General features: G+C 39.6%; 1 protein-coding gene across 1 annotated transcript; it reads left to right on the top strand.

The window, feature by feature from the left end:
• Positions 1-37561: 37561 nt before the first annotated feature.
• RND3 (Rho family GTPase 3) lies at positions 37562-57596 on the top strand. The gene is made up of 5 exons (XM_001488213.6): positions 37562-38065; positions 38563-38650; positions 50649-50758; positions 53434-53568; positions 55563-57596. The coding sequence occupies exons 1-5, from the start codon at positions 37916-37918 to the stop codon at positions 55812-55814; spliced, it is 735 nt and encodes a 244-aa protein (XP_001488263.1). The 5' UTR covers positions 37562-37915; the 3' UTR covers positions 55815-57596.
• Positions 57597-72089: the final 14493 nt, after the last annotated feature.

Here is a 72089-nt window from a genome sequence, read left to right as displayed (position 1 = left end):
AAAATTCCTGCTGCTTCCATATTGTGGTTTTTGGTCTGCAAATTATGTTAAGGTGGGGCAACTTCTGATTGACTTGCTGTCTTATGATTGTCATTGGACAGGTAGAGTTCAACTGTCATTGAGAAGTTCTGATTGAAAGGAAGGGAAGCTCCATCAACCAGAAGGAGGTGGGCAAGGTAGTTAGCTGGAGATTCACAGCAGATTGTGCTCTATTGGCTATTGGTTAAGAAGGCTTGTTCCAGCGCATAAAGAACAATCCAGACAGATTGCTTATTTTTTTATGTCAACTACAAAGTATAACAATCCTACAGGATAGATATATGCCACAAATCAGGGCTGGGAAAAAGCAACACGTTCGATGGCATCCAACCTAGCAAAGAAGTATGACTGCCAGGAGCCAGCGACACAGCTGGGAGCATCAGTGAAGGGAGTGGCTCTCCTCGGTGATGCCACAACCTGGCTCTTGGGCCTGAGTATATAGTACTGATCAAAGAGACAGAATATCTTTAAATATTACTGTAGTTCACTCCTCAGCACCAACGATGACATGTAGATTAAAAAAACAAAACAGAACGAAAACAAGAGGAGTAAATATTGCTGTTTTGAACCATTTCCTGTTGAAGACCATCAGCCTAATCAAGTGTTCAGAGACCAGTTGATCAAACTACATCAACTCTCTGATGCATTTACCCATTTTCAATTAGTTTGTTGGCAGTATGTTGAGACAAGTTTAGGTAGCACGCTCACTTCTATACATAAGGTATAAGAAATGGTTGAAAAAAGAGACAAAAACAAATATATTAGTTTTTCTCTCCAGAAAGAGAAAAATTTTAGCCTACAAAAATTTTACTGGCTGACACATGGCAGACTTTCCTTTTATAGCAGCACTGCCCTGCCTTAAATCATTTCAGGAATTATTACACAAAGTCCATTCGATTATTTTTCTCCTGAGACCCATGCAATCTACCTCTTTCTGAGTCCATTCACTATCTTATGTGATATATGTATATATTTTCAATCTATCTGTACACACACAAATACACATACTCCCCACTCAGTCTTTGTGAATAGAAATATTTCAACATGCTGAACTATGTTATAAAGTCTAAATATTTTAAGTAAAATATTCTGTTATTTAAACTTGAATACTTCTTCCGTAAAATGTGATTGACACCTACCTTGCAAAGATATTGCAAGAATTAGACGTAACATGTATAAAGCACCCAGCCCAGTGCCTGACATGTGGTGGGTGCTAAATAAACCACAGCTATCATTATTATATTACTGAAATGTTTTCTAACGTGCAAATAAGCCACATTATGTAGAGCACTTCCTTTAAAACTGGGTCGTGACCGTTTGCAGGTCGTGAAATCATTTTGGTGGGTCATGACAAGAATTAAAAGGAACAAACAAATATAGTATAGAATAAAAGAATCTGAGTATATTAGCATGCAAAGGTAAGTAATATTTTGTGAAATTATTGTGTCTCTTATGCATAGTGTGTATGTCAGTGTAGGGGTGTGTGTGTGTTTGTGCTGGGCTGAGATTTCTATGGGTCATGGTCAAAAAATTTTGATAGAGAATGGGGTGGAGGAGTGGCAGGCTGGAAGATGTGTCTAGAATCTCACAGTAGGGAATCAAGTGGTCCTCCTAGTTTTGCCCTTTTTATGAGACTGGGAGATCAAGCTGTTCCAGGACTAAAAGCAAGTCCCTCTGAGGTGTTTCTGGTATTGACCACTAGGGAAGACTGGAAGAAGGTCACCCTGGGACGTAGCGCTCAAGGTGGTGCCAAAGCTTAGGGCCCAGGAATTCCCTGGCCATGCACGTGCCCACATGCCCACGTGCCACATGCATTTGGGAAATGTCGCCCGACTGCCAGGTACTTACGCTGATCCTGCCATTGCTGTGAATCTCTGGGATTTACACACCAGCCTCCTCTGTCAGGATTTGCACATGCTGCCAGGGACACTGAGGTGGAAGCTGGAATGCAGAAAGCTCTAGATCTGGGGGTGGGGAGCAAAGCTATGCTTTCATTTCGCCTGTACTTCGAAGCCTGTGGTGCTTCACGGAGCCGAAGCAAGAATCAGGCCCTCTCTGTATTTTCTGGCTGAGAAGAGAATGAGACAGGCCCTGTAAATTCCAAAATTGTGTTATAAGATCAGAAATCTTACAGTGTGCCAGGGAAAGAATGTATAATCAGAACATGAACAACAGAAAGTGATTAATGCCTGGCATTGCCAAAAAATGTAAGAGTTATCATTGTTATCACTCAAGAAGGCTGAATTGTACTTACTAACAAAAGAAGAAGAATCACACAAAAGGAGAATTTGCACATGGAGGCTTCGACTGGAGTGTGGGAAATAGCTCATTCTATTCCTTGTGGTCAACAAGCCACTCTCTGCACATCATGGGCGCCCTGGAAGCTGTGGCTTTCAGATGAGCCATTGCAGGGAAGTGGGCAGCTGACTCACAGGAGTCATGGCGACAATGACTTGGGAGATTCCAAGTCCCACTCTGCTTCAGTTTCAGGTTCAATTTTAAGACCACAAGAGCAATTCCTTGAGGTTTAGAGCCACCTTGGGTCAGTGTTGAGGTGTGACATTTGGAGGCTATGGAGACGTAATCCAGGAGGCCCCATGTGAGGAGCCACTCCCTGATTACTTGGTTCCCAGGCTGTAATCATGTACCACTTCAGGCTTGAGGACCACTCATCGCTGTGTCGCTGCCTTATTTTTGGTCTGTTTTCTGAAGAGTTCTCTCCTCCAGCCATCCCAGGAACTTCTCAGTGCCCTTCTCCTGCCTAGGAGGAAATGGAAGGGAGAAAGGGGATGCACTTGGTTCCATGAAGGTTCACAGAACACATACAGTCACCTGCTGTGAGGAACTTTCTAGCAGTCAGCTGGTGAAAAGTTGACTTGCTGCTCTTTTGTAAACCCTGGAATCGCTCCTACATGAACTTTCAATGAATGAGAATAGCGCAGAGATGAGAGAAAAACCACAAACAATGCCACTGTCTCCATAAGGGAGAAGGACTTGCCTTAGTCTCCTCTCTCATCCCCTTGCAGAGGCTCAAGTGAACACACTTACCTCTCAGGAAGGTTATTACACATGGGAACCAGGTAAAAACAGTGAACAATCTTATACATGTAAGTGAAACTCATGCAAATGCTTCATAAAAAATGATAAGAGAATGCATTATTGGAATATGAATGCTCTATTTCTAAAAGCATGTTGCTAGAAGATGTTTTACACACACACACACATGCACCATATATGCACCCCACCCAAGAGAAAGAGGTTTTCCAAGTCACATATTGGAATCTTGTATTATTCAGGGTGATATTAGTAAGATTGGACAATCGGCTCCCTTTGGGCCACTCCACAAATTTTGCACACAATTGAATTTTTATCACAGACCAGTCATTCCAGGATTTAGCTGTGTATTTCCAAAACAGTCCTAGATGTTTTTGAATGGGGAAGCAATTCAACCTCTCGCAGACTCTGTACATTAAATTTTCCTGTTACCCACCTTTTTATGTCTTTTTCAGATATGTTTCATACTCCAAACCAGGGACATTTTTGCCAGGAATTTTCCTTATAACCTCTTAAAAAGTCTATGTATTTGGAGGTAAATGTAATCCATGTGTTCCTGATTTATTTGAACTTTCTTCATCAAAATATTACTCTCTAGAAGGTACTTGATCGCCAATAAGCTATATGAGATTTCTAAAGGCCCTTTTTTTCTTAGTAAAGGGAAACCATATTTGATCAATAACCCAGTTAGCTATAAAGTCAAAGTTACACAAGAACTTATGAAGATATATTGTTTTACTATTTAACTGTAATAACTTAGGCTGGACATATTTGGAAACTCACCAATCACTGTCAGAAAAATGCACATTACTGGGTTTTTTTTTCCTTCACAGTCTAAAAACTCTATTTTTTTGTTTGTTAGATGCACTTTATCTTCTCATTAAACTGACTTTTTTCTTTAATTTGGTTCCTAGATCTGGAGTTAGAATTCATTGCAAATAACCATGTAATGTAAACTATCTTATATTTCAATACATCTGCATGTAAATACCCTTGACAGAAAACCCTTAAATCTGTAAACCTGAGCACATAGTTATAATACAAGGTACGTAGACATAGTATAATTCAAGGCAATAACTCTTCTCTAGAGGATGAGCTCCCTAAAGCCAAGAAGAATGTCCTCGTCATCATGGTATATGCACATAGTAAGGCTTTGAGAAATATAAGTTGAATAAAGAAAATGTGATTAAAAATAACAATAAGCAACATAATTACAGCCAAGAGTCTACTGTTTTAAACCACAGAAGGATGCCAGCTGAGCAAGGAAGAATATGTCAACAGGATACAAAAATACACCAACTTCTACTTTAATCCAACTTCAAAATGGATTAGAGGTACATGGCTGAGGGCAAGAGGGAGGTAGGAATGTGCTCAATCACACAGCTGCTCAGGCCGTGCCCTTCCCAGCATGTTCCTTTGTTGGGAAGAGGAGCTGGGGGCTGGAGTTGGTTACAAGGCTGTAAATTAATTTATATTCAAACTTATAATGTTAATATAATCATTGTGCTTCAGAAATAACTATATTTTAGTTTGTCTACATAGAATTTCATATATATATCATATATAAAAATATATACAACAAACATAGCAAATACATATTTGTTATATATATTTGTTCAGCTACATATGTTTTCATTCTACATACAAATTTGTGTGTATATAACATTTGTACATTCTGTACATGTATATACACAATGTCTACAATGTGTATAGATGTTACATACATGTCTCTATACATAGAGACTGACATTACGTATAATGGAGGACAATACCTTTGCAGTTCGTGCATTCCTTTTATATCATATATTATTGACTCAAAGAACATTTTTTTCTCACAGACTTTTTAAGGAAGCCGGTGATGTTCTCTGATGTCTGCGGCTTGTTCACACTCATAACTTTATGTGAATTACCAAAGAATAAAACATGAGACCCCCTAGAGACATTTAGGAAATGTGAACTCTCCCTAATTGATATAGTCAAATTTCTAGAATCACAAAAGAATAAAGAAAACTTGTTTGAAGGCTACATTCCCCACCAAAGATTTTCAGTGGATTATTTTTTTAAGCTGTAAAGACTATGAAATAGAGACCAAAATGGGATCTGAGCCCAACAACACTTTCCCACATTCTACGCATTCCTGACTTCTAAACACAAAGTCATCGATCAGAGTTTCAGGCTCAGAATTCCAAGCTTACTGTTTCCACAGAACCTACATTAACCTTTATGCAAAACTAGTGATTTGTAACATCGACATTGTGAAGGATGGCTAGATGTACAAGCAATTTTTCAGTTATAAACACCTGATTTACAAACGACCCATACTTAGAACCACCACACTCTTTCCTCTTCAGCGTTCTTTCTCCTCTTGCTTAAGACCTTGCTGATTCTGCCAAAACAAATATGCAGACCACCCCCCTACACACACACACATACACATACCACAGCAATAAACAAACAAGCAGAGCTTCAAAAAGTTGTGGAGTATAAATGTGAAGAAAGGAACCTATGAGAAGTAGAAACTGATATAATTTGCTACAGGGCAAGACTTCAAAATGCAAGTAACAGAAGAATTAAAAATGCCATGAGTCACCCAAACCTTAGTGGATATTAATTTAATCAGTGTTACTGTCATTCTCATTAAAATAAGTTTCTTTTAGCCCTCCTTGTCACCCATCCCTGGAGAGATTTTACAGTGAAGGTATAGCCCAGCAAAAAATCACTGTGAGGGTGGAGAGTAGGGGTAAGTAGGTCACTGTGGGGGTGGGAAGTAGGGGTGAGTAAGAAGAGCACAGCATGATCTGGGAGATAGTTGCAAATAATACAAAATAAAATGTATAAGAATATCTCAAAAGAACTTTGTCTATTTTAAAATTTTGACAGAGCCACACCAAGTACCAGAAAATGATCTTCTTTCCCTGTCTTCTTCTTCCTTTACTGTTTCATGGCCACCTGTCCCAGAAGGCAGTTCAATGCAGTTCCTACACCGTACTCGTAGATCACAATCCAACACAGCATCTTGGAGACTGTTCATCTTCAGAGATGGTTAATGGGTTTCTGTTTCATACAACCTCAGAAGTGCTTTCTGGAATAGAACCAATTTAAAAGTTAAAGACTTCCTGTAATAAGCCCACAATGGTTTCAAAGCAATTTTTAAAAAGCAGCCTTTTTTATTGAGCCAGGAAAAGGAGAGGAAACTCTCTGCATTTGTCCATTCTCGGACATAAGTATATACTGCACACTGAGCCAGATACTGGGCAACATACGGTGATGAGTCAGTTGTTATCTCTGTCCTCAAGGAAATCATAGTCTTCTTGGGAAGATGAATATGTAAACAAATGAAAACAATTGACTGTTTAAAGGTATTACAGACGTTGTAGTCTGGCGTGAGTGATGCAAAGAAGAAGGACCAATGTAAAATTTATTTGGGTGGTGGGAACTACTTCTAATATTCAATATCCACAAGCAGAGTGGATTCACAGTCCAGTGGTGTGGCAGTGAGTGGCTAGTGACAGTAGAAGATACTATAGATGAATCCATAGCAAGAAAAGCCTGCCTTCCTCTCCTAGTTACATGCAGGGTCCTAGAATCTGGGTACCAAAGTCAAGTAGCCCCAGTCCATGAATGCAAATGTACCTGCTATTCAGGAACAAAGTGGGTAAAAGACACAACACAAAAGGGCATCCAAGCTAAAGGGGATTGAACAGGAGAATAAAAGAAGCCATATATATATATATATATATATGAAGAGAGAGCAGGGAACGCAAACGTGATGGATTAAGAAAACCGGTACATTTTCTATGACTCTGTGTAGTAGCACAACACCACCATGTATGGAGCCTTTGCTTGGGGGTGGGAAAAGAAGGGTTAAAGGTGGCTTATGAGTTTAGGCTTTGACCATGGCGTCCTAGATGAAACCGTACATGAGCTGCAGCAAAGAAACCCGGTCAAGGTATGATGAAAAGGGAAGAGTCAGTGCGGGAAATAACTAATATAATCTTTTGATATATGAAAATAAGACTTTTAACAGTTAATTTTATTTGTTTTTTTGGTAAGGTGGTAGAGGAATAATTTATAGTGAAGTTAGGTTAATGAATGAAAAATGAAGTATAATATAGAAGCAATTATTCAAAGACCTGTAGCCAGTAAAGAAAACACAAAATGATTTCCAATAAAATGTTGAGATAAGTAATTTGTTGCCTCATCCAGCCATCTATTTTTCTTGGATACTCCTCTTCATTTTTAATGGATAAAAAAACATTGAAAGAACTAATTTGATAATTTCTAGAATGTTTTAAATATATCTTTACGTTTAGTCTTGTTTTGAAATGAAAAGATGATCTAAAGCAATGATTTCCACAGAAGAAATAAAAAGACAATACAAATAAATTGAAATAATATATAGAAAACATAATTATATATATATATAGAGAGAGAGACACTTTAAGACATGAAGATTGAAGATAACATTGAATTAAAATTAACAAAAAGAAGCATGCTATTTCCATCATACCCGATGCCTAGACATTGCTCAAGTGCTAAAAGAATTTCTTGGAATATTTTCTCCTTCTCTCAGTTAAGAATAAAAATTAAGTTGTTCCAAATGTCATTTTATATAGTGCAGAATATCAATAATGTGTCCAAAAGATACCTGCGATGAAAATATCATTTGAGTGTTTCTGGGTACATGCAACTATTTCAAAATGATTTCAGAACAATTCCACTGTCATAGTGCTATTTCCCAGCAGCAGTGGCAGCACCAGTAACCAGACAGATACTGGCTTTTCTGGTTCTGAAGAGCAAAGAATGTTAACAGAAAGCACCACCCCATGAATCATGTTTCAGAACAAGGTTTAAGTCATTCTTCAGTAGAAGAATTTCCAAGGTTACTCCTTCCCACAAGCTTTGTATATAAGATACTCTGCTATCCCCATGGTTACTAAAAGGGGAGAAAAAACTGTAATATACTTCAAATTTCAATTGCCTTGCTGTTGAATCCCAAGGACAAAATGACCCTCACCTGAACAATGTCTTCTGGATGGTTTCAATTTTTTCATTTGATTCTGGAAATGACTTGTCCTTGAGAACAATGAAAAAATACCTCAGACAAACAACAACACATATCTACTACAGATACAATAATAAAAGCTAGGTTTTTGCATCTAGCTACATGGTTTAACTTTAAATTATCTGAGGGGATTGGGCAACAGGGAGATCATCCAGAAAAAGATAATCTGAGAAATTAAAAAATAATAATAAAAGTAAATGAAACAAATGATTCCTTGAGTTGGGTTGCTGGAGCCAGTAAACCATATGAATGATCCCCATCAGTTCCAGTTAAAGGAACTATTTTTAGCTTTGCAGTTAACAGGAAACATTAAGATACAGGAAGAAAAACCATCCAGGTTATGTGGCCCATTGGTCTTATCAATTCTTTTTTCCTCAAAAAAAACATAAGAGAGCAAAGTAAACAAAACAAAAAAAGACTGACAACGACAGCAAAACATATACCTCGTCTCTGCTTATGTAAATGAACCTATGTCTCTTCATTGTTAGAGTCAGCTCAAGTGTCATCATCCATTCCACAGGAGATGATGTGAGGTGGGTGTTTCCAGCAAAGTTCTTTCCTATTCTGGCCCGGAAGCAAGAACCCAACAGAATCAACACAACAAAGCCAATAATTTTTTCTGACCTCAATATGAGCACTAGACACTACAAAATTCAAAGATTGATGTAAGTAAATCCTTGTTCTCAGTGAACTTAGAGTTTAGTCAAGAAGCTAAGCACTTTATTCTACTGTTTGCTGTAATTTGATTTCCACTTTGGTGCTTGTATAAAAGAATGAAGTGAGAGTTTGAAGGAGAAAGAATTAATGTGGAAAAATCAGAAATTAGTTTCTAAGAGGCTGACCTTGAAGGTGTAGGAAGGGCAGGATTTGAATAGGTGGCAACGGAAGGGGAGCTCATTACAGATAGAGACAGTATCAGCAAAGGCCTGCAAGTTGGTATCTGGATCATAATGACTAGAGTTGGTGTTACAGCGGATACAGACTACAGGTCAGAGAAAAGTAGAAAATAAATATGTAGGGCCATTCTGTGGAGGGCCTAAAATGCTAGTTTAATAAGAATGCATTTCAATTTGTAGATAATTGAAAGTCATTAAGTGTATTTTAAAAGAATAGTGATTGAGCTTCTTAAAATGCAGTCCTGACCATCCTGTATCTTGAAGCACTGTATAGAGCGAGTACAAAGCAGAGGTTTAAGAGGAGGCATAGTCCTTGGTCTCTGTGCTGAGGACTACTGTGCTGAGACTGTCATCTCTTCACTCTTGACTAGGGCCACCCCGCAACATTTCTTCCCTCACCTCTTTACCCTGCCCCGAGCAAGGTTTCCTGCGCTCAGCATCCAGATAAGCCCCCTCCACCATCAATCCTTTTTCCACTGGGAATGTTTGATAAACAATGCATGTGCTGTGCAACATCTCTGTATCCCTATGGATTTAGATAAAGCACCAGGCAACAATAAGCCTGAAATCAGGGGAATGCTTTCTGGCTAGTGCAGTGGTTAACTCCACAGGAATGTTGTACACACTTTATTTTTAGACCACTCCCATCTCCACTACAGCCCTACCTCTGTCTCCAGACAGCTCTGGGAGATCCCTGCTGCTTCCTAATGTTGAGAGGATACAAAATGAAATAAACTACAGCTGAGAGGATGCAGTGGGATGAAGTGCACAGGAGAATATCACAGACAGACAATCTAAAGGCTAAAGAGGTCTTGGTTATGCCAAATTCAGTGTCAGCCCTGTCTTAGAGATGCAGAAAACCCAGAGAGCACGCATTTTAATGGGGAAGATGCCATCTCCAAAGGGTGAAGATTGTTCCTGTGGGGACAAAGCATCTAACTTGTCTTACATATAAAATGCAGAGCTCCATATAGTATATAAACAGATATACAGTATATCCGTGGTATTAAATTATCATAGGGAGAGATTTTATTAACTTACTAATTTATTAGGAAAAACATGTCTTAAAAGGCTCCTTAGGAGAGCAATGATGAAAAAGAGTTTGAGAAACACTGTCATAGGGACATAGGAGCTCAATCTTGCCCCAGCGGGTTCACAGGGGAAACTGGGGAGGGAGGGTGGAAATCGGTGAGAAATCTCTACCTTGACTCCACCCCCTGAGCCAAGGCAGAGCTGTCTGAATACTTAGCATCCACCCTGACATGGCTGAGGTAGGTATTTAAAGAGCTGACGGCAGAATATGAAACTCCCAGATCTTGCCAGGCTACAGAGAGAGCCTGCTGAGTGGCAGCTGGGGAAGAAGCACGTTCTGCCAGCTTCAGAGTGTGCATTTAACTTGAAGGTGGGGATACTCCAGGGCCTGAGTTAGAAGTCAGGCGTGTACAGACAGAGCTGGGATTCCCCAAGTTTGCTCTACACTTAAGGACAGATGTGCAAGGCCAAGCTTAGCCTTAAGTGGCCAAAGATTGCAAGCCTCTCCCTTCTCATGGAATATGAAGGTATTCTAGAAGGAAATGTTTTGGCTACATTGGGCTTTCTGTAAGCCAAGAGACTGGAAGGGAAGGACAATACGGTAACCAAAGTCTGCTTAGAATGACGACATATTGTCTGCTTTGTGACTGAGGAACAGATGGAGACAACCAGCAGAGTTCTGGAGCCATCCATGACATCAGACAGGGAGTCTTCTTTGTTTCTATTAGAGTTTCTATGTAATTGTTTTGTCCACCCACAAACAGTTGGAGTCTTGCCCAGTATCTGAGACTTGGGAAGGGGGTGGGAAAGCGAATAGAACCAGAGGGGGAGAAAGGAGGTGGCTTGCAAGGAAAGCATAAAATGTGAAGGATGCTGGAGGAGAGCAGAAGAGAGGGTGGGTGAGAGAGAGAGAGTGCAGAAAATGAAGGTAAGCCGTGGGTTATCAAGGCCATTTTAGTTAAGGAGATGGAAAATATGAAGAAAACTGTGCTGAGGACTAATTGGCTAGATATGTAATTTTCTCTAATTATATCGTATGAGAAAATTATGCATATTTGTATATGCCAGAGACTGTATATCCCATAAAACATGCAAACACACGTATACTCATCTTATTATACATGTATGGGATATTTGGGTAGGTAATTTTCTAATTTGATAATTATTTAATGAAGCTCTTCTTTCAAGGTACCTTGCTTTGAACGTCTTTGTGTTCCTATATGTTCAGCAGAAAGTGAGAGGATGCATACTTCCAAAAATGGAAATGCATCAAGGTAGGCAATGAAAACTCGATGAAGCTGTCACCCTTTAGATCTTCAAGGAATTTCTTGTGAAGGGTGAATAATACTCAATATAATTACTTGCTGAAGGATTAGGATATATTTTTTAATTATAAGTTTATACAGGTAAATGTTTATGGGCTTGCTCTGGCAAGCCTCAAGAGAGGTGAAGTTTTAAGTCTTGCGGGAGGAGAAACAAGTCCACAAAAGGAAGCAATATCGTTATCCCACGTCACTTAATGTGAAATCAGCTTTGGAATCTATGTTCGTGCCTTTTATGGTTAAAAAAATGGAGACAATTTGCATTTGTAATATGTGCTCAGGTTCATATCCAGTTAAATCCAACTAAGCTCGCACACCCATGTCATTCTGACAAGACTGAGGAGCAGATGAAACTCAGGATTCTCTATGCCATTCAGACCAGCATTACATCTACACCTACACGATCTAGTGGAAGGGCAGAGATTTTCACCACGTGAAATTCAAGAAAGAAAATGCCTCAATTTTCCATTTTTCTGATGTGTTTTAAACATAAATTGTCCATGCCATGTTCACCACCTTGGTAAAACAGAATTCAGCCCAATCTAAGTTTCAAGAGGGAAACTATTTAATTACACGAGGGTGCTAATATGGCATGGAGAAAAAGAATTCTTTGTCATAAATCAAGGATGCATCATTGAAACCACATGCTTAAAAAAGAATAGCTTCCATCTTCATAAGAAAAAAAATTACAGTACTTGAATGTTGCAAGCTATTGTGCCCAACTCCCTCCATTTTTCCCACTTAGAGGGGGAGAGCCCACCTGTCATCAGGGCATTTCTCTCCACAAATCTCTATCCGTTTTTTAAAAGGCGCTGCCAGAAGCCAAGCTCATTCCTAAAAGCACAGGGGCTCCAGCTTTGGGAGGCTGATTCTGCCCTGCAAGCTTACACATACCCAGGGATGAAATTTCTTTGCATGAGCTGTGCCTTACTGTTTAGGTTTCTAAATATGCTTTTGTTTCTTTGTTGGCTGGTTGTCACGAGTTCACCACTATTCTGTATAGAACACATGTGAAAGAATCCCGTAGTGTCATTACTAAATTCAGATTCTAAGTGAGTATTTAGGCATAACAGAAGTGCAAAATGTGAGACAAGTCTGCTTTGTCCAGGCTCAATAAATCTACTCTGTTGTTTCCTTTCAAACACTCCTAAAGAATTTTTTTGCAATTAAGACCTTTTGTTCACAACAATTCCTCCAACATGTTTTATTTTACGAAGGAGCAAGGGTTAAAAGAGGTAAGCAAATGCCACAATTTGGTTTTCTGCTGTGTTTTCTTTTTTGTTGGTTCAAGAATTGGGGGTTGTTTTGTTGCTGTTTTCTTTTTTCAAAATCCAGTTAACACAAACCCTTTTCTAATTGAAGAATTTGGCTTTGATGTCATGTAATGAGCCATTCCTAAGGAAGCACAAGTAGAAATAAAATGAAGTTATGCTGCAATTATTAAATCATCTTTCCATTATTATAAAACCCAAAATATGGTGAAATGAAAGTCATCTGTTCTCTATTCAGAGAAATTAATATATTAAAAAAAACCCATATGCAAAATTGTGATATTTGTGGCTTTAAATAAGTGATCACTCATTTCTCAAAAGAAATATTTTGATGAAAAAACAAATTTCCAGATAGAAATACATAGATAAGAAAAGATTTCTTTTCTAGAAAATTTCGTGTTTAAACATATAACACCAATAATTATGAGCTTTCTTTTAATTAGACATATATTTGCCCCTTCCTGAGGAAAAACAAACTGTATGGACAGTTGGTTTTCACAGTATTCCTCCTTAATTGGAATAGAAGCTAAACAGACAAAGATAAAAGCCATATTTGAACTGAAGTAGTGGATCCTTTCCTAAGACCTGGGTCACTATGGCTACCACAAAAACAAAGTCAGAAGATCATGAATCATACACGAATGAATGCCAAATGTTTTTTCCCCACCTGAGCAGATATTTGAAAAGGCAATATTAGCTTGTAAATAGGCCATATGCCATGTGTAATCCTAGCAATGTGTTAAAATATTTAATAGTGAAATAAAAAATCACCAAAAGATAAAAAAGAACCTGTTTCTTCCATACCAAAAATTAAAGGAAAAGACAAGAAAAGAATTTGGTGAAAGAAAAACAGGCATCTCATTTGCTCTAAATAAATGGACTGAACTGATAAACATGGAAGAATTTCAATTTCTGCAAACTGCAAGGAGGATTGCAATGTTACTAAGAAAGAATTGTTGGCATGCAAAACATAAGCGGGCCTGTTTGCACCATCTTGAAGAATTGTGCATCACCATTCAAGAGCTATTCAGAATTGTTCTAACTTCACTAAAAATCCAAGAGGGGTTCAGAGTGATCTATAGAGTAGGAACCCATTCAACCAAAACTTATTGAAATCCAATTTTTATGATGCTGCTGGAACTTGAAGGTTTTTATTCAGGCAGCCATGGCAAAATATACTCTAGAGAGATTATCCTGCCATATTAGCCCCTATTAATAATAACAACCCTTTAGTCAGCTGATCTGGTGATCCTTAACATGTTCTCTCTAATATAACCTTTTAAATGGACAACTCCAAATATTGATACAACCATTAATAATAATGCTTATTGGATAAAAGAAAACCTTTACAACACTGAATTCAGATAATCTGGGTTATTTTTCAAGTTTCCTCACTTCTCTGTATCTTTTACGTAGATGATGCCTAAAAACATCCTTCTTAAATTCCACGTCAGTCTTTAAAGTCAGTGCATCAAATTGCGCCAACTCACACAGCCACTTTATGGTCGATAACAACCTCTATAAACCTATTTCTTCATCTGTAAAATTAGAAGACTGAATTGATTGATCTCAAAAACCCTTTCCAGATTTACAGTTCTTGTTCTAACAGCAGAAGAAATAGAGAAAAGCTTCAGACAAAGTTGGACGGGAAGCTAATATTTGTAATGTCACAAGGAGCGATTAGCTCAGCAATTTCCATTAATAGGAGTCATATGGTGAAATCCCCAGAGCTATTTAGAAACAAATTTCTGATTGCTTAGAACTACAGGTAAAGCCAATTTACTTCAACCATTTTTTTGTTTTTAGAAAATTCAAGGTATTTGGAGGTTAAGCCCTGTCTTTTCTTGGGATGGAAGAATAGAGAGACATTTGGAGAAGAAAGCTGTGTTTTTCAGATGAATATTGAAAAAGAACTGAACTGAGCAGGGGATGGGTGGAGAACAGGGCTGTGGATCAGCATGTGACAAGTATTTCAAGACCTCATAGTTTTTTATTGATGGTAGGCTAGCCCTCCAACTGTGTTTAACATCCTAAATGATGAAAGAAGTATTGAGATATTATTAGCAGTTGTATTCATCATTTTATTTTGAGTTCATCATGGGATAGCTGATGTAAGACGCGACAAATGCCAAAATCAAGGAGAGGGGACACTAATCAAAGGAAGTTGTCAAAGATTTAAAACGAGCATTCCAACATGTTCTCCTCCATTAAAAGTGGGTATGTTTGGATGGAGAGGCTGTGTAGGGTGTTGCGAAGAAGTGTTGTTTTTTATAATAACACGCATTTATAAATTGTTCCTAGAAAATATTGCTAGATGGTTCATATTTCTGTAAATATGAAGAGTTTCAAATTACTAAGAATAGGAATTGAAACAGAATGAATGCTTTCAAAAAAAGGAAAGAGCTTTTGTATTTCACATTCATATGACTCACTCTTGAATTGTTCTTTAAAAATACTTACATGATATCCTAGGAATAAGATAGATAAAGTTTGAAGAATTTATTAAAATTTTTGAGAATAAAAAATTTTTAAAGTAAAGTCTACTGAGGAGTTACAAATTACATTTGATTCATACAATATTAGTATATAATAAGAATTCAACAGTCAAGGCAAACGAATGTGTTTAAAAGTTAAGAATTGATAGAAATAACAAAGTAACTCTTCCCTCTCCATGAAATCTTCTCTGATAATCCATAGGTAGTTTTAGATATTCTTTCTCCCCTGTCGCTAATGTATATTATGGTATAAACTTATTGTAGTGGAAATGTTTATTTACAGGTCCATCTGCTCCTTGTACTAGATGATCTTTATAATCAAGGATTGTCTTTACCTTAGCATCTTCGTGATTACTGGACACAGAGGAATTCACTAAGAATTTGATCAATGGTTTGGTATTGCTTTGATTTATTTTTAATGCAAAGAGAAAGGTCAAACAAATAAATGATCTTACTCAAGTCTTTAAAGCTCTGGATGGTAATATTGGGATACTTATAAATTAGAAAGCTAAAAGACAAACGACAGCCTGAGAGAAAATATTTGCATTAAATAGTAAAGGGAATATCCCTAAGAGACAAAGAACTACAAGATAACAAGAAAAATACAAACAGCCAGATACAAATTAAGCATAATTGAAGGATATGAATTAAAAATACAAATGGCTAATAAACATATGAAAAGAAGATAAACTCCACTAATTTTCAGAGAAAGTCAAACTAAAACAATAGCAAGCTATCATGTTTGTCTGTTTTATGGAACAAAATTTTAAAAAGTTAATAATATCAATGTTTGGTAAAAATGTGGGAAAACGACTACTCATACATTTTTAGTGGGAGTGTAAAATAGTACAGCCCATTTTGAGGCAAGGGGTTTTCAATTTCTAATCTATTGAAATTTAAAACACATGTGTCCTTTGAACCAGCAATTTCACATCTTGGAATTTATCTTAGAAAAATACTTGCACAAAGAAGCATGTGTCTGAATGTTCCTGGCAGCATTTGTTATATTAGTGAAAAATTGGAGGCAATCTAAATATCTATTAATAAGGTGCAGTTAAATAAATTGTGGTCTGTCCATCTATAGAAATCTGTACAGTCATAAAAAAGAAGTGTAATATGTGCCCATTGACAAGGAAGTATATCTGTGACATAGTGTTCTGTGAAAAAGAAAGTTGTGAAAGAGTATATACAGTATGGGTTTTTTTGGTAACATATATAACCACAATAAAAATTATGCATACTAGAGTTTGAGAAGATGCATAACGTTAATGATTATCGACGTCTGGACATGTAGGAGGCGGCCAGAGACTTTCATTTCACTTTTACATAGTTTTACATTGACTAGTGTTGCCACTCGACAATTTTTAAAAACCCCATGTTTTAAAAATATGAAATGAAGAGGGAAGACTTTGTGTGCTTGGAATTAAATATGTTGTTTTTTTATCTTAAGTATTTCTAATGAACACAATACATGTGTACGCTTTAAAAAATCAAATAATACAGGAGGGTTTTATGAATTAGTTTGGATACTTTGGGTTGCAAGCAACAAAAGGCTTGAAGCAACTGACTGAAAAAATAAGCAATAATTATCTGACATTACGGTATGTCAAAGGGAGGGCAGGCTTCGAGGCTGGTTGATTCAGCAGCTCAAAGTTGTCGTAAAGAACTCACATTCTTTCCAATTCTCTGCTATTAGTGTGACTCTCACCCTCAGATGGCTTCAGTGGCCCTAAGTGTCCCATCCAGATAAGGCAGCATCAACAGGAAGAGGATACAGTACATGTCCTCATAGTTCTCTCTAAGGAGTGTGGGGCACTTCTCCCAAAAACACTCCTTCCTCCACCCCAGGAGCCTTCTTTCCCATTCCACTGGCCAGAATAGACCCCAAGAAAAGGAAACGTGATTACCCTAGGAGTTTTAGGTAGGAGTGAATACAAACAAAATCAGGACTGTCTTAGGAAGGAAGAAAGAGTGAATGGTTATGGGATAGTCAACTAACAATGTCAATTACAGTATGTTAGGAAAAAGAATAAGCCTTCCTTGCTCCATCACTCTTCTAGTCCCTCTCATTGGAACAACTATTAACAATTCCTTGGATAGTTACCCCTGTATCTCTAGACAATATACTCGTAATGCTATACCTTGATTTATGAATTTTAGGTTTATCTATAGAAGTTAATAACAATTTATTTACATTCTCCACCACTAATGCCACTCTTCTTCCAAACATCCTGTCATTATTCTTGCTTCCCCTAAACATTACCTTGTAAATCTAAGAAAAAATATATTTACATTTTTTATTTCCTGTTCAATCAACCCAAGGCAATATCGTATGACTCCACACTTTCTCAGCTGAAGTATATACCCACTCCCACCATTTCCCACAGCTTCTTCCCCCAATTACAAACATTCCAGTTTCTATCATCTATACTTTTATTTTCACACTGACAAGTGCATAACATTCTATAAGCAGAGGTAAGTTTTCTGTGCTTTGGCTAAAGATTACTTCTAAAAGTTGAAAATCAATAATAGTGTTTATATTAGCATGATTATATAAATATTGTTCACTGGAGTTTCCTTTGTGTAAGCTTTTTTTTTTTTGACACTTTTGCTTTATTTGTTCTTGAATCATTTGCCTTTATTATATTCTTAATTTTTGTCAGATTCATCCCTTATCATTTATTCTCTGTAGTTTTGTGGCTGCCCTCAGAGTGATCCCTCCATGAGCTTTTTCCTCCTTCCATCTGCCCCGGTTGCCTCTGTGGGCCTACTGGGCAGCTGCCCTTCTGGAACATCCTTCAATTGTTCTCCTATGTGGAGGCACTATTTACTTGAGTTCATGCCTTTTATTTTGCTGCAGAATATCCTCAAAAACTGCTGAGAAAGTTGGCTTGGGAGGTTGAATCTCTGAAAAGAGTTTTATTCTGACTCCATGCTTGTCTGATAGTTGGGCTGGTTTGTATATCACATTCTCAGCTTTGAAGGCTGAGTTTTGTTGTTGTGTAGCATCCAGAGTGGCTGTTGAAAAGATGGATGTGACTCGTATTCTGCTAATTTTGAATATGAAATATATATATGCTTACACATGTATTGTCTCTGGAAGTTTTAGAGACTTCTCTTTGTCTTCAATGTTCTGAAATTTCACACTGATGTTCCTAATTGTGGATTTTTCATTCATTTTCTGTAGATGTTGTTGACGTCTTTCAATCTGAATGTCCACGTCCTGCTACAAGAACTTTTCTTCTATTACTTTTTTGATAATATGTCTTCTCACCTGATTTTACTTTTCTTTATTTGAAACTCGTTATTTGGAAAATACACTTGCTGGATTGATTATCTTGTTTCTTTTAAAATCTTTTCACATATTTTCTTTCTTGCAGTCTTTTGACCATTTTCTGAAAGATTTTATTATTTACTTTCTTTTACAAACATTGTATTGTTTTTTCTAATTTCAGCAATAATTCTTAAATTCCAGGAGGTCTTTTCCTTTGTCCATTTTTCATATCATTCTACTTTTTCATGGATATAATATCCTCTTGGATATCCATCTAAGGATGCATTTAGAGGTTTCTTCGTTCTCTTTTGCTTTCTGAATTCTTATTTTCTCGGAGGTTAATTTTTCTCTTTACTTCTTTCTCTTTCATGCTGCAGGGTTTCTACAAATGCTTTTGTTTCTTAGCTGCCTTATTATGTTAATGAATAAGGCAACATAAAAATTCACTATGCACTCTAGTATAGAGACAGGGATTCTCAACCAGCAATGTTCCCCCTAGGGAGAACCAGCAGGGAATGGGTTCTCATGCTTTGGTGCCCCTAAATGGTAGAATACGGAGGGTTTTGATGTGGATTGTCAACTCCCATTCCATCTGCCCTAATTTCTTCCAAATACTTACTTCAGTTTCCTTAGAGAACAGCCCTTTCCTTTCTGTGGTTGTGATGGCAGGGCTAGTGTTGATGGACGACACCTTGATGCCAGGCATTTTGATCCTGGAGTTCAACTGGGTTGTGCTCAGAATTTAATTTCTCTGTTGTTAGTCCCACAAATTTTCTTTACCTTCAATAATACCTGCCATTTCTAATCCCAATCCTCTTCAGGGTTCTTTAGGGAAGATAGTCTCCAGTCAGAGCCATAAGTCTATCCACGTAAACTCATGGCTATGCTGTCCACTTGCCAGCATCATCATCAACCAGTCCTTCATCCCATGTTTGTCTCCCAGAAATCTGTTAAAATATGTTGTCTGTTGATGTCCCCATCACCACAACTTTCTTATTTTGTAGGATTTTATCTTCTTTATTCTCTACTACTATTTTAGTGGGATTCCATAGTGGGTGGTCGGGTAGAGATAAACACATGTAGTCAATCCAACATCTGAAACCAAAAGTCACAGATAAGCTTCTGGAGACAAATTTTCATCTCCATTTTAACATTATATTTACAGAAAGCACCTTCTAATGCAATATTTATTAAATCCTCACCACAATTTCATGAGATACACAAAATCATCTCTAATTCACAATTTACAAAGATCAGATGCAGTAAGATTGACTTCTTCAAGGTTAAAATACTAGTTAAGTACCATAATTCTACCACCACCAACAAAACTATCCTGAGAGATTACAGCTTTAGAGATGTGATTTCAGTCACTGACATATTTTAGGATGTACATGGGTATCACGTAAAGAGCCCTTGGAAGGAAGAGTCAAGAGGCCTAAAATCTAGTCTAATTTCTCCTAACTAATCAACCACATCTCCATGGACTTTTATTTCCTCATCTGTAAAGTGATAGGATTGGACATGATGACATTCCCACTGTCCTTTCTAACTTTAATGGTTGATGTTTCTATAAACCTAGAGAATATGTCTCCACTGATACTGTTTTGGACTTAATAAACATTACTATAGAAGCATTTTATGAGCATGTGGCTGTGGATTCAAGCATACAATGCCTTGCCCTTAGTGGGATGGGCTTCATCAAGAATTTTCTCAGGGCAGCAAATTAGGTCTAATAACATTTAATAGTGAGGACTCTTGCCTAATTGGGATAGTCATGCTCACTTAATTGAGATGCCTCTAGGTGATTGTGCATTATATCTACAGAACTTGAGGTGACCAGAGACTGGTGATGCTTTGGGCTTCTTCAAATAATTCTGTCAGTGCCAAGTCAGCAGAGCAGCACAGAGAGAGCAAACTCTTCTCCAGAAAAATCATCTCTCCTAGGTGAGAAACATCAATTCTCCCAGGAAGAAGATTACTCTTCAGTTCTCTAGGAAAGATCAATTAGTAAATGGCACTCACTTGCACAGAGAAGACTTCCCGATGAGAGGCTGGTCTAGCATGCTGAGTGTTCCACATAGGTGTGTACCACAGCAGACACAGTTGCATGGTGTCTGCCAGAGAGAATCTTATTATCTACATTACAAGACAAACCCATATAGAGAAAAGAGGCAAGAGCTGAATCTTAGGCTTAAGTAAAGGGAAGACTTCAAACATATACATACACATACTCATGCTTATTAGCCAAATTTGAAAGAAAAGAACAAGGTCATAGATTCTTCTTTACAACCTCTATAGCTTCAAAAGAAGGTGCTGAATTTAACATCTGGCTGTTTTTAGACATCAGTCTTCTCTCCCTGTAGATTGAATGAGTTCTCTGTTTCTTTGGTTTCTTAACCTGTTGCTGTATTGAGGTTTGTTCCCATTGTTATGAAAATCTTGACTTTTTTCAATATGGTTCATTCTATCTCCTCCACACGGCCTATATGATAATATTTTTCTTATAAGTAGCATTTAGGTAAATTTTGTAACAGAGAAATTTATTTTAAGATATAAAAGAAAGCACACAAATTTTTCTCATTTTTTTTTGGACACATTGACCCATGACTTGTGAATTGATTCCCTTCTGGTGGTGTTTTGGCTTCATATATGATATATGTTTACATCTTATAATAATTAACATGTCCTATAATAATCATAATATTTCCTGAGTGGTTGAACACTCCACACATACAATTTGTTCTTAATCCAAATAATCCCAAATCACATGTCCCATATAATAACTGTAGTTGCCAACAGCAGACTCCTACGGCTTAATTTACTTTTTTCAGAGGGGTGGAGCTTTTAGATAATTCATTTAAAAAGTTAAAAGTGTAAGCTTAATTATTGCTTTTCAGCAGTTTACAGTACAGTTGGGCTTACAACACCATTGAAATTCCTTCCACCCCAAACAGGAATGCTCCATGCCCTTGATTTAACCCCCTCTGCACCAGGAGCGCACCTTCACTATCATTAGCAAAAGTATTTTACAGCTCACTGCTGGTGCGAGACTGACTTCTCTCTACTTATCTCACCCAGGCAGTCACGCTGGGGCAGGTGACAAGTGGAAGTTAAGCGAACTAATATGCTGAAGTCAGGTGGATTTCAACACCTGGGAAAGACCTGAGTGACTCGTTAGCAAGAACAAGCATTTATTTAGGACTCTTCTTCCTTTCCCTTCAGTACCTCCTTGCCTCCATGTCTGACTTGTGCTGAGTAGTGAATTGATAGTTTCGCTAGAATGGAACTCAATAATTTTGGATACAATGAAACATTCATTAACATCAAAAAAATCTATGATTTCGATTTTAAAATTTTAATTATTTGGTCCTTGCTTATAAAATCCTCAGTTTATTGAGACAGGGAATGTTTGTTTTATATTAGTTTAAAATACTTTTAGTGACATTGGAGGATTGTGTCAATTTGGAAAGCGGAGCAATTATGCCATTTTCCAATTCAATACTGGGTTCCCAGTAGGTATTCAATAAATGATGATTGTTGTTGATTAGACAGCTGCTGCAAATGTATTTTCTAAAATAACCCATATCATACCTTATCAGTATTCTGGTCCATCTGCTGATTGTTAAGTATGCCAACAACTTCAAGTATTAAATAAACTGCCTCAGTCCAGAGTTGATGTCTTTCTCTTCATGGCTGTATATTTTACATTTATTTATTCTTCTAAATAAGGTCATCTTATGACCTATTGAATTCCTAAGAATCTCTACTTACTTTGAAATTCAGATTTATTGGATCAATTTATAAGGTCAAAGTTGTGCCACCACTGCACAGGAAGAAGAATTTCCTCAGCTAGAGGCTCGGGTTGCACCTTGTATGCATTCCACAGAAGAGTTTTAAATTTAATTCTGGACTTTAAAAGAAGCTGGACAGGAGCAAAAGGATTGTTGATGGAATAATAAGGAAAGCAAAGTTCAGGGAGAGCAGGCTGGTCCAGTATGCAGAAGTGCCACCGTTACTAATGCATCTGCGATTTTCCTTAGACCTCAGTTTCATGATCTTTACAGCAGAGGCACTGAACTCAATCTCTCCGGCTTTATAATATGATGTGAACGTTTTTGGCTCCTCACGTAGTTCTTCTAAAGACATCTTATAAAGCTATGGTGAGCTTCTGAACCCAACAGCTGGTGATGTAACAAAGGTCGTTTGCAGACTTAGGAAATACCTAAATGTATTTTATAAATATGAAAGTCTAGAAAAGTTGAGCAAAGATACAAAAGCATTTTATCATTATAAAATCTAGCAAAGATATAAAAATCAAATCACATTTAATTATATGTTTAAATAATTGTCTTTTTCAGAAATATGCTTTAAGAAATTGAGACAATGTCAGTAAATCTCCATATTTATTATCTGCAATGGACTAAATTGTGTCCCCAAAATTCATATGCTGAAGCCCTAACTCCCAATGTGACTACATTTGGAGATAGGGTCTCTAGGGAGTAAAGTTAAATGAGGGTATAAGCGTGGGGCCCCAATCCAATAGGCCTGATGGCCTAATAAGGAGAGGAAGTGATCTCTTTCTCTTTCTCTGCATACACTCAGAGGAAAGGCCATGTGAGGACACAACAAGAAGATGGCCATTTACAAGCTAGGAAGAGAGGCCTCACCAGAAACAGAACCCAGTCAGAACCTGATCTTGGACTTTCCAGCCTCCGAAATTGTGAGAAAACAAGTTTTTGTTAAGTCATGCAGTCTGTGGTATTTTTGTGATGGCAGCCCAAGCTGACCAAGACATTCTGCATATTTATTAAAAGTACAAAGAAATGGATAAAATATTATGCTGTGAAGGTCCATGGGAGTCCTCAGAATAACTATCTATCTACAATGTTTGGCTGCCTGGAAATCACAGCATCTAACTCTAAAATAAATCACTCTCTTGGTTTGCAGGAGGGAAAGTCCGACTCTGGTAGGGCTCTAATTACCATTAGACTTTGTGGAATTAATATTCAGGTAATGTATGCCACATGTATAATTTTAAACTAAACAACGGCAGAGTCTATCTATTTACAAACACTAAAGATAATCTCCTAAGATTCATTTTGTCCAAGATAGAGAGGGGTACAGGGGTTCCCTCCATGGTGGAGAATACAGTGGGGTATCCAATAGGGCTGAAATGTCATCACTACCAGCTTTCACTGATTTGCAGAGGATGTTCTGCCTTCTCTCAGAGCAAGTGAGCACAGGGACAAACAAAATACATTGCAGAAGTTAGAGATGAATGTCACCTTCCTAGTTATGAGAATCAAAAGAATGAAATTGAGGCATCATCCACAAGCACAGAGAAGCTAAAGGTTAAGTGACTTGCCCACAGTGCTCAATGACAGGAAGTAAACAGAGTCAAAATTTGAAACCAAGTTTCTCGAATTCTATCGTTTAAGCTCTTATCCAGTCTACTACACATAACTCCTCTCTCTATGTGGAGAATACGACTGGATCTATAAAATGTATGCCACAGATTCCATGGCATAGCACAATATTTTATAATATCCAATAATGGGTACATAGTGCTCGATGGACAACAAACTGAAATATGAGATTTTTAAAATTCTAAAGCCATTTCAAACAATTGCATGTTAGAGAGTAACCGGTTTCCTTCCTTTATAAATTAGCTGTTGTGTAGACGAGTCAAATGGTCCCCACATATGTTCAAGACAAGTAAACAAACTTATTTACTTTCCTTGGTTAGTTCTCATTTTGTTATCTCTTATAGAGGTGCATTCTTGAAAGAAAAATAATCATTTGGCTGTGTGACCCTTGTCAAAATCATTTGTAAACACTCTTCCATAATGGAAAAGAATCAACCTTGAAGTAAACTAAAACACAGTTATTTTTCTTGACTGAAGGTGCCTGCCTAAAAAAGAATTTCAATTCCCTTTCAACTATCAAAGACGTTATATTTTATTTGTAGCACACAATCATTTGGGGAGAAGTAACAACAAAAAGCAATCTCTGAATTTCTAAGAAGATCACGAAGGTTATATTGAGTTTATATGTCTGAAATTATGTAATACAGATTTTAATGTTACTTGAACTTGCTCTTCATTTAGAAACCCTTTGTCTTATGAGCAAAATCCACCAGGGTTAATTATTCTTAATTGTAGTTTTTCACGTAGTTTGCAGTGTTGAGGCTATTTCCCCAATAAACGGGAATAAATTATTATTTTGAACAATTCACAACTTGAGAATTTAAAACTTTGCCATAGTATTTTTCCAGAATCCCATTTGCCTCTGACAAGTTGCGTCATACTCTCCAATAGATCTTATGAGTACATTTTGCTCAGCCAAAGGAGTGCTTAGGTAAACTGTTCCACCGAGCCCCACAACCCTGGAGTTTAGAGTAAGAGTTGAAAGCAGCAATCCTGCACTACAGGCTCAGCACCGAGTCCACTTACTCTGGGAATGGTGCTGGATGGTACCAAGAACAAGAATATTTAATTGGCTTCAGGTTTTGTTTCTTTTTCTTGGAGTGAAATCTTGCAAGAAAATAATAAACAGGCAAAAGTTGAGGGCAAATAAAAATATCTAGTGTGGAATTTTAAAGATCTTGAACAAATACTTTTTTTACTCCTCCCAACTGTAGAGATTACCATTTTAGATAGGTGAAACTAGATCCTAATTAAAAAAATAAATCAGACTTCTGGGAAACAGATATTAAAACTTACCATACTAAGAAGTGATGATTCTTGCTATATGAAATAGTTTCTTTGTGTGTTTCCTAAATTCCTCCTGTTGCACTTTATTGTGCATTTCCTCTCATTGAGTTCTCAGTAGAAATGAAGTCCCTTGTTAGAGAATATGAGAGGATCTAGTAACCATTTTTTAAACAAGAAATTTTCGAAGACTGGATGATAGCTATTGTTTCTAAACATTGTCTTCTCTATAATGAATAATCTCACTTCCCTGAATTTTTCCTCATCTTTCATTTTAAGATCCCTGGTTACTTCACTCTGAGAACTGGAAGGAGCGAGAAACAATGCTCTAGAGACAATTCTGCCACAAATTAACTGCATGCCTTTGGATGAAATACTTCAACTTTCCTGAGTTTCATCAACAGTAAAATGTGGTGTGGGAATAGAATTATCTCTAACTATTGTCTATCTCTAAAACCAAAGCTCTGATGCTTCCCTGAAATCTATCTAGTTGTCCCACATTATTTAGGGAATCTAAAACTGGACATCACATGCTAGTGCTAAGTATAGACGTTAGGTCATCACTGTGATATGTTTTATTACTATTTCTGAATCCCAGTCTCAATAATATTTTTAAACAATTGTACTTCAGTGGTAATAGAATCATTTTCATATCCGTGTTACCTCAAGACTTTTTTCCTGCTAATCTTGCTCATCCTTATCAGCTTAGAATTTTTCAAACTTTGTTTTTAAGTGTCTCAGGTGAAGATATACCTAATTAACATTCATTTTGCTTGCTACTGATTATTCCTCCAACATATTATTTTATTATTATAATCTGGACAACCATGGACTGGACAACCTTTCCACCTGGCAACACATCATTTACTCCCTTAATTACTATTCTCACAAATCACCAAGGGAAATATTTAGCAGTATCAGGGCTGGTGCTGGCCCCAGAGGAGTGCCACCAGTGTTGACACTGATCCTCTGATAAGTCCTCTCTGCAAAATGACCACAAGTTGTGTGATCCACCCTTGAACCTATTTCCCAATGGACTTATTTTTCATATTTCTGTTATTTGATTATATTTACTGCATATGTGTTTTGTTGATCTACTTTCAGAGATAAGAAAGTAGACCAAGCTGAGAGGATAACAAAAAAAGGGTAAACAAAAAAGCTGACAGGGTGACACCTAGGAACTTATTTAGATAATACATGACAAAAGGAAACTTAGTATGGAAGAAAAAGGAAGAAAAGCAGTAAAAAAAATCAGAGCCAATTGAACTATATCAATTACCATATTAAATGTAAAGAGATTAAAATCTCTAATTAAAAACAGAGATCATCAGAACAGATAATAACACAAGATCCAACCATATGCTGCTAACATGAAAGACATGTTAAATATAGAGTCACAAAAAGTTTAAAAGTAAAAAGATACAAAAAATATACACCAACCAAACACTAATCATAAGAAAACTAGAGTTGTATTTTTTCAGGCAAAGTAGGCCTCAAACAAGAAGCATTATCCAAGATGAAGAAAGATAATTTTATAATGATAAAAAGATTGAATTTATCAAAAAACATGACAATTCTGAATGTAATACACCCAATAACACAGGCTCAAAGTAAATGAAACGAAAATTGACAGAACTAGGGGCCGGCCCGGTGGTTTAGTGGTCAAATTCATGCACTCCACTTTGGTGGCCCAGGGTTCACAGGTTCAGATGCTGGGCATAGACCTACGCAGCACTTATCATGCCATGCTGTGGCAGGCATCCCACATACAAAATAGAGGAAGTTGGGCACAGATGTTAGCTCAGGGCCAATCTTCCTCAGCAAAAAGAGGAGGATCAGCAGTGGTTATTAGCTCAGGGCTAATCTTCCTCAAAAAAAAATTGACAAAACTAAATGTGGAAATAGATAAATTCATAATCATCACTGGAGACTTTAAAAGCAACCTCTCAGCAATTGATAGAACATGTAGCTTTAAAAAAACTATAGCAATATACAAGATTTGAACAGCACTGTCTAAATGACCTAATAGACTTTTATAGAACACTACATCTGACACATGCAGGACACACATTCTCTTCAAGTAAACATGAAGCATTAAAAAAAGGACAACATGCTAGTCAATTAAAAACTCTAAATAAATTTTAAAGGATTGAAGTCACAGAATATTTTATCTGACCTCAACAGAATTACATTAGAAATCAATAACAAAAAGATACCAATAAATTCCTCCAAATATTTGGATACTAAGCAACATACTTCTAAATGACCCATTGGTCAAAGAACAAATCACAAGAAAAGTTAGAAAATATTTTGAATGGAAAAATATAAAATGTAGCATATTGACATTTGTAAGATGCAGCTAACAGAGTTTTTAAGAGGAAATGCTTCAAATGCTTATATCAGAAAAACAAGAAACGTCTAAAATTAATTATCTACTCTTTCACCTTAAAATTCTAGGAAAAGAAAAGCAAATTAAGACCCAAGTAAGTGGAAGAAAGAAAATAATGAAGGTAAGAGCAGAAATCAACAAAAAAATATTTTTTTTTTTAAAGATTGGCATCTGAGCTAATAAATGTTGCCAGTCTTTTTTCCTTTTTCTGCTTTATCTCCCCAAATCCCCCTGGTACATACATAGTTGTATATCCTAGTTGCAGATCCTTCTAGGTGGCGTCCCACATACAGAATAGAGGAAGACTGGCCCCGATGTTAATTCAGTGACAATCTTTCTCAAGCAAAAAGAGAAAGATTGGCAACAGATGATAGCTCAGGGCCAATCCTCCTCACAAAAAAAAAAAAAAAAAAAAAAAAACCCAAAAATATCAAACTCCTATGACTCAATAATAAAAAGATAAATACCCAATAAAAATGGGCAAAAGTTTTGGACAGACACTTCATAAAAGAGGTTATACAAATTGTCAATAGACATATGAAAATATGGGAAATACATAAGGGAAATGCAAATTAAAACCACACAGAGATATTATTATACATCCATTTGAATGACTAAAAGTAAAAATACCAAATGTCAGAAAAAACATAGGGCAATGGAATCACTCACACATTGCTGATGAGATATCGAAACAGTACAACTACACTGGAAAGCTATTTGGCATTGTCTCATTAAGTTAAATATACACATAACCTTTGACCCAGTAATCCCCTCCTGGGTATTTACACCCCTGCCCCACCCCCACCAATGAAAACATAAGTCCACAAAAAGCCCTGTACAGGAATAGTCATTGTAACTTTGTTTCATTATAAAATTGGAATTGACCCAAATGTCTATTAACAGAAGCATAGATAGATTGTGGTATATTCTCACAATGAAATATTACTCAATAACAAAAAGGAACAAACTACAAATATATACAATCACATAGATGAACCTAAACAACATTATATTGAGCAATACACAAAATTCAGGAATAAGCAAAACTAATCTATAGGGACAAAATTAGAATAATAGTTCTTCCTCTCAGAAGAGAAATTGACGGGGAAAAGATATAAGGAAGCTAAGACAGTGTTTTATATCTTGCTTGGGATATTGCTAATATGAGCATATACATTTGTCAAGATTCACTCATTCACTCATACATGTCATATCATGAGCATGTGTATGACATAATCTACATAGATATATTTGTATGTGTGCATGTAAAGAAACCAGTTCATTTGACCATGTGGCAATCTGCTCTTCTGAACTGGATTTGAATGGATTTTCTCAATACCTTATAAATGATGCTATTTAGACAAGACAGAAATTAACTGCCTTATTGGCCAATGACTTCAACATATCGTATAGTTGGATTCATGAGCCAAAATATAGAAGTGCCTGTGGGGGATCCAAGTCCTAGAAAAGTGGGATAAGTGCTCAGCATCCTACACTTGGGAGCCTGGGTGCTATAGGCTGATGGGAGGCAGGCAGTGGAGGATGCAGTTTTTCCCGTTGATCTAAAAAACAATCTGAGTCATAGGCCCCGGCATATTAGAGCAGTACAAGAGCTCAGAGGTCATCCAGGTCAGCCCTCTAATTTTACAGGTAGAGAACTTGACACCCAGAGAGGTTAAATATTTGCCCATGATCACACAGCTAGTTAGTGGTAATAAAATATCCATATTCCTAATACCACGTGAAGTCATTATATCTGGATGCCTCTCACATCTAAAATTATCCACCATTTTGAAAGTAAAAGTGAGTGGACCATCAGGGCAAACAGACTCTTCGGTCTAAACGTTGCCTTTTGACTCTCCCTCAATGCTTTTAAGGCTTCCTTTGATATATATTTGAGTCAGATTTAGACCAGAGAAGAGTGAGTGAGTAACTCTGCTTGCCTGATCCCATAAGCCTCTAGGACGGGCTCACCACTGAGAAATAGTTTCATTGCAAGGTAATTGTGTTTCAGTTTCTTACAGCAACTTCTCCATAGAGATTTTAGGATCAGAGAAGGGAATGAAATGCATCATTGAATTAAACCTGCTTCTGTTCCATAAGGTGAACGCAACCATTTATTTGCATTTAGTTTAAACATGGTAATTTTATTGGGCTTTTTAAAAGAAAAACGTAAAGATCATTTAGATTTACAAGATGTAAGCAAAATTTTGCTCTGCAAACTATAACCTTATTGTTTTTACTCTCGTCGATTTTTAGAAAACCTAGAGATCTGGCTTGTATCCTAGATTTCCTTTGGAGACTGAGTTTGCAGTCTAATGCTCTGGTTATGTTTTAATGCAAACCAATGTTCCTCATTGTAGGGAACGCCCCGGCGGGCTTGTGTGTGTGGAAACAGTGGCTATCAGAGGCCTGGAATTACCCAAATAATTTGCCCTCTGAAGGACTTCCCTTGTTATCCTTGCACCAGACATTTTGGACTATTACAGAAAGAGATTCTCGTGGTTAGAACTGCCATTCGCGGAATCTCTCTATTCCTTCACCTGAGCGTGTTTAAGAGCCCTGTGATAAATTCTGTCAGCATCAGTCAGTTTGGGAGGCCTCAAGAAGCCTCGCAGTCTAGACTGTCTCAGTAGGTGAGTCGCAGAGGACTGCAGAGAGCTCCAGTGCCTGGAAAGTCTTGTGAATCTCTTTTCTCCGACTCTTTTGCCCTGACTTTCCAGGCCCTCTGACTGAGAAGTGTAGGCCAGGTAGCACTCAACAAGACTGTTGAAAATACAAACTGAGAACTCTGGGAGGAAATAAAACTATAAATTCATATATATGGAAAGCATCATTTCTGGAAAGTTTCCAAGATGTATTAATTGGGCAACAGCTAGTCAGCTTTTTTGGGAAATGAATCAAAGTTGAATGCCTTCCACTGTACATTATAATAAATAAGCCTCTCTTTAGGGTGCTAACACTAGCCTTTCTTTGTAATTCATGTTTTTTAATAAAAATAAATACATTAATATTTTCTCTATATTTTTCTTTTCTCCCCATGCCAAGATTTCTGATGTACTACAAAATTTGGTTTCAAATGTTTGTTTTAATTGTATATGAACCTTCATAAGTGCCGTGGTGTCAATGTGTTAAGAGCCTTTAACGACCTCGTCTAACATTAACCTAGACTTCTGTATGCGGGACTTGATGACATGGGGGACTCCTGAGAGCAGTCATTTGACTGGTTCCATAGCATTGCTGTGACAGTGTGGAAGCACCGTGGGGCATTTCCAGAGGCAGCACGGAGAGTATAAACCAGAACATAGTGTACTGGCATAAATCCTCAGTAAATATTTATTAAGATCAATGGCTACATACAATGTGCTGATGGTGGCTTTTGCTCTGAGTTAAAATTAAGATGAATTATATTATTGATGCTTTAGGACCTTCTTTTTGCTTTTAAAGCACAGGATAAGGTTTTGGGTTTTTTTTCCCACATATCTTGCTAGTTACCAGACATTGCATCATAATGCTTACACATTCATTTAACCTATGGCCAATGTGTGGGGGTTTGGTGACAATGATGTGACCTACAGAAAAGTCTTGGACAAGGGCCAGGATCGGTTTGTGGTGAGTCATTTGACCTCTACTTACGTGGCCGGTTTTAAGGCGCTAACAGTCAGTTCGTAATCACATTCAACAGCATTCGATGAGCAATAGCCAGCGTTGTCAAAAGCAGTGCCTTTCACAGAAGGTTCCTTGGAGGCTGGAGGGGAAAAGGAGGGCACAGAAGACCCTCAAGACTAGAAGATGTTTATAGAAGGCAAGATTCTTGTTGGCTAGGGATAAAAGAGTAATTTTCTTCTCCCTCATACATGTTTTCAAAAACTAGTGGTTGCAAGACCTTATCTGGGCCCGCATTATCTTAAATAATCTTGAGGACTATTTTGAACACTTGGGGTATATTTTCTGCAATACCCTCTTCTTCCAAAACCTGTCTTTCAAAGAAAAGAATAAGATTTAGAGTTTTAATTTATAGTCCGGATACAAAGAAAATTTAACTGGAAGGATCTTTTAGGATAAGAACATGAAAAATTTTGAATAATTAAATGAAAGAAAATGAAGTAATTTTGTCTGCATTTCTGCAACAAAAATGAAGGAAGATTCATATTGCCATATTTTCTACAGTTTTTGACACTTGGGTAAGTACTATCTCTCCAGCTGAGAATCTGATCTGAAGTACCGAACCCGCTCTGCTGAAGTCAAATCAGTTGCGTCAAAAGGAAACATTTTTTTCCCCTAAAAACTCGTCTGGAGAAGTGAGTCTCAAATTCTGAGTCGGGAATCACTAGCGATCCATTATAACCCTTGTTCATGGATCATGCACGACTCAAATTCTCATTAACCCCATCTAAGGCACTCAACTTTTACACAAGTGCTGTGCACAGAGAAGCAGACCTAGACATCTCTTTATAGGTTTGTCATCAAAATTATTGAAACTTGACCTCTAATTCTGGGTGCAGTCTCCCAGGGGTCACCTGTGGACTGTTTTCTTTGTGGTTGGTTGGTTGGTTTTATTTACCAAAGTAAACATAAGTGGAGAGCTACTCGCCTAAGGAGCAATATCTGTAAATTGAGGTCAAATGCTTTAAAATCTACTATCTGTCTTTGTCTTTGCCTAGCATAATGACTCCTTTCAAATTATCCTAGCTGATTATTTTCTGTTTCCTCATTTTGAGTTCAGGAATAGTAAAATAGTGATTACTGGGTGTTTTTTGTTCATAAATTTGATCCAATAATCACTGCCTTTTTGTTAAACAAACACTAATCTCAAGCAAATTTTCACATTTTCTTTCTTTGAGCATCTAAACGTGACACAAAAATTTCCACAAAGGATTTTTCCAGAAACTTGATAAGACATCTCTGACTGTACCTTTTAAGTCTTAGATTAAAATATTGAACGCCACTTGACCATGCACAGAGCCATAAGTAATTCAGCTCTGTACATCTCATTAGATTGACAACGAAGATCTGGTAGTCTCTAAAAGATGGTCTAATCAGTAATAACTTGTTTTTCTTTGACTACACCAAAACACTGAAAAACTAAAACACTGAAAAAGGTGTATCTTTTCAATATACTACATGCTTTTCAAAAAGAACAATTTATAAGAAACCCATTCTTTAAAATGTTTTCTTAGGGAAGTTCCTTAAATATTTATTATATTGCACTGATAAGTCGATATAAAGTCTATTTGGATGTTTAAGAGATTAAGTAATCAATGAGTCTTATAATCCTGTATGAATCCTTTGTGTTAATCTTTCGTGTTTTTTTCTCCGGGAAAGAATGTATAAAGAAATGGCATCAGGAATCAAAGATATTGAAGTTTGGAAGTGGCAGTTGGAAAGGGTTATGCGTGCCCTAAGATATACAGAACGAAAATTATGTGGCCTGGGTTTCTAAAGAATGCAACACATTCTTTGTCAAATTTTCTGTAAACAGAGAAAAGGATGATCAATTGGGCAATGACTTATTATTCAACACGCACACAGCTGTGTCATTTCCTGTTGGCTAAAGAGTGAGCGAAATCTGCACAGCAGCAGTAAACCATATTAGCAGTCAGCTTTAATAAGGAAAACAAAAGCAAATTCTCAACCCAGACTGGAGTACCGTTATCAAACAGCCTATACAGCTTAGTTCAGCGCCCTTGACAGGGCAAACAGCCATAATTTTAAGAGAAAATAAAGGAAAAGCTTCCCTTCCAAGAGAAGAAATTCTTGCCAAATAACAAGTTTAACCCATTGAATTTTTTGAACTCAATTCCTCTTTCTCTAAAAACATTGCCTCCTAGTTTTTGTTGATGTTACATAAGGCCGGTTGAGTGACCAGCCCAAAGAAGAGACAACTGTGAAAGAGGCACCTGTCAGTACAGAGCAGGATACAAGTATATACCCTGTCCTTATTTTTATCTTGAACTTCATGTATTTGAGGCTATTTCATATCCACTATCCTATGAAATTCTCAAAGAGCACCCCTATGACTCATACCATTTTTTCTGACATGATGTCTATGAGGGCATCCTGCACATTTTCTTATTTTTATGTCATCTCTCTGCTCCATTGGTGATGCCTGTAAGAGACCTGTGCTTTCCTCTCACGGTGCACTTGCTCCTTCAAACACTTCTGGTGGCGTCTGAAGAGAGGCAGGCAACCGTGAACAAACAATTAGGATTATGCCTTACAGTATTCCTCTGTGAGCCAAGATCCCCATAAATACACTGAACCTGAAAAGGGCGGTGTCCGTAGTGCATGTCTAAAGAAAAATATTTGAAAGGATAGGGCACATGATTTTCTAAACAGCCTTACTGTGCCACATAAAGGGGACATATTATCACCCTCTTCTAAGGAAGAAACTGAGGAAAAGAATTCAGTCAGTGTTTGCCCAAGGTTAGACAGTGTGTTAGTTTAGCCTAGATTAAAACCCAAGTTTCCTCACTGGTAGTCCAGTGCTCCTGGGAAGAACACAGAGCTATTGTTGTTTATCAGTCCCATGCCATCCCTAGATGGCGATTATCCTCAGTTCACCTTCTCTCCAAACCTGGCATCAACCCTTTTTTGTCAGATGCCATGCAGTTCATGGGAGGGACGGCTCCCCCTGCTAAGTGAAGAGTCAACCACAAAGGAAAGAACTTTTAAACTCAAACCTCTTAGGGCAACTGAATGCTGAATACACATGGTTTATTAACCAATCCATATTGAAATGTTTGCTCTTTTTTCTCATCTCCTGAACTTAGGGGTTACTTAGAGAAAGGAGAGAGTAATAGGAAGAATAAGAAAAGGAAGGACATTAAGAAATATATGATACCCTGGGGGGGGGGTTTCACATCTTTCAAATGAATGTATTTCTTGAGAGAAAACCTCCCATTGCAGTCTAAAATTTTAGTCTTTTCTAGGACTTTAGGTACCACTTAGATCTGAATATCTCATTGTGGATGATCAGTTTCATCAAGATTTCACAGTTAGTGGAGCAAGAGGAGCAGACCTAGGACTGGAGCCATTCATTCATTCACTCATTCATGTAATCATGTTGCTACCTGACTTCAAGCCCTCCTATATCTGACTACCTGTTGCCCTTAGAATGAAATCCAAATTCTATGACCATATCTCCAAGGCTCAGTTATTTAGTCCCCGGCTGCTTCCTTCTGCTCTCTTACCTATTTTCTCCCTCCTTCAGTGGCCCCAGTCAATCTGGCCTTCCTTCTGTTCCTCAAATCTGCCAAATTCTTTCCGTCCACATCACCTTTTCACTACCTCTTCCCTCACCTTCCACTGGACTGTCTCATGGCTGATTTGTTCTCATCATTGAAGACTCAAGCTCCTTAGAGAGGCATTGCCAGGCCACTGGGTCTAACCTCCACCCTGCTATGCTATATTCTGCCATCCTGTTTTTGCTTCACAGAGCTTAGCACATTCATTCTTACTTGGATACTTGCTTCCTTATTTATTGTCTATCTCTTCTCTGGAACGTGTGTTCTGAGAGAGCAGCAAACAGGTCTGGCTTGTTCACTGTTATATCTACAGCTCCTAGAACAGTGGCTGGCATATAGCAGGTGCCTAATAAATATTTGTTGAACTAAATGCTGAATGATTTTTTTAAAAAAAAATATTGAATACCCACTACACACTGAGCACTAGAATGCAAAGAAGACAAGGAAAGAATTCTTACCCTAAAGAGACTCATAGCCTGGTGACTTGAGGCAGTTGGTTTTCTACTCTATTACACATCCATTACATTTCACTTAGCAACTGGCAGATTCCTGGAGATTCAGGTCACCTGGTTTCCAAAAATAGCCATCCACTATGATTCCAGACTATTCGCTGGTAAAGTGATTATGCCTCTCATTTTGCCTGGGCCAGACTCTGTTTACAAATGTTGTCTGACATAATCATTGGTAGTGCCCCATTTGCTCTCAAAAGTATCCTAGCTATAAGATCAACTACATGGTTATCCTATTCATTGTCCGCCATATATTAATAATTCATAATTATTGCCAGTTACAGTGCTTTAACCGCAAAGACTACATCACTTCAGGAATGTGGAAAGGCAGATCATATCTCCAGAAAGGGGTAACTGCCCAAGTTAAAAATCTAAGGGAAAAAAAAAGGATGGATCTAGTCTCTCAGTTCCAATTAGTGAGTCCACTAACAAGGCCAGAATTTCCCAATGCATGTTCACTAGTTCTGAAAAGTGTAAATAAGAGTTCCAGGTGAAATATAAGACAGGTCGAGGCTTCTTTACGGTGCCAGAAACTATTCTGCAACCTTTATTTTCTTTTCCTCACAATTACTATTATGACTCCTATTTTACAGATGATGAAATTGAAGCTTAGAGAGGTTAAATTACTCATCCAAGGTCACGCAGCTAGAAAATATGAAGTTTAGGACCCAGATACACCTCTTTGTGATCTCCTGCCTGCAAACACTATGCCTACTGCTCCTCAAACAAACGAGTAAATAACGTAAATATTTGATAAAGGGTTCCTGTGCTCAGGTTGATTTGGGGAATGCTAGGTTAAACTCCTTAAGTAGGCTACTTTTCTATAGGACATTTTCCTGTCTGTAACATGTCAAGTACTTGCCACATCTTCAAGGGGTGACTGGAGACAGTGTCTCCATCACTAATTGGGCCATGGCACCCTTTCTGTGAGGAGGACTAAAGTTCTGCAGAGCAAACCTTGGTCAATGCTGCTTTAGGAACCCGAGCAGGGCTGGCTCTCCCTTTCTCCATAGGTCGGCCCTCCATGTGTGTAAGCACAGACCCACAAACTGGGTCCAAGTTGGGGTCCTTCTTTTGGGGACTCCAGTTATCTCAGCTCTGAAAAGAAGAGGAGATCGCCGTTGGATCCCTGAGACCATGGGTGTAGCTGTCCGCTACATATATCTGTTCTTTTAATCACCTTTTATTGTGCCTCTTCACTCCTCATACTGAACTTTCTGATTTTTCCCTCATCCTCGCTTCATTTACAAGCCTAGAAGTCTCCATAGGGGAACCTATTAGTTGATTTTGGCCAATATCCTTACTAATTCAATGGTTGAAACCTCCTGACCATTTGGAGCAGAGGAGATGAAGATGAGATAAGAAGGACTTGTCACAGGGAAAAAGAGAACAAACACGTGGCGAGTTTTAGTCCTCTCCAAGACTTCTGAGGTGGGTGGGTAGGGGGATGGGTGGGGAGGAAGGGTGGAGAGGGAGCGGAGGGCTGTCCCTGCATTTTTCACCTAAGCATCTTTGTGTTCTCTGGGTCCAGCCTAGGGAGCTTTGATTCCAGGGAGGGGAGGCTACACATAAAGGAATGCAAGGGCAGGATCTGAATTACTCGTACCCAGTAGGAGGACAAAGAGGTTATTTAAAAATGCACAACACCTTAGTCCTCACTGCAACAGGGGCAATGGGCTGAACCTGTGTATGTCGGTCCTAGTGCAGCAGGGCTGAGTTTCCAATGACTTTGTCATGCAGTTGTGAGCATCTTCCACTTTTCTCTCTTTCCACTCCCGTCTCCCCTACCTACTCCTCAAAACCTTTCTGCCTCCTGGTGATTGGCTGAAACTGACAGATTTCAGAAGCTAGTCTATTGCTGTGACCCAGACAAGCGAGTTCCCGCACCTGAAACAACCTGGCTGAGCTATTGTTCCATGGCCTATATACCTGATGCAAACCATTTCCCTGAAAAATACAACCACTTAACCCTTCCCCACCTACGATTTGCTTCCTATGTTTTATAACTATGTTTTAACTTGGACTTTCACAAATGTTCATGAGGCTTCTGTAGATCAGCCCCTATTAAAACGTTTTTAGAGGAATTCTAGTGAAAATCAATATGCACAGACATTCAGTTCCCACCTCCTCCTGGACTTACACAGTCCCATCCATCAGCAAAGCGTCATTGAGGTCTCCAAGTTGTCGCAGGGCCTTGATCTGGAAGTAGATCCCGCACGGTCACCCTAGAGGGCGCACTGTTTACGTATACCGCAAACAACGAGACAGCGCTCGCTCCCAGGCTCCATAAAAGGGGAGGAGGCGGATCAGTTTCCTTCTCTCATTGAGAAAGAAGAGGATTGGAAGGCCGGGCGTATAAAGCCGCGCAGAGAGCGTGAAACAAAGCAGTCGGATCGGAATTGGACTTGGGAAGCGCGGTGTGGAGTCAGGCATAAAACTTGTTGGAGGAGAGTAACAAGCCTGCTCCTGTAGCTCTCGATTGCGCTGCGCTTCAGGGGTTCCCACCAGCCTTGCGATTTATTTTTATATCTGCTTTTTATAGAGAGAGAAATATATATATTTTTTCCTCTTAAGAGAAAATTCCTATTTCAAGAGAAAATAAGGCAACATCAATGAAGGAGAGAAGAGCCAGCCAGAAATTATCCAGTAAATCTATCATGGATCCTAATCAGAACGTGAAATGCAAGATAGTAGTGGTGGGAGACAGTCAATGTGGGAAAACTGCGCTGCTGCACGTCTTCGCCAAAGACTGCTTCCCCGAGGTAAGTGTGGCCGGCCGGGGCTTCAGGGAGGGGGGCGGCCTGCGGGATTCCCCCGTCTCTAGGTGGGTTTCCTCCTGCTTTGCCCTCTTCACCCGTTTTTCTTTTTTAAGTCGTCTTTCTCAGCCCTTGCTACTTTCTCCCTGATTAGACTGTCGGAAAGGGAAAGTGGGCTGGAAGCGTATAGGGGTTGGGACGCGCCTGCACATTCTGCTGTTAGCTTCTGAAACTTGTTCGGTCATGTGTGCAGAACCTGGGGTTGGGAGATTTGGATTCTCGTGTCTTGGAGAGCCGGGTGGGGCGAGTGGGGAGTCTGGGGTTTCGGAAAGGGTCCGCGTGTTTAGTGTGGGATCTGGTGTGTGCGGATTTGGGGGGTTTTGTTGGTTTTTTTTCCATTGGGGAGTGGGGAGACGATTTTCAAGAGGGTGTTCTGCTTGTGTCGTGCATTTAAGATAACCTCTTTGCCCTCTTTCCTTCCTCTGTCCATTTTATTTGTCCAGAATTACGTCCCTACAGTGTTTGAGAATTACACGGCCAGTTTTGAAATCGACACACAAAGAATAGAGTTGAGCCTGTGGGACACTTCGGGTAAGAGAGTCACCGGACCGCGTGGCGCTTAGGGCGGGTTTCCAGCCGCTCGGGGGTGCGCGGCGAGTCTCCAGTCCCCGCGCCTGGCAGGCTCCCCGCACCGTCCAGCGTGCCACCCGCGCTCTGCGCCCCTCCCTTAACTTTGCCTCTTCCGAGGGATTCCCGCGGTCCCTTCTGGGTGGGGGTGGGGGACAACACTGAGTCGGGGGGATGGCAGCTGTGTGCCCGTAGGGTGACCCCGCGGTGTGAAACGCTTGTAGCCGGGTGGCGTAGGAGCGGCTTGCTCGCAAGGCTGTGCCCGAGTCGTCTCGGGGCGGCGAAGGTGGCCCCTTGTTGGGGGCGTTGCGTGCGCCGCCTCAGAACCATCTGGCTCGCGGCGGGCTTCCCTCCAGGATCTAACCTGCTGATTGTCTGGGAGGCGGAAAGCGCGGCGGTGGTGGGAGGTGGGAGAAAATCCCCGGAGCGACGCAATTACGTGCGGATTCCGCGCTTGGGGGGAGAGTAACGTGAGCACAGGCGGCCGCGGCGCGCGTGACGCCTGCAGCCAGGAATGCGCAGGCGGCGCGGGCTGCGCGGGGCTGGGTGGTCGCCAGGCCTCCTGTCCATGCAGCCGGCCCTCCGCTGCCCCTCAGTGCCGACGTGCAGGTCGGAGACCCCCACCCCCACCCCCGCCCGCCCAGTGATCACGCCGTCACCCCCCGCTCCACACCCTAGTCCATGCCATTCCCCCCTGACCCCTATTGCATCACCCTCCGCCAGCCTACAAGGTCGAGGGCTGCACTGTTCGCCTTTGACCTTCCCGTCCAGTTGAATTATTGGCGCCGTTGTGAATTATTTTCAAGGGTCCGGGGTTCAAGGCCGGGTTATCGCCTTCCCACGCGCCCACCCACCTACCAGGCACACGGTGCTAGGGTGGGCCGGGTGGCCCGCGAGGGGGAAGGCTTCCAGTGCGCGGCTATTAGGGGTTCGGGCAGGGTCAAGCGCGGGGGCGGGGGGGCTGGGACCCAGGAGTCCGCCGCCCCTGCCTGCGGTGCCCTGCGGCACAGGAGAGCCGTGTCCAAGACGGATGCCGCCCCAGAAGGAGGAGGAGCCACCGGGAAGGCCGGGTGAAGGCTCCTGCGCTTAGGTCTGGGAGTTTAGCAGGCAGCTGGGCTGCTGCGGGTGAGCCGAGCAAACCCTGGGTGAAACTAGCGAGGGGGAGCGCGCAAGTGCCAACACGCAGGTTTTGCTGTCAGGCCGGGAGGCCCCGAGGTGGAGCTGCGCTCAGGTGGGGGTGACCTCGTGGAGGTGCTTCGGGGCTCTGCGAGCTTCCCACAACCCTAGTTTTTAACCTCTGGAGCCCCTGGGGGACGCCGAAGATTAGAGAGCTCGAGCAAGGGAGCAAACTGACAGGGTCGCCAGAGGCGGTCTCCGCACAAAGGCAAGCGAGAAGTCTCGCACGAGCGCCTCTCATGGTCGGTGCCAGATGCTCCGAGTGCTGCAGTGAAAAGCACCGATTTGTTTCCCCCTGGAGAGTCAGGCTCTTCCTCCAGCCTCGCCAAGGGCAGCAGAACCAGGACCTCACGGTGTTTTATTTTGGAGATTGCACACAGTCTCGCAGCTAGAGGGAACGTGTTGATAGACGGAATTCTAGTGTTTTCTTATTTCAGTAGCTCCTATCATCAGAATTGTTACACAGCCTAATACTTAATGGGCTTTAATTCCCAGGCATAGCATGGTATTTGTTATGCCTAGTGGGCAGGACAGCTGGTATGGTACCAATAATTAGCACCGGTACTTGCCCCCTCCTCCGCCAGCCCTGTGTTTGGACCTAATGCGGGATAGGAATTATTTAGCTCTGGGGTCTGTGAGTCGGATCCAGGCGTTGATACAAAGCTGTGTTTAGATCTTAGCTACTGGTTACCACGGATTTCTGTGTGTAAATCCCCTACCTCCCTGAGGCTCATTTCATCGTCTGAAAAAAGAAAGTATAAAGCTAGATAATGTGCAGGATCTCTCCCAGCTGTGCACTTCTTGGCTTTAGTAACCAGACGGGCAAGTCTTTTTTGTTTCCCATGTTGGTTGGCTTCAGGTCTTAGTCCCAGTGCATCTGGCATCCCTCGGTGGAGATTTCACCACCTACAAAGCAAGCCAGGTCTGAACAGAGCCGCTGGTTCCTGGTGGAGTTAGGCAGGAGACTGATTAGGGTCGGGAGGGGGACATGGGTGGGCTTATAGGAACGCTGGCGTTTACATCCCCTTGTCTCAAACTTCAAGAGTCACAGAACCACCGACAGAGATTTTAGATCAGGCACCCAAAGGGCTAAACTGACTTTCTTTAGGAGAGAAAAGGCACATTGTTTTTCAAAGGCTAGAAAATAAAGAAAACGTGGATAGTTTATAGTTGGTGGTTATGCTTCATGTGTGCAGATAAATATCACTTCAGATATTTTCAAGTATTTAATCCAAATTCTAAGGTTTGTAGTCTTTGCACACAGAGCATCCTGCATTGAACACAGTAGTCATCCAATAAAATCTGTTGAATGAACAATTGAATAATCATGCATAGTTTCCAAGGAGATGAGTCCCTATCACTTACTACCTGTGTACAAAGAATGGCAACTTTATAAAACATTGCTCTTCATCAAATTAAGGATAATCACCTGAAATGAAGTCTGTGGTGAAATAATCACCTGTATTTTTATGTAATGAAACAAACCTATGCATGTTTAATGAAAATATAAAGGTTTGAAAAAACTGTGGTTAAGAAAATATCACACTGCAAGATTATCCGGTAATGAAATCTTAGTTCGAATTTAGGTTTATACAAATGGAAAAAAAGGCATAAGGGAATTATTTAGAATCCCATTATGTTGTTTGGAAGGTGAAATGTTAGTTAGTTAAACACGGTCACCAAACACTGTTTACATTCTAAGAACAGACTGTTTCTACCAAAAATGGTTTGTCCTTCTTGGGGAAAATACATCTAATCATTTCAAGTACCTTTAACGTTTTTCCATTTCCTCTCAAGCTTTTCGTGGCAAATTTCTGAATAGGATTATTTCTTGACAAATGTTTGACATTTTCTTTGCCCACCAAGACATTTGTTTAGTTCAGGTTGTGAAAATAATTGCATATGCCTGATGTCTCTGGATATATTTATTTTTTCCAATTGCTATCAGTCTAACTCTGCAGGGCAGATCCAAGCCAAGTCTGTAAAGTCCTAAATGTCAGATTTTTTTTTTTCCCTTCTAGAACTTTGTGAAAGTTAGAGACTGATACAGGAAAAATTAGTCGTGCCTAACTTTTCTTACATAGGGAGAGAGATGGCATGAACTTTGTCCTTTGAATGGCATTCACGGCCTGTTAGCCTCTTAGCAGAGGGGCACACATTTGGGAGACAGAAGCGGTTGTTCTGTTGTCTGGCTTCTGTACTTGGATGGCTTCTCATAAGGGGTCTCCTTTTTCCCCCAGCAGTCATTCAGTTATGCATAGGCAAAACTCTGCCAATTTGGCGATAAGAAAGAACATTTATTTGACGTTGAATATGTGGGGCCTCTTTGCACGAAGAGAAAAGAAGATAATTCATTCCCCCCCCCTTTTTTTTTTTTTGAGGGGGAGGATTCACCCTTCGTTAACATCTGTTGCCAGTCTTCCTCCTTTTTTCTTCCCCCTGAAGCCCCAGTACATAGTTGTGTATGAATGTGAGTCCTTCTGGTTCTTCTATATGAGCCGCTGCCACAGCATGGCTACTGACAGATGAGTGTTGCGGTTCCACACCCAGGAAGGGGACTCAAGCCACTGAAGCAGAACATGCCAAACTTTAACCTTAACCGCTAGGCAATCAGGGCTGGCTCTCTTTCCCCCAATTTTGAAGCATGATAACTTTGTAGTTCCTTCCTTTTTCTCTCTCTCTCTTCATCCCTTCTTTCTTTCTGCACCTCCTCTCTGTAGACCCTCTGTTAGGCTTCCGATGCAGGGTTAATTAAAGTATGATGAGAAGCTCTCCCCACTTAGCAGAGCTCACATTCAACCTCTGATGAGCCAATTTTGTCAGGTTCTTGAACCCAAGTGCCCGGATCCACCTGGTTGCAATGTATTTTCCTTGTCAGGCATCCCTCGGGCTGACAGATCCTCCAGATCCTCCTCACGTAGGAAACGGGTCCTCCGTCCCACCCCCAGGGCACACGCTCATTAAAGCAACCACAAACAGCGCTTTGCCAGTTGATTTCTTATGGCTGCCGAAGGTTATTCCAGCCCCCTAAAAGTAAACACACCCTGCTTTTAGATAACACCACCCTGAATCCTCTCAGGGGAGGGATGTTTAAAGGTAGTTCTTGGATACAGATCCATCATTTCTTGATTTTAATGAGAAATATCCCCTTTTCATTGGTAAGATGAGCGTTTTTATTCATAGTTGCAGAAATGCTCCTAATAATTTTCAAATTCACACAGTGAGTTTCCGCAAAACAAAAGGTAATGGTTTCAACATTTTGAAGTGATAAGTGAGAACAGAGTAGTTCTAATATCTTGTGCTTCAGAATCTGCCACGTTTGCCAAGCGTAGAGCAATTTGTAGCGTGAAGCCAAATGCGTGCTAATAATAGAAACGTAGTCTTTTAAGGCTCACCGTATCTTTCCTGAGTGATTTGATTGCGGTGTAATTTCAGCACGTGATTTCGGGACTCAGAATCATTCATGACAGCCTTTAACCAAAGCAAGTTAATGCACATGCTATTTAAGGTACATTATTAATTTTAAAGTACTCAATTCAGCTGCTAAAAGTCCCCCACAATAACTGTGCTCTTGCCTCCTGAACATTTTTTTGAATCTTGTCATGATACAAGCTTCTTTTAGGCTATGAGTGCTCAAGTTAGCGCTCCCTGTATTAGTTTTTAGCATTATTAACAGAGAATGTAGTATTATTTAAATTTTATACTTAAAGGAAAAGGAAGGAAAGGAAAAATCTTAATTCCTCAGGGCCTGGCTTTGAGGACAAACTCCTCTACCAACGTAATCTGCCTGTATTGTTATATTTGTAGCTTATACATCAAGTTTGAAGAATGGGCTCCATGACAGACACTCTATTGAAATATTTCTTGCCAAGGATGGAAATGTTTCAGCAGTGTTGGAGATTAGTATATAATTAATCCAGAAAAGCAGCTTCAAAAGAGATCACTGGTCCTTTTTTGTGGTGTAACATGTAAATTAACATATCAAGGCGAGACGCATAGAAATGGTTATAAAACCAGCAAACGTTGTTTTAGGGCATTCTGTGTGCAGGAACGCTGCTAGATGCTGTGGGGCAGGGAGGGAATGGTACAAAGGGGACAGAGCAGCTCCCGCCTTCCGGGTACTCACAACCTGGTCTTCGGTACCAGTTCTTGTTTATAGGAGAGTGAGCCTGGAGTTCTAACGCTGGATTCACCTAGCAGCCAGAGGATCCAAAGAATTGGTGAAAGCCACAGGGCCAGCCCAAATCCGCTGACTTGTGACTCATTGCTCACCGAAGGCTGCCACAATTCCTTCCTTATCTCTAGAAGTTGACTCAGTTCTTAAGGAGTCTTTCACATCCCTCCCACTTGGAAACAGGCTTACATGTAATGGCTATCAGGGAAAACAAGATTCTGAAAGTTGAAGAATTCTAGTTTAAATTAACCTTCTTAGAGAAAGGAAGAGGGCAGGAACTTACACAGAAGCCAGAGAATCACGGGTGCTTGTGATGTGAGTATCAAGGGCAAAATTGTAAAAAACTGGTTAGATCATAAGGTGAGTAATGATCCTAGGCACTTAGAGCTTCAAAACCAGGTTCGACTCTTGAATTTTCACCCTGAACTCTGTAAGATATGTGAATTAAGGCAAAACAGATGACTCTGGTGATTTCCAATAATGGTAAAACTACATTTGGAGATTTGTCCACTATGCAACAATTTCCATTTAAACTATGGATCAAAAAACAAAGGTATTGGGCTGGCCCTGTGGCCGAGTGGTTAAGTTCGCGTGCTCCTCTTCAGGGGCCCTGGGTTTCTCTAGTTCGGATCCAGGGTGCAGACATGCCACCACTCATCAAGACATGTTGAGGTGGCGTCCCACATGCCACTAGAAGGACCCACAAGTAAAAATACACAACTATGTACCGGGGGTTTTGGGAGAAAAAGGAAAAATAAAATCTTTAAAAAAACAAACGGATAAATTCCTTTTCTAACTCTATATCTGTCTCCTTTTTCTTTTCTTTTTTTAAATTTAAACCCTATTCAGTGGTGAGCTTTTTCCAATCCGGTTTCTTGCTAAGTTGCACATTTCACTCAGGCGTCCAGATTGGTCATTCTGATGCCACCTGAAACAACCAGATGTTTCCTCATTCACCTAGTTCTTTTGCATGTAGATATGACACCAAGGACCAGTAGTTTTTCCAGTTAGCTCATGGTGCCTGGTAGGCTGTGCCAAATGAATTAGTTGTGCCTCAGCCATTATCTGATGCCCTTTAAATGTCTTCTCAGTCACTATATATTGTCAACTTTACTCAGAGACTCCCTGGACAAAACAGAAGTTTCATTGACATGGAATGTAAGCTGCCTCAGAAGTTTAACCAGGGGTTGTGCTCATTGGTTTTGGAAAATGAGCCTGGTGACATAGTATGTGGCAAGGTGAATTCACTCATGGGACCCTAGTTCAAGGAATATGACTCTTAAGTGTTACGTAAAACACAAAATCTTCAACCTAGTACTGAATGATAATATCATTTAAAAAAAATTATATGCATCTACTCATATCCTTAAAGCTCTGTGGCTTATCATGGTTCTTCTTTGAAATATTTTCTTATATTTTTAAAATATCTCCATAAGATTAGGAGTTTAAGCCTACAGCTTTATTTAAAGCTCAAAAATAGCAATCTTGGGGGTTGGCTTAGTGGTGTAGTGGCTGGGTTCGTGTGCTCCACTTTGGTGGCCCAGGTGTTCACAGGTTCGGATCCCAGGCACAGACCTACGCACTACTCATTGAGCCATGCTGTGGCGGCATCCCACATACAAAATAGAGGAAGATTGGCATGGATGTTAGTGCATCCATAATCTTCCTTAAGCAAAAAGAGGAAGATTGGCAACAGATGTATCTTATTTCTACTTCTTTGACTTTCTGTCCAGCTTTGTATCTGCATTGCCCCCAGAAATTGAAAATATTGATTCCATTTTTATGGCAACACAGAAATGCCCCCAAGTTTTCATAAAATCCTCATAATGCCCATTAATCTGAACCCAAGGGAGAAACACAATATCCTTCCTGGAAAGGTTTGTGACATATTGGCGGGCATTGTGTGTGTAGTGTAGGCCGCTGGGAAAAGGAGTTCAGTAGAGCCTTATACTGAGCCAAACACGAGAGTTCTGCCAGGACTTGATTCACATTCTTGAGATTACTGCTAATTCAAAGCTTTCACTCTGAGTAGAGATGGCAAGAGGAAATGGAATCTCGTAATAATTGGACAGATCATACAGTATCACATGTTAGCTACTATTTGGTACAGATGTTCTCTTGATCACTAAAAATACCAAAAGTTAATATGTTTTCTCTGTTAAAAATATGCAGTATTCCTAATTTTATTGTTTTTGATAGGAATTTCTTATGGGGGAAAGGAAAGTTTTTCATTTTAAGGTTCAAATCAAAGAAGTTATATTTCTGAAGTATTCAACTGGAAGAGTTTTCAGTTCTCAAGCTCCTATAAAGCCTCACAGTGTTTGAACTGGTTTGTGGAAGGTTCCATAAAGTTTCCTTTTGGGCATGAATCTTACATATACATTTAATTATGTACATATATGGTGTGTTCTATCTTTGCGAAAGGATGACTTAAGCAGGCAGGTATGTGTCTGCAGAATTAGTTTCTGGGTGAGGCGCTTTGTGACTATTCTTGGGCTGGAAATATTGCTCTCACCCAGAATTAATGATCTTGAAGACAAAGATGGGTAGAACAGAAGTTTCAAAAGCCTCTTAGAACTCTGCTGACGTTTGCCAAACATGAGGAACTCAGAACCCCAAATGTGCACTTTTTGCAGTCTACACAGAGCAAAGCTCTCTAAGTGTATTTTTATTTCTCTTGGCACACATTTTGCATATGTAATGTAGTTGTTTCTTTACAACATGGAGTTTGCTGAAGTTTTCCCTTTGATGCTCTGATAGGTTAATTAAAAAGGACTTTGGAATAAGGCTGTGTAAAGTTTCATATACTAGTGGAAGAGGAATGCTGCCTCTGAGAATTTCCATATGCATGAAGCCTGTTCTACATGCTGAGAACGTTTTATTTGACAAGCAAAGCTGAGTGCCTAGACTAACTGAATTTAACTCCAGGGCATTCCTGGGTGCTAGACCACATACTATATGTACGTCAGTATCTACTATGTACTGCAGTTCAAGTTCAATACTCTCCTAAATAATAAAAAGTATTCTGCCCTCTGTATTGTATTTACTTCTACAGTTACTGTCAAAGCTTTTCTTTTTTCATGTGCATCTTTTAAAATATCTATAAAAGTTAATTTTTTGGTTTTGACTTAACAGAATGTTTTCAGACTTTTCTGGAGGGATGTGGGCGTCAGTGGCGGGTGTTGTCCCTGCGTCCTCAGCTTACTTTCGGCTCCTTGCTTTGATGTCACTTCTGCCTCCCCGTGTTGCTTCTTACTTCACAGGGCCATTCCTGGAATTCCTCTGCACTTTTTGGCTGGTGGCTTGTCCCACTCATGCCTGCAATTACCCCGTGCACTCCGCAGCTTGGCCTGCCTCACTTCCTTCATGCAAGAGCTTGGGCTTCACAGGGAAGAATTCAAAGTGCTTAAATGCAGAGTAAACACTGTCAAACTACCCAGGACTTTCCCTCCCTGAAGATCCTGCTTAGCTATAAATTGTTAGATTTCTCCTAGTGGGACAGTACTTTCATAATTTCACCTCAGTTTTGTTTACATGAAAACATAGAGACAATAGATTTTCCTATCAAAAGAAATTTTAACCTTTCCATATCAAAAATTATAATGAATAAATGGTCTTATTTTTTATGACAAATTACTCTTGTTAGTGGTTAGAAAAGTTATGCTTATAACTAATAAATGTGGAGATCGGTTTTATTACTACCTTTGGACAGTCTTGTGGATCTCAAAGCGCTATTCATTAACAAAAGTTATAGGACAGGATCAAAGTGTCTGTCCTAATTAGATCTTGTTAAAGCTCTTAAAAATTACCTCTCTACCTCAACAGCGAGGTGGTATATTTCTCATGAACCTTTACATACATATGTATTTTCATTCCAAATATTAAACCAAATGAAAACAAAAGCAGAAACAAACTTCCATAGGTATTTGGCTTAAGTTGCAAACTTTGTTTCATTTTAAAGTCAGGCCGGTGTCTAGATTCCACAGGTGTCTGGGTACATGCCCTAGGCACAGGAGGCGGCTCACTTGACTCTAGGAAGCAGGAGTCTCCAGCCAGGACAGAGGGCTGAAGGCAAAGCCAGATCCCCTTTGTGGCCATAAATTTCATGGAGGAAGGAGATCCAGTCTTCAAAGAGAGGGAGGGGCATTCTCTGCAGCTACCTGGCAACCTAAATGTTGAAAGCATTCCTGTGGATTTTCCCGGTAGTCTCAGTTTTAATTACTCTGTTTTGGCACCTTTGTAATTCTCCAACTGTGTTTCCTAAATTTTGTAATTTGGAAAAGATGGGCTCCATTGTTACATAATAGTCTTAGATCTGAGATTAGCAGTGAGTACTCATCTTTCTAGTCAAAGGTCATGGCCTGAAGGAATAAGGCACCTGGAGATGCCAGTCCTCAGATGTGCAGGTCTCATCGAAACCAGAAAGTATCTACACCAAGTTGTGTTTCCTATTGTGAGTGGTTTCCAAGAAAGGGGATCTCTTGAAGCCAGATAGGTTTCTGAGAATTACATTTTTATGAATTTGGGGTCAGGCCAACTCTGCTAACTTGGAAGAGCAGAGGAACCCCTTGTGTATGTGTCTGCTATTTGGTTTCCACCCTATGATCTGGAATTTTCTGACTCCATGTTTGGAAAGATTTCCCAATGTTTACAGCAGGAACTGTGTCAAAGTTAGACTTTGGACACGGAAATGAGAGGTTGCAACCGAGACAGTCTGAACTTCACAGAACAAATACGGAAATACCGGTATATCCACAAATAGTGATAAGCCATCTCATTTCTGATACCTCTCAAAAATGTTTAAATTAGTGAACTATTTGTGAATTATTCTCTTAACTTCAGATTTCTTTGAGTGGCTGGAAAGGCAACAGCTGTAGCTTGTCATTTTCAGAGACAGCCGTGTTCCAATATGCTTTAATATTTAAAACGACTTGATTTTTTTTAAACTCTAAATCCTTTAAGCTTTTGGAAAATATCTTTCAGTTGTCAATCCCTGCTACATCAGAATCCTGATTCCAGATGTGGGTAAGGCAGCTGCCACAGTTCGTGAAAATTCTGGCTTAGATTGTCTCTACTTATTCACACTTTTCTTCCTGATTCTAGAACTTTCCCTTCTTCCTTGCTTGGTAAACACACCTGGCTTGAAGATGTCAGTCTGCATCCCTAAAGCAGCTAGCGGAAAGGCCACAATGTTCCTGGGGTTCCATAGTGAATGCCAGGGTCCCAGAATATACTGTGAATAGAGGAGGGTGCACCCTAACTGCAGAAACTTCTAGATCTCCAGAGCAGCCTCCTGAAAAATCTTGTTTTGATAGAAATGTAAAAGATTATTTTAAAAGCTTCTTTAGTCTTTCTCTCCTCTTGACTTTGACTCTTGAGGTTTTGATTTATCAGGGGAAAACATGTCATGTTCTTCTGCTAGAAATGGAAGGTGATGTCAAAATGAAATTGAGTTTCAAAGAGACTTTGGTGGTTTAGATTTTCTTTCTCCACTCTGGCATCACATATATATTTCCCATGTTATGCTTGTGAAATGTCAATATGCTGAAAATGATTTAAAAAAATAGCATTGGCAAGCTGTATTTAATTTTATAGTCACACCGTTTTATAATAATTGGCCTCATGTAATCGCCCATCCTTTGGGATTCTTAAAGGAATAGACAAAATTTCTGAAACGACTAGAGGGTTCCATGGTTAAATTAATTGACTGGTAACTTGAACCTTTAGGGTACCCTGGATTCAACTCAGGCTAAGATGCTTGGATCATGCCTTCGTGTCACTCTCCGAGATGGAACTGTGTAAAAAAGTGACGTGATCCAATATGGCATTTATTACATTCCTTGTTTGTAACAGGAAGAGAGTCCATGTAGGGTTTGGGGATAAGTTTAAGTAAGCAAGCTCAAAGGTCAGTGGCTTATCTAAACTTGTAATTTTGAGATAGGGCGGCGCTGATGTGCTTTGCTCGGGTTCTCTTTGCAGACCTGAACCTACCCTTTCCCCCCTCCTCCACTCACCCCCTTCTCCTCCCAGATAGATCTTGATTTTGGTCTCTTTCTCAAGAAGTAGCTCCATTTATGGTGCTTGCTACCACTCAGCATTTAATAGCAACAACACAACCATAACTGTAGTTAATACTTGTTGATCCCTTACTAAATGCCAGACCCTGTCCGGGTTTATTTATTCCCAGGTAGGTCCGTTAATCTTCATTTAATGAGCGAAGAATCAGAGGGGCAGCGTCCAGAAGCGACCCTGTCTCCTCTTTCAGTGGTAGAGGTGGGTTTGCACTCCAGGCCGTCTGGCTCCAGATGACTCCACACTTGAGCTAGGTGACTTGGGGCTCTACTCTTGAACTGTGCAGATGTCAACTCAAGATCCCGGCTCCTCCCCGTTGAATTTAAGTCAGATACAAGTGAGGCTTCATTTGTCTTCTGGTAGAAAGGAATATAATGCTACTTGGCTTTTGTTTGTTTGCATTCTTTTCCAAGAATTAGAGGAGGGGGGAGTGGGGCCTCGATATGACATTCAAGGGATTTAACTCAAAAGGGCAGAGTTAATGCATGACAGACAAAGGGGATTTTCATCTGAAAACTGTGCTTCTTTGTTTGCTCTCAGGTTCTCCTTACTATGACAACGTCCGACCTCTCTCTTACCCAGATTCAGACGCCGTGCTGATTTGCTTTGACATCAGTCGACCAGAGACTCTGGACAGCGTCCTAAAAAAGGCAAGTGCTGGGGAGCAATGACACAGTTCAGGACTGGCCCATGCGTAAAATAGAAACCTCTGGTTGGCTGGGGAGCCCGAACACTCTAGTTAATACCCTGCTGTATATTTTGTAATTAAAACTGAAAAGGGCACTGTCACACCAGAGCAGAGTTTCCACACACATGCATCACACGTTTTGTTGATCAGCTTGCATAAAATTTTATTTCTTTTTAAGAAACAAAATACCCTTTAAGAGCCTCTGTGTTTACCCTTTGGGTGGAAATGGTGCAGCTAAAAATAATTATCTTTGGTTACTGTCTAGCATGTCTTCCCTTTCCCTTCCTTCGTTCCTTCATTGACCCTATAGGTCACACCTTAGTTTACCAGTTTACATTTGACCTCAATTCAGATATTGAAATGATTGCAACAATGGTTGTCTTAATAAAGAAGCTGTGTTTCATTGATGATGTTATTTATTAGAAACAGAACTAGAACTGAGAGAGGAGAAATAGGAGTGAATTGTGATCAGGTAACTGTCAGGTACTAATGAAAACAGTAGTTGTAAACATGTTATAGGTGTAACACATACATGGTTTCTGGAAGCAAAGGTAAGTGTGGCTCTCTAGGTAGAGAAGGGAGCTGAGGAAGTGGATGGAGCCAAGGGAAGGTGAGGAAGGAGCGAACCGGTGGCAGAGTGGGTCACAGGTCCTGGGGAGCCCAGTGGGAGGGAGAGGCATTCCTTGGCCTCCACCCACCTAGGACTTGACCTCTGAGAAATGGCAGTTCATGGATCAGCATGTATTAGCGACTAGCTATTTTCTCAGTCCTGGTATATGCGGTTTCAGAATCAGACACTTCTCTAGACTACGCCCCTCTTCTCTGTGCGCTAAGGCTTAGACAGAGCATGTGGTGAGAGCAAGGCAGTATCTTTGTGTTTTGTGAGTGTTTATTAGTTATATTTCCCTCTGTATTTTACTGCTTGTCTTACGTGTCATTATGAAATTAGAATTTGAAGATGAATCATCTTCTGTCTCTTTATTAAACATGACAAACACAGTTCAAAGAAATAGGAATTTCTTAAAAGATCAAAGACTCTTTCACTTTTTAACTCCTTGCAATTTTGAGTAATGTGTATCTAACACAAGTAATGCTACTATTTGTCAGATTCAGGCAGAATACGCCTTTCCTCTCTTCAACACTTGTAAACAATTGCTAGACTGCAGAGGGAGGCCAAAGGCATTACACAGCTGAAGAACAACTTAACAACATGTCTAGTGCTTGTCTGTAGATGAAAGAGATTGCTTATTTACTGGAGTTTTTACTTGATGTAGTATCAAGTTATGCATAATTTATGATGAAAACCTTGCTTCTGTTTTATTTTGCTTTTATCTTCTAAGACCAAATAAATAATGACTTTGGCCTTAGAGATATTAATGAGTGTGTTTTACATTCATGTGAGGTTTAAGGCTCATGCTAACCCGTGCTATGATTTGTCTTGATTAATTGAATCCTTTAAGTCCTTGAATATCAGACAGGTTAGAGTGACTTAAAGCAGGATAGATCTTATTCTTTTTTTCAATTCACCTGTCAGTTCTTACTCCAGTGCCATCTAGCACATGGTGGATGCCTCTAAATGATTCTGGAAGGGAGGCGGGGAGGGCGGAAGGAAGGAAGGAAAGAAGGAAGGAGTTGGTGGATAGATTAACCTCTTAGGGAAAGTGTGTTACTCCCTTCAATCCACTCGTATGCTTTGAACTAGAGTTTTCATTGCCGACAGTCTATACCTCTAGATCTGGAGGTGTCTCCCCTGGTGGTCTTTTAAATTACTCCTGCAGGATGTCCTTCTTATGTAGTATTATATACAGGACTTCATCCCCCCCAATCTTCTGTGAATTGCTTTCTGGAAGGCACAGCTCTGTCTTAATCATCTTTGTAACCACCACAATACTTAGTAGAGCACTTAATATATACTTGAGCAGGCGGGGAGAATCAGGCACTGATTCCTGATCGCTGACCTCAGCCCTCTAGCCCCACCTCCCCAGGAGCTAGAGCTCTCCTGTGAACACTCTGAACTCCCGACTCCCATCCTGCTGGTGGTGATCTCAAGCTTGAGGAAATGAAACCACAAAAAGTCGTCCGTTTGCTCTTTAAGAGGACAGTTGGTATTCCCTGCCAGACATTTCTGGAGGTTCTGATAATTCTTGTTCCATCATGAACCAACTAACCAAGTGGGACTAAACTGAAATATTTAACAACTTATGTAACTTAAAACTAACTCAAGGGCATATGAGCCAAAGTGCCAGCTCAACATACCGAGGAGGTCATCACTTATTAGGATATGTAATTATTCTTGAGGCACTTTTACCTTTCAGAGATACCTCAATAATTAAGAAATTGTTGAAGCCACCTTCTGACAACACCCAACAAGTCTATTGCAGTAGAGACAGATAATGAGTCATAGAGAGGGAAAATAGATAATAATATACATAAGGGTTCCCTAATGGATCCTCTTTAAAAAGTAGTAAAGCAATATCTAATTAGAAGATAAGTGCAAGTTACTTCTTCATCTGAAGTGACACTTCTTTTAAATGTCCTTTTTGGGTCCCATTTCCCATGTCTGCCAGTGGAGGAATTGTCTTCTATTATATGGATGCCAGTGCTTTGTTAATTTCTCATCTTTTTTTCTCCCCATAGTGGAAAGGTGAGATCCAGGAGTTTTGTCCCAACACTAAAATGCTCTTGGTTGGCTGCAAATCTGACCTTCGAACAGATGTCAGTACATTAGTAGAGCTCTCAAATCACAGGCAGACACCAGTGTCATATGACCAGGTATGTATGCTGTCAGTGTGCAAATATGGATTTTAAAAAGAGTGACAGAAATGGAACATCACTCATAATAAATAAAATAAAAAGAAGCCACTTTTCTAGACGCAATCAATGGTCACCTCCAAGTACAAGACCTTTTACTAAGATGCAGAATGAGTCCCATTTGTCCAAATTGTGACCATCTGTAAACACAGATAGCAGGGCTTGGCATTTTGGGGCCTTTGCCTTCACAGCGAGCATCTAAGCCCCTTCCTGGCAGCCCATGGCTTGGGTTAATGTTAATAAGACTGCAGATTGAGCACCAGAATGATCCAGGGAAGGTTTGGCTGAAATTATGATGATGTTTTGATGCTAGACCCTCTCAAAAAGCTTTCCAATCTTTGTTTAATGGTTTACTGTATAAGGATTCACATATGTGTGTACATAAATAAGGTAAGTTTGAAAAAATCTTTTAAAGAGTGAGATGCTCTGTCATTCCCTAGGGAAGTCTCGTGGTATTTGATCACTGAGTACATAAACATGCTCCTCTTGGATATCTCTGGAACTCCCCCTGGGTTAAAGTTAAATAGATTTAAGAAAGAATGTGGTCAAAATCAGTAATACTCTTTAAGAAAGTTAGTCTTATTTTACACTCAGCAGCACAATAAAATACTGAAAAAGGCCATTGCCAGTGCAATGGAACACTCCATAAAGCCGTCTTTCAGAGATTCATCATTTCTGCAGGCATTTCCCCCAGGTATTTAGAAAGGAGGAGAATTGGTTTCAGAAGTTCTTTCTCTTAAAACTTGGAACCAGATTCTAAAGAGAGTTCATGTTGAAATAGCTAGAATTGTATTTAGTATTCATCATTTTAAATACTGCAGTCTTCTTTGTCTTGCATTTCTAGTTAACAAAAATATGGTTATTTAAATAAGTCATTTTGATGCACACATGCTTATTGTGTATACTGGTTGTCTGGTGTGCCTTTAGAAATAATATATTTTATTGGGGCCAGCTCAGTGGTGCAGCGGTTAAGTCTGCAGGTTCCACTTCTCGGCGGCCCAGGGTTCACTAGATCAGATCTCAGGTGCGGACATGGCACCGCTTGGCAAAAGCCATGCTGTGGTAGGCATCCCATGTATAAAGTAGAGGAAGATGGGCACAGATGTTAGCTCAGGGCCAGTCTTCCTCAGCAAAAGATGAGGAGGATTAGCAGTAGTTAGCTCAGGGCTAATCTTCCTCAAAAAAAAAAAAAAAGAAATAATGTATTTTGTGTATTCTAAAGTTAGATTTCATAAGAGTATTATTCCTTTCCTCCATTTGTTTTGGCTCTAAGACATTCTCACGTACATTTCAAAATTGATTCTAAATTCTATTTCTTACCCCTATTTTTTGTACAGCCTATTGACTAGTCTTGAGTGCTGTTTACACTCAAGAAAAGAGAAAGTGAGTGCCTGATGGGGTGCTGGAACAGGCTCTAGGGACCAAATCACCCCTCTCAGAGCCGTGTGGGAAATGCAGCATTTGCATTCATGACCTTCAGCTGACTTTTTCCAATAGCAAGATTCTGTGGGGAATTCTCTGCTTTGCTGTGACCTGGAAGACCTAAGTGTCTGGTTACTCTTGGGCACAGTTGGTAGTGAGGATGAATCACCTCCTTAGCTCCTCTCCTGCTTCTTTGAATCACCTCATACTAACTGTTCGATGGTCAGGATCCTCGTTTATTGATGACCCAGTGACACTAAACCAGCCTTTAGCACTTCCTGGAAGTCAAGCAGTATCTATTGAGTGATGATAATTGAACATCTTAGGACTGGGTCTTGACCACAAATATTTATGAAATAATAAATAGGGCAGTTCAAATTTAAAAATGGGGTTTTTTGCAGCACTACCTGGAAAATTCAGTTAATATATTAGAAATGTTTTGCTACGCATTATTATTTTGTGGTATTAAAAGATACTTTATAACTTTCCCCAAAGACTTATTGCAGGTTATAATCCTTCCTTTTGCTTCTCAGGGGGCAAATATGGCCAAACAGATCGGAGCAGCCACTTATATTGAATGCTCAGCTTTACAGTCAGAAAATAGCGTCAGAGACATTTTTCACGTTGCCACCTTGGCATGTGTAAACAAGACAAATAAAAACGTTAAGCGGAACAAATCACAGAGGGCCACAAAGCGGATTTCACACATGCCCAGTAGACCAGAACTCTCGGCAGTTGCTACGGACTTACGAAAGGACAAAGCGAAGAGTTGCACTGTGATGTGAATCTCCCGTTATCTTTAATGAGGACAAGGAAATCTAGTGTAAAAAAACAGCAACAACAAAACAAAAAGGTGAAGTCTGAACAAAGTGCACAGCTGAAGTCACGTTTGCTGGAGGCTTAGGAGGCATTTGAAAGGATGCTCATCTTTTTGGAATCCTGTCCTTAGGTTCGGCATGTGGAACAAGTGGTGAGAAGTGAATACATTGAAGAGTTCTGAAGTATGACTTGAAAAATATGCCAAAAAAGAGAGATTCACATGGGCTTGAAGTAGATGAGGAGGAATGCGAGTACCTCCAAGAAGAAAAATCACGCTCTGAATGGTGCTTGCTTTTTTGTTTTCTTCGTTACAATCTATTCATGGATCTCTACTTTGATTTAATTTTTAAATGTTTTAATCTCCTTTACAAAAAGTATATATTAATGTACCGTCCTCATTGGGGAACTGGCACTGTGACCTTAGCGTTTAGTTTTCTAGAGGATGTGATCTAATTTCCTCCTAGCTCATCATTAAAATGGAAATTGTATCAGGACCCATGGGAAATCCAGAGGAAAAGTTTGTGAGGCTTTGAAATCTTGAGCCTTCCTGAAGATAGCTGAGTGAGATGGTTCTAAAGAAAGGCTTTTACAGTCTTGCAAGATATGCAGACCGCACTACAAAGATCGAATAGATCAAGTAGGAAAAAAGTGTCAATTTTTATTCAGTCTGATGGTTCTGTTCATCATTGTGATTAAAAGTGGTAAATTGCTCAATGTAATATTTTTGTGCGCTGTTTAGAAAAGAGGGTGTGTGATTTTTTTGCCATCGTTGATAAAAATGCAAAGTCAAATAAAAGGTGTCTTGGTTTGATGTCATAGAATGATCCAAGGGGGGAAAAATGTAGGTACTATTTTCACCTGAAAAGATAATGAATGAAGGAATAGTAGCAGAAAGCACAGTTTGTGAGTAAAGCTGTCTGGAATTAGGTTACCAAAAGTGCAAAGCAGAAGGCCTATTATTTTGGGATGAAGCTCTGAAGTTGGCAGCATCTGATGATCTGTTGGTTTATTTCACTTTCTTTAAATGAGCATCGATAAGAGAAGGACCCTATTACCCAAGCTGTAGAGAATCCTTAGAGGAAAATTATGTCATGTCAGTTGTGACACTATCCTAGGGCATTTCTAGAGAGTGATTGCTAAACCTCACTAAACCAGATTCAGCCAAGGCCCGTGGTCAATACTTGATTATTGTTGTTACAGAAAATAATCAGCATTTAAAATAGTTTACAGATATTTTTTGATCAGTTCCTTTTAGAGCTTCTTTCAGAGAAGAAACCAGATCTGACCTGTTTATTGCTGGCGCTTGTTGAAAACGAGCTTTCTTTCCAATGATAAAGCTTCATTTTTGAAGTGTTGAAGCTGTGCTCCCATTAAATTGTGGCAGGAGAGGAGATTAAGGTAATTACAACACTCAGTTCTATGTCTTACAAGCACTTTGTTTTGTCTCTGCAAGAAAATACCATTCCAGTCATTTCCCACGAAATACAGACCTTTTACCAACATCATACGCTTTGATTGATGCAGCATTATGCTTTGGGCAGTATTACAAAATAGCTGGCAAGTGCTTTCTGTATTTAAATATTGTAAAAAGAAAATAAGTTATAACTGTTATAAAGCAGAACTTTCGTTGCATTTTTTTAAATGTTGAAGTCACTTTGTACGTTTGTTTGGTCAATGTTTCCGCAGTATTTATTAAAACATACTTTTTTTTTCCTTCAAATAAAAAAGTAACCATGTCTTTGTCTAAATGATCTCTCTTTTATTATCTACGTCTTGATTTAGCTGTTTAGTTTTGTTCTTTGCTAGAGATCATTACGGAATCAGGCCTTCCATTTCCTGAGCTAGTTGGCTTTGGAATTTTTTGATTCTTGCCAATAGTGGAAGTTTGTTGGGGAAAGATAAATCTGAGTTTATAAAAGGTTTTCATGATGGTTTCAAATCGTAAGAAGAAAATGGAGCATAATTAGTCTAAGTGATTTGATTATAGACAAAAAAAGCCATGATACTGCCTAAGATTAACTTGTAGAAAATATGGAAATTCTTTGAACTCCTTAGTAGTGAAACAGTGTGATGCAATCTCAGGTCACAGGTTTAGTTCTGATGTGAGCCTGATTTGCTTGCCTGCTCTCTGGGGCCCTGAGTCTCAGTTCCTAACCCCCCCATCCACCTTGCAATGCGTGTTCTTGTTCACAGAAGCCAATTGTGTAGATGATCCAGGACCCAGCTATTGCAACAATTAGGGGAAAGGGGAAAATAAGCCAAACAAAAATGGCCTTGTTTATGGCACAAGATCTCTAAATAACACAGGACAACACGATATAGGCTTCCCCAGTGACCTGAAAGATATAAGCATGGAATAGCTTAGAACCAAGAGGCCTGAGTCCCCATAAAGCCAGTTGGTTCTGTCTTTAACTAAAACTCTGACACATAAGCTTTACGCAAATATCCAAAGATACTCCATGTGGGACTTTAAAACTCAGCTATTCTTTCTACATGGCTAAGTCACTTCATATAAAAACTACATTCTTGTGGCTTTTTTTATAAGGGCTTTAGAAATCTTTGAGGTATAGTTACTGGGTTGGAAATAATTCTCATAAGCGCAAACCAAAGGGAAAACCCAAAGATCTAGCATGAGTGAACGAATTAAGGAGCATTGACATTATGAGATAGCCTTGTAAAAACATTTTAAAAGCACAGAGAATTACCAAAAATGTTTGTAACTCATTCTTGTCGGCCAAGTAGTAAAGGAAATAAAAGTACTTTCCTAATCCTTGGTGTTGTGTAACTTCTAGGCACAATATCTAAATCAGACTTGCAAGAAACTTGTTTCTCAACAATGACTGGCACTGAAAAAAATAATAGCTGAGGTTCTGCTGACCTTGGCAGTATTTTATAGGTTGTACAGTAATGTTTCCCACTGGTGAATTGTTCTTTTCCAGCAGCTTTAATTTGTTAAACCAAAAAGAAAAAAAGTTTTCTTCAGCCCTGGGTATGTATGCCTGCCTTTTCTCCTCTGACTTTTTGCTTCGGTAAACATTTATTCTAAGCATTCTGTGAACATTCCTTTCTATTGATTAATGATCATGATTAATGCCTCTTTAAATACTAAAAGGTGATTTTCAAACTCTGAGTAAGACTTTGTGTCTCTCTCACTTCTATTAATCTTTTCCAGGAATAGTTGCTTACAAGATTCTAGTCTTACAGGGAATGTGCCTTAAGTGCAAATTTAGAAATAACTCAAGGAGTTATTTTTTATTAGAAGGAATAAAAAAAATCACCTCATCCCCTAAGATTCCTGAAATTCTTAAAACTGCATATCCTCTTTTTGATGGATTTTTTTGACATCAGCATTCTGTTCTAAGTCTCCCAGTTTTAATTTTTATCATTCTTCCATTGACTACATATTTATTGAGTGCCTACCATGTGCCTGGCACTTTTCTAGGGGTGGTACATAGTCATGACTAAGACAAAATCTGTCCCAGGGAGTTTGTAATCTAGTAGAGGGAGACAGTCACAAACCATGATGCGCCATGTCCACGTGTGACCTCCATGGACACTAACTGAGTCAGAGATACTGGATTGGTGGTAAACATTCCAATATGTAGCCAAGCATGCCAATTAATAGCCACATATGCTATACCACATTTATGATGCTATAAAACAACGCTGCAAAAAGAAATTTTCAAGTGCACCCTAATGGCTGGAGTCCATTTATGGTGATCGTGGAAGAGCAATTTGAATGACAATTGCCAGTTATCCTTGTAGCATCAGTCATCATTGTAATATTTGTATAATGACCTTAGACTTTTGTGGCTGCTTAGAAGTCCTGTAGGGGAAAATATTCCTTCACATCCAGACTTGAATATCCCCAATCTGTTTATTATAAAGCGTGCTGGCATTGCTATAGATTTGTACTTTCTCTTTGTGAAATCTTCAGTTGTTGAATATATTGGAAAAGTGAAAATGAAATAAAGTTTGAAATAAATAAAATAAAAATTATAAAATGAATTCAATCTTCAGGAGATTACAAAAACTGGATGTGTTAATAACATCACTGTGGATGAAAATGGAGAGCCCATTATTTACCTAATGTTGAAAATACGTATCTTCTGGGAGTCTAAAAGATCTGTTACAAAGTATTCACTAACTGAATTCTGAAGCCTTCAGTCTCTACACCCCTCGGGAACACAGGGAACAAATTCTACCCAACCCTAAAACAAAAATTTGCAGGCCTGGCAAAGCCAATTCACTCCTTGTAATTTTTTTCAGATTTTATTTCTTGTGAAGGGAGGCATTAGTGCCTTTCTCCCATGAACACTGAGGTACTGACAGTAAACCTCTATTTTCAAACAAACTTTGAAAAGGCATTTCACAATGAGAAATGAAAACTGGGTCAGTACAAAGTCAACTCCTTTGTCAAAGTAACAGTTAACACTGAAATTGCACAAATTATGTGCCAGGCGCCGTTCTAAATGGCTTATATAACAACTCATTCCCCAACACAGTGATTTAAGCACCATCAAGTTCCCTGTCTTATAACTGAGGAGCCAGGTATTTTCTTCAAGGTCACGTGCAAGAGCCAAGATTAGGACTCAGGGAGGGCAGTCTGGCTGTGCAATACCATGCTCTTCACCAAGACACCACCTTGCCATAGACAAATACTTCATGTGTAGGCTATGGTGCCCCAAGCGTATGAAAGCTGAACATTGTGGCCATACATCTGCTTTCCGAGCTGAAGTGTGGCTACATCCGCCTTCATCTCCTCAAGTCGGCCTCACTACTGGTCCTTCCCATGATTCCAGCTCCTTCCTGACTCTCCTCACACTCCTGTCCCCTTTCCCCTCTGCCTTCACTTCTATGTTTGCCCTGCTTCTTGGGTGGTGAGAGCCTTCTAAGGGGACAATCAAAGCCTTAGTCTGCTCAGGCTGTTATGACAAAATACTGCAGACTGGGTGGGTTAAACAACAGACATTTACTTCTCACAGTTCTGCAGGCTGGAAGTCCAAGATCCAGGTGCCAGTCCGTTAGGCTCCGGGTGAGAGCCCTCTTCCTGGATTGTAAATTGTAAATGGCCACCTTCTCGCTGTGTGCTCACATGGCCTTTCCTCAGTATCTGTGTGTGGAGAGAGAGAGAGATCTCTTCCTCTTCTTATAAGGCCATCAATTCTGTTGGATTAGGACTCCACACTTATGACCTCATTTAACCTAAATTGCTCCCTAAAAGCTCTATCTCCAAATTTAGTCACATTTGGGGTTAGGGCTTTAACATATGAAATTTGGGGGACACAATTTGATCCTTAGCAGGACCCATGGATGATTGACAAACAAGGCCTTCCACAATCCAAGGATCCTTGAACTATGCTAGAACAAGAGGTTTCACAGTCATAGTTCTAGAATCCTTCAACCTAAAATGAACACTGTAGATGGCAGCATTAAAATTAATAAACTGTAGAATAGAAAATATTTGACACTTTGACTGCTGGGCAGCTACTCAGTGTGTCTAATTCTTTTCTAGGCAAGACAGATATAAATGATCATGAAAGGCAATCAGCTACATTAGCCACATTCTCAGGTTCCTTATTTTGAGGAGTCCAGTTAGAAGGGGAAGTTTTATTTACTCCTAGTTTCCCAAAGGATGCACCCTCAGTAAATTGCTGTTTCAAGGTGTTGGAGATAGCTAAGAGTTACTTTCCTTCACAGGAGGCTGACACAGTCCCAGGGAACAGGGACAGACAGAGACAACTTGTCTCGATTCAAACAATGCGGTTATTTTTATTTGACTGACCGTCAGCAGGGCGATTTAACTAATCATAACAGAGCTGAGAGAAGTGCCACATGCACCTGTCATCAGGATTTGTGTGGTAAGGGTTTTCTCTTCTTTAAGTGCTGTTGTACACTTCTGGAAAAGAAACTGCTTCCACTTTTCTTGCTTATCCAGTTCCCAACCAGCTCAGGCCCTGCCGTTCACCCACTTATTGTCCAACTGGGCCAAGAGGTCATTTCTAATCATTTATTCATCTTTTTTCAAAGATATTCTACAGAAAGAAGGCCAAAAGCAGTCAACCAATATGACTTTTATGGTATTTTTAACAGCATCAAAAAGCTTCAAATATCTAGACTTTCTTGGTCGCTTTGTGCAGAGCTTTTCCCCAGTTTGTGACTGTGGACCTCTGGGTCCTCTCCTTCCTAGACAGCAGAATCTCCAGGCTATCTTGAAATGCCCTTGACTCTCAGCTGCACAAGGACGGGACTGTGTTTCATTCACCAATGTATACCCATAACTTGCTACGGTAGGTAGAAGGCTAATACATCAATTCATGATTTAATTAATCAATTAATAAACAACTTGAACTACCAAAACAAAAGGGGCTCTTTGGGTGGGTAAGGCCTGACTTGAACCATCTCTAAAGCTCTGGATTAAGCAGAGTTCTTAGGATCGCCTCAACCCCCAAAAAGCTTATTAGGCCTGGAATTACCCTAAGACTACACAGGAAAAATTTGTGTACATGTGGCCATTTGGAATGTACCAGCCCCACCTCTACCCCCATGCTATAATTTTCCCCTTTCCCAACTGCACACATCTCTACCCCCAGGAAAATATCAGCATGCGAAAATGTTATAGAAGATGTTCATTTCATTTAGTTATAATGCACAGCTGATGTATTATTATAATATAATTAAAATAGATAAAACATTATTAGTATCATCATTATTTGATAATCCTCCAAATTTTCCAGTCTTCTGCTTAACTAGTGTAAAAGAGGGAGATGTGACAAATTGTTGGTGAGACCAGACTCCTTCACTCTTTATGTTCCCCAGAGGCGATTGGAGACTTGTTAAAAACTTTGGGCTCCCCTCAGCCCCAGGCACATAGTTCTTCCCTCTTTTCTTACCATTTGTTCACATACTTAGCTATGTAAATTCCTTTTCTGCCTTTTTCCTCTCTGCACATAATATCCCTGAACACAACTCTTCCGACAAAACTGAGGCATAATAAATAAATAGATGCAAGCACATATAAAGTGTTGTGGTAGGCTGAATAATGGCTCCCCAAGCATGTCTACCTCCTAATCCTTACTAACTGTGAATGCCATCTGATATGACAAAGGGACTTTGCATTTGTGATCAAGTCAAAGATCTTGAGATGGGGAGATTATTTTGGCTTATCTTGGTGGGCCCCGTGTAATCACAAATCCTTATAAGAGGAACACAGGAGGACTCAGAGTCAGAAAGTGTCAATGTGATGACAGAGGCTCAGCAGAGAGAAAGAGATTTGAAGATGCTTTGCTGCTAGCTTTAAAGACAGGAGAGGTGTCCTTAGCCAAAGGAGGTAGTTGACCTCTGAAAACTGGAAAGGTCAAGAAAAGGAATTCTCCCCTGGACCCTCCAGAAGAAATGAAGCCCTGAAGACCTATTTTAGACTTCTGACCTCAAGAGCTGTGAGATAATAAATTTGTGTTATTTTAAGCCACTAAGCCTGCAACAGTTTGTTACAGGAGCAGTGGGAAACTAATACAGGTATGCTAAACGAAACTCTCCTCTTCTTTCACCCTTTCCATTTGGCTCCTCTAGGTTGTGAGGTGGTAGTCTTTGCTCATGGAGTTTCTACCACAGACCCAAGCCACTCCTTTTAAGAAAGGCTTATCTGTCATCCCTAGTGAGTGTCAGGAATCTTCACTCTGTCTTCACTCAGTGTCCCCCAAAGTTCCTGGACTATCATCTCACCCCGTTGGCCTCCTATGTGGTGGACAGTCTTAGCAAACAGTCCCTCTACTGTCTCCTGAGCTCCTCTTGAACAGATGATATTTATAGCTCTGATCCTGGAAGACATGGTGTACTCTGAGGGAAGACAGTCAGTGTTCTGGGATAAAATAGATCTACAAAAATTTTCATTCAATATTTGCTGTGAATGTTTGGAGAAGTAAAAGACAGAGCTCCAGATTCAAATAACGTAGATGAAGTTTAACCTGGACTTGTACAGATGTTGAAAGTGTCATGAGGCAGTGGATGATCAGGGGCAAAACAGACAATTGGAGGAAAAAAACACTGTGGCTGAAGCAGTTTTAGAAGTTTTCTTAGTAGTGGAGAAATTTTATAGAGGAAAGCAATGCCAAAAGTCAGCTATTCAGGAATTTCTTAAGCTTTTCTTAAAAGTTTTTTTAAAAAAACTTGATGAAAGCTGTAAAATCTTCTTCTCAAAAAACTCCGTAAGTGCATATACCCATATAGCCATAACACGTTACGCACAATCTCAGGAAATTCACAGGCTTGACTTGGTATTCATCCATGAAGCTGTGTCTCCAGATTAGAAATTCCTGTGTCCAACTCCTCTATTACACAAACAAGAGAATGGAAGCCCCGGGGCCGGCCTGGTGGCGCAGCAGTTAAGTTTGCATGTTCTGCTTCTCAGTGCCTGGGGGTTTGCTGGTTCGGATCCCAGGTGTGGACATGGCACCGCTTGGCAAGCCATGCTGTGGCAGGCGTCCCATGTATAAAGTTGAGGAAGATGGGCATGGATGTTGGCTCAGGGCCAGTCTTCCTCAGCAAAAAGAGGAGGATTGGCAGTAGTTATCTCAGGGCTAATCTTCCTCAAAAAAGAAGAAAAGAGAATGTAAGTCCAGTTATGTTCAGGGACTTGTCTAAGGTTGCAAGAAGTAGGCTCATGGCAGAGACTTGAACTATGGCTTCGGATTCCTGAATCTCTGTTCACCTAGACCCTGACCAGTGAGCAGGCTATTGCATGAGGAGGCCCAGTCACTGTGTGTTTGCCATTTGATGGGACTAAAATACATGATTTCTTCCAAATCCAGATGTGGCACTCCTGGACAATGCAACAGAACTTTCCTGAACATGAAAAATAATGCAATGGAAATTGTTGTTTGGGTGATGCCTTTTGCTTTTGCAGACCTGGTCATTTATGTAGTCAACAACTAGTTTTTGAGAACTTTCCATGTGTCCGACACTGTGTTCTGTGTTGGGCACAGAGAGGATGAATTAGACCCTGTCCTTGTCCTTTGGATGCCAGTCTAATATGTGAGAGAGACAGATACAAATAAAATCACAATTCAGAGAGATACGTCATATCGGAGGAGTATAAACAGTCAGTCCTCTCCCCCCTCTGTTGTTATTATTATTGTTGATGTACTCTGCTCGTGTCCTAAATCTCAAAGACAGATTCTTAGAAGGATTAAAGGACAAAAAAAGATGAGATCAGATTGCAAATGGTTGATATTTTTTCTGTCTGTAACTCCATGGAGAACAACGATTAGTCCCATTCTGTCGATGAAAGCAATGTATTCCTTTGCCCTCCAAATGCAAACTCATACTTTCCTGGGATTTAAAGGGAGAAGGCTCAGGTGTTCTCCTGATCTCATGTACAGAAGCTGGAGGGTATTACTTTTCATAATCAATAATAAAAGGAGTGACATGTTTTCTTGATAAGGACATAAGTACTGTAGCGTGAGAGTGTGTTGGTAGAGAAAGGAGGATACTGATATATATAGTAGGACCAATTAACTTCAAGAGCAAAATAGCAGTCACAGCTGAGCTGTCCTACAGCACAGAACTCAGCAATTCAAATCCAAATCTTTAATTCCATAATGAGGGACAATGTGAGTGGCGTCTTTCCTTTTAAACCAAGCCGTTTTTCTGTGTGAGACTTTCGTAACGCTCACCCCAGGATCTGTTAAACCCACCTTAGGCAGGAGTTACTCATCCTCTCTACAGCTTTAGATGAAACATGATGAGAAACCCCTTTGATGTTGACTTAATTATAAGGAAATAGATGTCTAGAGAAAAGCAATAGATTGCCTCTATCCTTAAAGAATCCTCTAGAGTTATTGAAGTAAATATTCCAGCGGCGTAAGTCTGGATGTAGTTGGCAAAGCAAAGTCCTGAAATGAAGCTGTCAACTGGGAGAAACCAAAATTTGTCAGCTGGCCCTTTCATACGTGGCTGCTTTTGTCACTCTCTGATGTCATGCTGAGGTGGGAAGAAAATAGCTTTCTGGATAGAAGGTTGCCAATTTCCTTGGCATCTCTTGACATCACACAAGAGAAAAATTAGGTTGGATTTTCAGTTCCCTAGTGACACAGAACAGGTGGAGGAAAGGTGGAGGGATGCTGGCAGTTCATGAGAGACCACAGGGAGAATAATAAATGCTAAGCTTTAAGACAGCAGGTCCTAGATCTCTGCATTTTTCAACGTATTTCGCCCCAAAGTGCTGACCACATTTAGACAGTGTGAAAATCTTTTTGATGATAGTTTAAATATGGGTTTGTTCTAATCAAACCACCCTAGAATTATCAACAGGATTGTTTCTCATAAAACCAGGATAGGAGAAAGCGTCATTTCAATTCATTTTCATTGCTCTCATTTCTAGTTTAATACAGAGCAAATGAAGTGATAGGAGAAGAAGGGATAGATAGAATAAAATGCCTGCTCCCCTCCCTGGTGGAACAACAGAAATTGGCTTAACACTGTGGCTTCCCATTACTTTCACCATTGTGTTCTGTCATCTTTACATGGTTCACAGGGCCCAACCCCCTCTGCTTCTTGTTCACAGATCCAAGCTCATCTCTTGGCGCATTCTCCCTCTTCCCAGTCACTGGTTCCCTCTCCTCCTGTGATCTGCTCCAGCCTTAAGGAACTTCTTTAAATTCTTCTACATCTCCAGCCTCACAGTCCATGGACCACTAGTCCCTCCAAATGGAAACTCCAAAAGGGTCATCATTTGATCCCAAAGCATATAGACAATTATTCTATAAGAAAATTATTTATATAATACTATGCATATAAGATACAAGGTTTTTTCCCTCCCAAATAGAGTATTAATGTATGTTCTTCTGCATCCCTTAGTTTGTATGATAACTAGGAAAGCAGAGGCAAAGCGGGCCCTGTCACTATGTTCTCTAAATTTCATATATGCTGTTCCTTCTGCCAGGAGTACCCTTGCCTCTCCCCATGATTGGCCATGGTTATCTGGCAAACTTGTTCTGATCCTTAAAGTCTCAACTCAGATATCACTAATTCAGATAGGTTTCCACTGACCTTGCAAGTTGCATGAGATGTTCCTGTTACCTAGCTCTACAGGACTTTCCATGTCACAGGATGTATCACAGTATAAGGGGGGTGTATCTGCCTTATTCACCATTGTAACCAAACATCTAGCCTGGTTTCTGGCACACACTAGGCTTTCAATGTGTGTATTTATTGAATGAACAGCAAAGTTAATATTCCTCTTTCATTTTCCCTGCCAATACTAGCTCACTCCAGCAGAAAGGAAGAGAGTAAACCAAGGCTGTGCTCATCTGAAGCCAAGAGATTGCAACGCAGTAAGAACATGTGCCGAGTTAAACATAGAGTTGGGGAGGGGGGATGGAAAACCATAAAAATAGAATATGGATCATAATTAACTATATTGGAGAAAATAAGAAAAGAATCTAGGACATTTTTAATATGACCTCAAGTGAATACATGAAAAAAATGAGGAATTATGTTTAAGAAAGTATATCTAGGGTCCGGCCCTGTGGCTGAGTGGTTAAGTTTGCGCGATCCGCTTTGGCAGCCCAGGGTTTTGCCACTTCAGATGCTGGGAGCGGACATGGCACCATTCAACAGGCCGTGCTGAAGCGGTGTCCCACATGCCACAACTAGAAGGATCCACAACTAAAAATACACAACTATGTACTGGGGGGCTTTAGAGAGAAAAAGGAAAAATAAAATCTTAAAAAAAAAGAAAGTATATCTAGTCTTGGTGGAGGGGGTAACAACAAGGAAGAAAGTCTTAAGGAAGCCTGGACTTCACCTTCCACTAAGTTGGTTTCTTTTTCTTTTTCCTTTTTCTCCCCAAAGCCCCCCGGTACATAGTTGCATATTCTTCGTTGTGGGTCCTTCTAGTTTTGGCATGTGGGATACCACCTCAGCGTGGCTTGATGAGCAGTGCTATGTCCGTGCCCAGGATTCAAACCAACGAAACACTGGGCCGCCTGCAGCAGGGCTCACGAACTTAACCACTCGGCCACCGGGCCAGCCCCTCCACTAAGTTTTCAGAGGGACTTAATCAGTGCAAAGCGTGACACTGGAATCAGCCTCCAAAACAAAGGAGGGATGGGAATGGTCCAGAGTAGACCTCATTATAAAACAAACTAAGAATAATGAGAATATTCTAAATATGAAGAGTAACCTCATTACTGCTTTCAAGTAATCCGTGTCATTTCAGGATAAGAAAATGAAGTAACATGATTTACTTTTCAAAGGTGGCTCATGGAATTCAGGTTTATAGCTCTGTCGTCATTGTTCAACTGAGAGAATATGGTTGAAATTTTTTATTTTTGCTTGGGAAATAAATAATAGAATTTAACAGAAAATGTAATTAGAATACAATTTATTCTAAAGAAGAACTTACCAGTGGAAAACACTAAGTATCAGAAAGGACACTGAGGGAAGCCTTGGGGTCCTAGAGCTGATTTCCACCTGTCGGGAGGGGAGGTTGATGAAGCCTTCTCAAAGCAAGATGTCTTCTAGCCCTTAGCATCATGAGCTCATCATATGCACCTCAATGTGTTAGATAAGCACAGGACACAGGTTCAATTCCTGGCTCAGCCACTTCTCCACTGCTAGATGTACCTGAGACTCAAGTCTCTCTTCTAAGAGATATAGTATAACACCTACAACATCGGTTTGCAATGAACATCTTAATTTTATTTTTTCTTTTTCTTTCTTTCTTTTTCTTTTATTTTATTGTGGAAAGCACACTTAACATGAGATCTACCCTCATAACAAATTTTTAAGTGTGCTGTATAGTAGTATTGACTATAGGTACAATTTTGTTCAGCAGATCTCGAGAGCTTATCCATCTGCTTCCTTTAGATCTTAGCATAACTAGCACCATCCCAGAAAAGCTCTTCGTAACTCATCCAACAATGTCACTTTCCTCATCAGACACTCACGTGGTACTGTGTGCCCCTCTTTCTTAGCACTATCACAGCTGTAATCTTATATTTATATCTGTGTCTTTGATTAAGGTGCCTCCCTGGTACCTAGTCCAGCACCTGGAACCTAGTAGATCCTCAGTAAATTTAGGTTGCTGAATGAATGATTAAAGGAATGAATATATGCTTGAATAAAGATTGAGAGACATAAAATGACACATGCTTAGGTCAGTGCCTGGCCTCTTGGGTGATGCCATATCCTTCACTAGTAAAATTCTCCCATTGTTCTCATGGGAAAATATCACCAGGACTCTTTTGGTTTGTTTCTTTGTTTCCTTACTTCTTCAGAAGTGCACATAATTTCTAAAGCTGCCAACAAGCTAATCCAGGAGACATTTGGGAACGTTCAGGCGCTGGTAGGCTTCATAGTAGAGTTTCTTCTGTTTGTTCCCCAGCAAGATTTATCTTTCTTTGTCCTCCAATCCCCACCTATTACCCCGCCAACCCTGCAGGCAAACACGTCTCAAACAAGTCCATCTGAAACCACAGGGACCACATCCTTAAGGAACAGATAATTACACAGTAGTGACTGTTTTTTTGGCTAGCTTATCTATAATTTTTCATCCTCTCTGCTTTTTTTCTCACTGTCTCATGGTTCCTGTTCTTTTGACCCAGTGTAGCTGCTTGTGTTACTGTGTATCACCTACGATAGTTTTACTTCTCCTGAGAACATTCTTGCAGGAACTTAGTGTGCTGCTGAGGCTGAATACAGATCATGGGTTCCTTTTTACAAAATTAAAGAAATTAAAAATTTTTTAAAGAAGAAGAATGAGTAGATTCTTGAGGATGTTGTTCTCTGAATCTGAATTCATTTGTGAGGCCTCCCAAAATTCATCACTTGTATTGCTGTAGTAAAGACCATTACATTTTAAAAATCCTTGAGCCCAGGTGTTATACCTCAGCACCTAACACAATATCTGTCAGGCCTGGTGGTCTACTGGTTAAGGTTCCGTGCTCTCAGCTCATTGCCACGGCCTGGGGTCAGGGAGCCACACCATCCATCTGTCGGTTGTCATACCGTGGCAGCTGTGTGTTGCTGTGATGCTGAAAGCTATGCCACTGGTATTTCAATTACCAGCAGGCTCACCTACGGTGGACGGGTTTCAGTGGAGCTTTCAGACTAAGACAGACTAGGAAGAAGGACCTGGCCAGCCACTTCCAAAAAAAATTAGCCATGAAAACTCTGTGAATAACAGCACAGCATTGTCTGATACAGCACCAGAAGGTGAGAGGATGGCACAAAAAGATCAGGCAGGGTTCTGCTCTGCTGTGTACAGGGCCACTAGGAGTCAGAATCAACTCCAAACACTAGCAACAACACAGTATCCAGTGTATAATGATCATCCAATATGTATTTGTTAAATAAACAATGGAAAAATTATTAGAGGCCTTCTTTATACAAGGTACATTTTAACAATGAAATACACTTGGATAGAATTAAAAATAGACCCATTTATGCTCTATATGAATTGGAATCATCAAATTACAGTGTATATATATTGTACAATTTAATATATATTATATATATTATATTGTGTGTATATATATATTGTATTTATATTGTGCATCTAAAATATCATAAAGTACAATGGAAGGGAATTCTGAATCTTCTCATGACGATCAAAGTAAAGAGTAGCACAGAGTGGCAAAAAGTACACTTTTCCCAAAAATATAAGCAATGTATGTAGCAACTTGCAAGAGATTTAAAGTATTATTAAAATTATTGTAGCTATTGTTAACATTAAAGTCTGGATTGTTGACAGACGTTGCTTGATGAGTGAGGACTGCATCCCATTCTTCTTTGTATCCCTACATGTCCATTAATATTGGTTTAATGGTTGATTGAATTGATAATGTAGAGGAATTTCCCTGTGGCTTTATGCATTGTTTTCTCTCCTACCTCCTTGATCCTTCTGCTTTTACGAACAAGATGATTTGGTGGAAATCATTACCTAACATTTCCCCATGAAGGAAATGGTTCCACAAGGGCTTGTTATAGAATCAAGCCAAATCTTCCACAGTGTTCATGCTGTTTGCTCACATATTAACAGAAAATACCGCTGAAGCAAGTCTTGACTTTTTCTTCTTTTCCGATGTCCAGATCTCTGTATAAAACTAGACAATGAAATTAGCCCATATATAATATTTACACCAAACTCAAGTTCTCTTCTCTGTGTTAAATTGATAGAACTGCCTCTTATGCTTGGTGATTCTGAGAGAATTTCTTTGTGTAACAACACAGTCTTCTCAAATCTTCTTGTTACAGAAGAGTTTCGCCAAAATCTAGCATCTGCCTTTAAAACTAACCTTCTTAGATCAGGTTTTTCTCTAGGTGTCTTTCAGTTTTAAGAGACCTAGTTATATATCTATACTAACAGACTGTGGGTAAATACAGTTTTGAAACTGATGATAATCAGTTTAAGATTTCAAGCACCTGGAGACTTCAGAGAAAATAAGTTTTGGGCTCTTCCTATGTTGCTACTTATAATTGTGATGTAGGTGAACTTTTAAGATATAGAAATCCTAGCTACAAAGCTTTCTCTGTAGGCATCTGCTCTAGAAATAAATCACTTACATAGGGAATCCATGAATGTCTTCTTATTTTAGGTAAATAAGACATAGAAAACAAAGTCCTCTATAACAGCAACTCCATGAAATGCCCATCCTTTCTTCCCCCAACCCTCACCCAGGATTTCAGCTTTACCTCTTTATCCCATTTTATTTTACTTATTCACCTGTCTTAATACCCCTATCTTTCACTTTTTATTACCTTTACTTACCCATTCAATTTCGGCACTTGGCAGTGAATCAGGAGCTAGATGACAGAACCACTTACTGTCGGTACAAAGGTCCTGTGGAACATATCCACACAATTATCCCCTAAGCCTCCTTCATGGCTATCACCACCACCACCACCACCAGCATCATCATCAAAATACTATGGCTTAATTGCTTCTGTAGCTCCATCTCCATGCATTCCCTTCAGATTCCTTTCTCTGTTTTCTTTTCCCTTGAAGAGCTCTCCTTAATTTTCCCAGATATAGAGGCTAAAATTACAATAAAAAACAGGAGAATGCTGGAACTAGATTTATGGAAGGTCATTTTCTAAATCTGAATTCCTTTGTGAGATCTTTTCAAATAATATCTGTTTATTCATTTATATCTTGTCATATTCCAAGAAAGATTAGAGGTGACTTTTGAGACATACACAAAACAAGATAATAAAATAAATACACAAAAAAATGAGGA

The sequence above is a fragment of the Equus caballus genome, chromosome 18 (assembly GCF_041296265.1).
Source record: "Equus caballus isolate H_3958 breed thoroughbred chromosome 18, TB-T2T, whole genome shotgun sequence".
In the NCBI taxonomy this organism is placed as follows: domain Eukaryota; kingdom Metazoa; phylum Chordata; class Mammalia; order Perissodactyla; family Equidae; genus Equus; species Equus caballus.
Note: the sequence above shows the minus strand (reverse complement) of the source record. Positions and strands in the feature narration are given on the sequence as shown.

What these genes read in the sequence shown, in the direction of transcription:
- RND3 (XM_001488213.6), top strand. Translation starts at nt 37,916, where the DNA reads ATGAAGGAGAGAAGAGCCAGCCAGAAATTATCCAGTAAATCTATCATG. An exon ending in CCAAAGACTGCTTCCCCGAG is followed by an intron (nt 38,066 to 38,562) that starts GTAAGTGTGGCC and finishes TTATTTGTCCAG; the next exon opens with AATTACGTCCCTACAGTGTT. An exon ending in TGGACAGCGTCCTAAAAAAG is followed by an intron (nt 50,759 to 53,433) that starts GCAAGTGCTGGG and finishes TTCTCCCCATAG; the next exon opens with TGGAAAGGTGAGATCCAGGA.